We start from the raw sequence: 65212 nt of genomic DNA, 5'->3' as shown, positions 1-65212 counted from the left end.
CTCATTACAGCCAAGTACCCACACATCAAGGGCACCAACTTCGACAAACCACATGTCATTGAAGAAGCTCCAAAATTTCCTGGTAGGTAGCCATCAGGCGTCCGATTTTCCCTTTCGGACAAGATGGAAAGAAATTTAAATCAAATTAACAGCTGAATTATGCATCATTCTTTTTACAAAAAAAGATATAATTAATAAGCTGATGTATATATATCCTGCAATATTCAACAAAACTGAGCCAGCTTATACGTTAGGCCCGAAGACATGTCTGGGCCACCACGGTTTTTGGGGTTAGATTACCAAACCAAACATGGGAAGCCAGATTTAGGCCCATGAAAATCTGGAATTGTATCTGAAACTGGTTATGTCTATATCTCTTGCACAAAAAATTGTGCATATGAGTGTGTGATGACACAAAACATAAAAAAAAAAGAGTTTTTTAGAAGGATAAAAGGAAGATTATGAAAATGTTAAAAAGTCTAAAATGTATATTTTTTATAAAAAAATTCTAAAATACCCTAACCCCACTTCTTTTTTCTTGAGTATACTGTGCACCCAACTCGATCTCAATTGTGTCGGCTTAGTTAGGCCAAGTTAATGGACATCATCAAGCCACTGAACAAGCTGTGTGCTCATGAATCTAACATAGCCAACCTTGTCAATATTGTAACTGTACACGAGCTGCCTGATTCATGGATATGCGTTTTCTGCTATCATGTAATGCAGGGGTTCAACATGTTGAAGGTGACATGTTTGCTAGCGTGCCAACAGGCGCTGCCATCTTCATGAAGGTTTTGTGTTCTGGTCCCTTCTGTTATCACTTTCTCATTCATGTATCTCTCTTGCACAGTGAACCTGATTTTTGGGTATTCGATGTTTAATGCTTGGTCGAACTATCATTGATTAAATATTCCATCTTCTATATATACATTTAAAAAGATAGATGGACACACATATGTACACATATATGACTGAAAATTTAAGCGCTAAACAATTTATTAATCTATTATATTTAAGATGTCACGATCATTAAATATGTTGCAGTGGATTCTTCATGACTGGGATGATGATCATTGCCTGAAATTGCTAGAGAATTGTTGGAAGGCACTGCCCGAGAATGGCAAGGTGATTGTTGTGGAGATGGTTTTGCCGGAGACTGTAGATAACAGTTTAAGCACATCTGCGGTGTTTCAGCTCGATGTCTTGATGTTGGCAGTGAATCATGGAGGGAAGGAGAGGACGGAGAAGGAGTTTGTGGGTTTGGCGAAGGCCGCTGGGTTTACAGGGATCAAGGCCATATGTTGCGCTTACAATTTCTGGGTCATTGAATTCTACAAGAACAAGAGCACCGATTGTCTCTAGTATGACAGTATGACTGTTTCAAGAGCCATGAACATTTCCGTTTTGAACCTGTGTAGTAATGTAGATGGCTTTCAAATAAATTAATATTGTGGACCAGTGTGAAGCTCGCCCCTTATTTTTGAGGGAGGCCTCTCTATTGCTTGTATTTCACTAGAGGTTCAATTTCAATAAAGTGGGTCCTAAGCTAGGGCTTTTGGATGGAAGACTCTAAAACCTCTTGCGCCATTCTTTTTTTCCCTTGTCCTTGGAAAACGATTTCTGTCATCCTTTTTGTTTTTTGGGTTTCAGCTAGCCATATTAGATGTCACGACTTTGCTTTTCCAGAAGTGCTTTAAGTTTGAAGTTGGTCAAGTGTTCATTATCCGTTAGCATGCTCTATCAAATTTTTTTGTGAATATTAGGGAAAGCCAAAACAGAAATACGATTGATATTCAGCTGAATATTGAATTTATCTTAAATTACGACATGCTTAGATTAACGGATAATTATAGTTGCTGAATCGTTAAATTTGTAAATATTGGCAAAAATCACCACTAAGTTTCATTTGATATTACATGGCTACCAAAACTTATTCTCTAATTGTGGTATTATTCGAATGCATATTTATAATTGAGTCCACTCATGTTCCCTGACCATTCCCTTCCTGTGCCTGATATTGTATTTCTATCCAACCACACCAGAACATAGACCTAGCGAACTAGGACGAAATTAGGAAGCGAAACTTGAACCTATTGGTGTACTATGCCGGAGCCGAAGTGTCTGGCTAAGGGGCACTAACAGTTTATATTTTAAATTTCAAAGGATACCAGTATTTAAACATTTAAAACTCACACGAAGTTATCAATACTATATAAATAAGTCAATTTATGTGGGCCGGTATGGAAAATGGCTACGGCAGCATACACCTACCTCCGCTACTGTTTTCAGATCCCAAATTTCTTAGACCATCAGTTCCAGTTTGCATTTCTTTAGTGTGCCCAATTCAAGTTCCAGTGTATTTAGCCGATCATTTCTGTTGATGAGGATTTTTTTTTGTCCTTTTATTTGTATAAGATCCAATTTCTGATGTATTTAGCTGGTCTAATCTTATCTCCTTTATCTTGTAACATTAGCCACATCTTCTCTATGACAAAAACCCTTATATCCTTATGTCATTATTTGTGGACAGAGTTTAATGAAACCAGAGTATGAAAAGTTTAAGGCGAGTGAAAATAGAACCTCACGTTTCATTTTGTACGCTGCTGAAAAATAATGAATGGAAATAAAAAAAACTTTAATATTTTGATAAAGATATTACAATGAGATTCCAAAAGAAACCGAATAGTTCTGAAGCTTTCCGTAATCTGCCACATCGTCAATTCTGTGAGAGACATTTTGAGCCAGCCTTACAATACGACGGGTCTTCTAACAGATATTTCCAGCATGGATTAAAAAGAATTTATAAAATTCATTATGAATAATCTTCAACATTTATTTGACCACCAATCCAAAATCTGAGCTGATTTGACATCCACGCCTCAAATCTTCCTAGATCCATTGTTTTGAATGTAAAAGGAAGTTGCAAACCATGCATCTTCTCTATACTTGTGATGGGAACTTGAAAATGGTGGAAAACAGGGTATGTGAACAAGAATACGGAGCAAAGCAAATTTTGGATGAAAAGGCTTGTTTTCTCATTACTCGAATGGTGGTCTTATGTATACAATTCTGTTACAAATCAATGGTGGAGATAAGAAATCGGAGAAATACATATATGCTCACAAGATTGTACACTTTATATACCCCTTTTAGACATTTCTATTACAAATGGCAAGATGATTCTCGTGTGCAAGCCTCCACAACAAACTCTGAACCTTACTTGGAAATACGTTTCATACACATCATTTTTCAGAATTGCTTCAACACTTCTCCTTCAAACTGAGTATGCAGATCATAAATGCCCAGTTTGGACTTCAATGACTGAAACTGATCTTTTAGCAGTGCCTTTGTAAACAAGTCAGCTAGCTGACATCGTGAGGGAACAAAACTGGTTGAAATGGTTTTATTTTTTATCAAGTCACGAACAAGGTGGCGATCTAGTTCAATATTCTTTGTTCTTTCCGGCAGTACCAGATTAGCAGCAATTTGTAAGGCTGATTGTTGTCACAAAGTAATTCCCCTGGTATTCTGCTTCAGCGGACGACCTTGGCACAGTACGCTGCATCTTTGATTAACATGAAATTAAGCAGCCTCCAAAGAAAATGCGGTAGCCTGTTATCAACCTCCTTGTCTCTTTACATGATCCCCAATCAGCATCACAATATGCGGTGAGCTGGAAGCCTTCATTTGATGGAAACAGTAGTCCTTGGCCAGGACTTTATTTTAAATATTTTAACACCCTCATAGCTGCTTTCTAGTGTGCAACAAAATGTTGTTTCATATACCTACTAAAAGTATGTACCGCAAAAGCAATATCAGGTCTGGTTATGGTTAAGTAAATTAACCTTCCTACCAGAGGTCGATAGGCTGTTGGATCCTTCAGCAACTAACCACCATCCACCAATAAATCTTGTCTGCAAAATTTGGACTTCAACTGGTTTTGCATTAATCAATCCTACCTGATCCAACACTTCACAGGTGTATTTTCATTGGGACAAGAATATCCCTTTATTCGATCTTGCCAATTCTAGCCCATGGAAATATTTCAAGATGCCCAAATCCTTCATTTTAAACTGCTCACTTAAGTATTTATTGAATTTTTCAATCTTCTCCAAGTGGTTCCCAGCGGTTATGAGATCATCTACATAGACAAGCACTGCCATGATTGTATTCTCTTTTTTAAAGATGAAAAGGGAGTGATCACACTTTCATTGAGCAATGCCTAAAGCTAGCAATACCTCTTAAAACTCTACAAACCAATTTCTAGGGCTTGTTTTAGCCCATAAAGTGATCTTTTTAGCTTGCATACTCGTGTGTCTCTACCATCTCCATATCCAGGAGGAAGCGACATATAAATTTCTTCGTCTAAAAAGCCATTCAAGAAAGCATTGTTGAAGTCCATTTGGTGAAGAATCCAATTACGCTTGGCTGCAATTGCTAGAAGACATCGGACCGTAACTAACTTTGTATACTGGTGCATATGTTTCATTGTAATCCATACCCTCAACTTGTGCATACCCTTTGGCAACTAACCTTGCCTTTAATCTTTCAACCTTACCATTTGCTTTGTAGATGTGGTAAGCCTCCTTACATCCCATGGGTTTAATGCCATTTGGAGGTTCAACTAGATTCCAGGTTTTATTGGCTTCTAATGCTTCAATTTCAGTTTGCATCGCCAATCTTCAATTTGGATCAAGCATAGCCTGGCTATAGGATGTGGGTTCTAGAAGATGTGAAATGTTTAACAAGTATGCTTTATAAGCTGAAGAGAAAGCTGAAAAAAGAGGACATCTGGACGAGGACTTCTTTCCAGTGGATGAAAGTCCGGGTCTATCTTCAGTGGCCAATCCACAGTAATGTTCATTTAATAAAACAGAAGCTCTAGGCTTGCGGGTTGATCTTCTGACCATAGGTGGCTGAAATGTAACTATTGATTCAAGTAATTTAGCAAGAGGCTTAGAGGGTTCAATGGAATTGGGTTCTATTTTAGTGTTTGTTGTTGATGTCAAATTTTCAATTGGTCCATGGCTCAATGAATGATTTTTTGTAGTCAAGGGGTCCACCTAAACTTCATCACTTGCATAAGAGTCTCTTGTATCAGCAGCATGAGTTTCATTAATTGGCAACAAAATAACTGAAGTTGGTGGACTAGTTCTTATTAATTTAAATGTGAACTCTGTTTCTTTGAAAAATACATTTTGTTATCACCCCAATTTTTTTCAAAAATACTATATTCAAATTTAATTCTAGACTCAAAATAAATTTGCAACTATTCAATGTAAATGAATTTTTAAACCCAAGTTTAGATCCAAATCAAACATTTCAAACTCAAAATCCAAAATCGAGTTCAAAACAACAAAGTCTAGCGCTATGAGCATTGCTCACATGCACAAACCATCCTTTTGTTTTACGCTTCATCAGTGGCTAATTGAACCAAATCTGGATTCAAAACGAGCCCATAGTAGCCCAAAATGGAGTCGGCCACCCATTTTTAACAAAAACTTTTCTTTTTATACATTTTAATTTAAAAAAATGTATTTCAAGTGGGCTAGCCCTACCTACATTTCTAAAATGAATTTTCAGGCCTAGTGGCCAATCATACTCACTCAAAACCTATTTCTTTTCAAAAAAATTTAAAATATTTCAAAATTATTTAAAATTCGTACAAAAATATTATAAAATAAAAAAAAATTAAATTTTGAGTTTTGGCTCCAAAACTTTCTATAAATACCCCCATTTTTTCCCTCTTGGGCAAAGAGCTAGCCCTCGGAGAAGCCTTAGTGCATTCTCACCGGAGGACTTAAAATGTTTAGCTCTCTTCCTCCATTTCCCTCTTCTTCTTTCTTTTCATTTCTCTCTTTTTCTCCAACTTGGAGCAAGCTTTATCAAGTTACAACTCTTCAAGGGAGTATGAAGATCTCTTGAAAGCCTCATCTTCATCATCTTAGACTCCATTAAGGTGAATCTAACATTATTCCAAGCAATGGTGATCATTTTCTTCCCAAAAACATTCTCATTAGAGGTATGTAACCAACATCCCACTCCATTCTTTCCTTTGTTTTTTCCATTCTTCATCTCTCCATGGCCATACAAGGTAGCTGTAAAATCTCTGTTTTAGAGTCAAGAGGCTATTCTTAAGTGCACCGGAAGCATGAGAAAGTAAAGTGATATTTCATTTTATGATTGAACTACGCTATCTCTTTTCTTGAATATAGTCTTGTTTTGCTTTTTCCATTTTCCTCTCATCTTCATCTCCCCATGGCCATATGAGATAGCTCTCCATCACTATTTTAAAGTCAAGAAGCTATGCTAAAGTGCATTGAGAGCATGAGAAGAGGAGATGATATTTCATTTTATGATTGGATCATGTTCTATATTTTCTTGAATGTAACCTTATTTTGGTTCCTTTATTTTCTCTCGTCTTCATCTCCCCATGGCCATATGAGATAGCTCTCAATATTTATTTTAGAGTCAAGAGGCTATGCTCGATTGCACCGGGAGCATGAGAAAATGAGATGATCTTTCATTTTATGGTTGAATCATACTCTCTCCCTTTCCTTGAATATTACTTTGTTTCAAGATATTATCCATGCATAGTTATTTAATTTTCCATTTATATGTGGATGCAAAATTTTTGAGGTTGGGAATTGTCTAACCCGAGGAGAACCTGCACGAATGTATACATGTTAAAAATGCATCTTCTTGTTATTACATTTAGTTTGCTTCTTAATCACCCAATTAAGAACCCTAAGGAGTGCCTTGTGATGTTGCTTGATTTTCTTTCATACCCAATGGTGGAAGAAACATATCCCTTGTATCAAACCAAATAATAACATTCTATGTTTATATATAAATCATATTTTACAAAAGATTTTCAAAAACAAATACTCTTTCTAATGTGGTCTTGGAGACTTAGTTTAGGCTCTTACATGAGTCAAAGCTCCCTTCCAGCCTACATCAAACTTGAAGTCGGTTATTTCAAGTCATGTCTTGATTTTTAATCTCATCAAGATATGCATGTATATACATGTTATATACATATATGTGCACATGATGATTTTCTTCATTATCTGTCTACGTTTTCATATTTTACAATTTTTAATATATACATGAATACATGTATACATGTGTTCTATTTTCTCTCTCTTGAATCTTTTATTTCTCTTTGAAAGACAAATATCTTTCATTACAAATTTTCTTATACAATAGTATTTACACATATATGTACATCTTTTTCTATATTTTTTTCTTCCTCTCTTTCTTTTATGAGTTCTCCATTTTTCCTTCTCAAAATCTCTTTATTTACCGACTTCACTAAGACAAAAGTTTAAGTAATGACCCAATATTGGATTCATGCTTGATGGTTTACAACCCCAATCCATTTTCAAAAACTTTTTCTTCTTATATATGATAATTATGAAAACAAAAATCTTAAGTATATGTAATGGTAGGAATGCTTTAAAGTTAATGTTATAGTAGGAATGAATAATTTTCCTTTCCAATCATATAGGATCAATACATTCATGCATTCACACTCACTTGATATCACTTATGACCAAAAGTAAGATGAAATAGAGCTCTAATTAGGTAATAACCGAATTAGTGCAAAATCTCAAACCTACTTAAAGTCTTAAGGAAACACTAAAATGATTTCAAAATGATTTCCTAAGCTTTTCAAATGATATTTATAAAGATGTTTTGATTTTATTTTTCTCTAAAATATTTTACATTCTCAAGTAATTCTTCAAGAACCTTTTCAAAGTTTGAAACATCAAACTTTCAATATTTTTCTATACCGCATATAGAATGAAAAAGATGTTCAAGCCAAAACGAAATGCATCAAGGATAAGTATAGCACTTGGATTGATTACCCCCGAAAAAGGCACCAAGAACGATCGATCCTCGTACTGACGGGCGAGTCCCTTTCTCTTTCATTTTCAAAACATGTCATTTTTCTGAAGCACTCCAAAAACCAAATCCAAAAGAAATTTTTGGGAATGCGAACACTTTTCTACTAGCGAAAATTTTTCCAGTCTCAAGATCGTACACCTTATATGCTTTTTGACCAAATGTATAGCCTAAAAAACACATTTGTGTTATCTTTGGTCAAATTTAGATTTGGGATTTGGTTCTTTTGCAAAACACAAACAACCAAAGATGCGTAGATGACAATATATGGGTTTTTTTAAAATAATTTTTCATAAGGAGTTTTGTTTTGTAAAACACTTGTTGGGGTTTGATTGACTAAATATAGCTGTCAATACACACTCGTCCCAAAAATGTAGAGGCAAACCAAAACAGTGTTTTCTCTCAACTACACCATTTTGTTGTAGTGTGTAAACACATGCGTGTTGATGAATAATGTCTTTTTCATGAACAAAATCATTCATCTCCCTTGAAAAAAATTCGGCTCTATTATCAGTTCTAACAATTTGAACCTCAGCTTTATATTGCCTTTCAATCATATTGATAAAATCTTTTAATAGATGAGTAGTTTCATGCTTAAATCACATCAAATAAACTCGCACTATTCTAGTATAGTCATCAACTCAGGTAATAAAATAGTGTTCTCCAAAAAATGAGTCTTGGGAATATGGCCAACAAAAAACACAATGCAACAACTCAAATGCATGATTTGAACAAGAAACACATTCATTAAAAGGTAATCTAGACTGTTTTGCTAGTTTGCATACATCACAATAAAATGTTGACATTTTAATGCTAAATTCATGTTGAGAAAATAGATAATTCTTGGCTTGTGATACATCCCAAGTCTAAGATGCCATATATCTGATTGCTTGAAACTAGAATTCATTGCCAATGATTCATGTGGAAGACTAGAGATCTTACATACGAACAGGCCTTATCTCAAACTACCCAGTCTAGTCATCGTCCTAGAATTTAGGTCCTGAAAGGAGCAACCATTGGAACCAAAGATGACTTGACAATTAGTAAGTGAAATAAGTTCACTTACTGATACAAGATTGAACTAAAAATTTGGATTGTAGTAACCATTTTTTAGTAACAAAGAAGGCAATAGAGAGGCTTCACCAGTGTGTGTAGCGTGTATTACAGTTCCATTTGGTAGTTTTATGGGATAAAATCATTGTAAGAGCATAACATTAGAAAAAAAATTAAGGGACGATGACATGTGGTTAGAGGCACCACTGTCAATGATTCAAATGCCTGATCGTGAATATATCATACATGCAAAATAAGATTGACCATTGGACTGTTGTGGCATAAGAGTAGTTCGATATTTAAGAAGTTGTTTTAGCTTATTGTATTCATCCATAGTTAGAATAGGAGCTTGATCCTTGCTTGGATTAGGCAAAACAACGGACATTGAAGCATTAGAATGTATTTTATCTCCATCTATAGCATTAGCACTAGCTCTTTGTTTTCCTTCTTTGAAGTTGGGAGCGTATCCATTTAGCTTGAAACATCTCTCCCTCTAGCGACCTGCTATTTGGTAGTGAGCACAATAATATAGTTGTGACTTCTTCATATTATGGTTTTTGATGTTTTTTGCTTCTCCACTAGATACAGTCAACTCAACATGCTCAATCAAGTTAGATTGGACTATTTCTTCTCATTGCTTTTCCTCTTGAAGAACCAACGAGAAAATCTTGGCTACTGATGGTAGGGGGTCGAACTTTAGGATTTGCCCCCTAATGGCATTGTATGAGTCGTTAATATTCGTTAGAAAACTGGATCCCTCGATCCTATTGCTGCAATCAATTTAGAGCACTACAAAAGCACTCTAGTAACACATCATAGGAAGATAACTCATCCCATAATGCTTTTAACTTGGTATAATAAGCAGCTATAGACATATTTTCTTGAGAAAAATGAATAATAGACACTTTCATCTAATATTTACAAGGCACTACACTGTGTAAATCGATCTTTGAGATCATTCCATTCGTCATGAGCAGTGGAGGTGTAGATTACACTAAGCGTCTTTGAGATGGAGTTGAGCTACCAGGATAAAATCATGTGGTTGCATCTTCTCCACGAAACGAAGTTTGGTGAGCTCCAGTTCAGTTGAGGCAGACTGCCATCAACAAGTGGAAGATTGTTTTTCACAGATAAGGCCATAACCATAGTGTGACTCCACGTCATGTAGTTGTTGCCTATGAGAACATGAGAGACCAGCACTGCTCTTGGGTTGTTAGAGTGGTGAAGAAAAAAGGGGTTTAAGCTGTCCACTATGCTATGATCAGCCGCAGTGCAAGTTTAGACGATGAAGAATTTAGGGTATTCTCGAGAAGAATTTTTACAGGTCCATGTGAAGACATGGCTCTAATACTATGTGACAGGAACTTGAAAAATGGTGGAAAATAGGGTATGTACTCTGCAATATGGAGTAGAGCAAAAGTTGGAAGAAAATGTTTGTTTTCTCATTACTCGAATGGTAGCCTTATGTATACAATTTTGTTACAAAACAATGGTAGAGATAATAAATTGGAGAAATGCAAATATACCCACAAGATTCTATGCTTTTGTACACTTTATACCCTTTTTAGACATTTCTATTACTACAAATGTGGCAAGATGATTCTCACGTGCAAGCCTCCATAACAAACTGTTATCATTCGAAAATTTTCATTGGTTTTTGAGTGCTCCAGAAAAATGAAGTATTGTTTTGAAATGAAAAAGAAAGGGGCTCGCCCGTTGGTACACGGATCAACCGTACCTAGAGCCTTTACCAAGGATAATCAACCCAAGGGCTATGTTTATCATTGATGCATTTGTTTTTAACTTAAATATCTTTTTGATTTTATATGCAATGTAGAAAAATATTGAAAGTTTGATGTCTCAAACCTTCGAAAAGACTCTTGAAGAGTTGCTTGAGAATGTGAAATACTTTAGGAAAATATAAAATTGAAAAATATCATTTGGAAAGCTTTGAGAAATCATTTTGAAGTCATTTTAGTGTTCTCTTAAGACTTTAAGTAGGTTTGAGATTTTGCTTTAATTCGGTTACCACCTACTTAGTGCTTCATCTCATCCTGCTTAAGTTCTTTAGAATGGTGCTTACGATCATAAGTGATGTTGAGTGAAGGTGAATGTATGGATCCATTCATCCTACAAAATTGGAAAAATGTAAAACATTCCTACCACAACATTCATCTAAAGTCATTTCTACCACAACATACATCTAAGATTTTTGTTTTTATAATTGTTGTATATAATAAGAAAAAGTTTTTGAAAGAATATTGGGAATGTAGACAATCAAGCATGATTTCAATATTGGGTCATTATTTGGTTTGTGGTCTTAATGAATTCGATAAATAAAACAGATCATGAGAGGAGAATTTTAAAAAGAATACAAGAAATAAAACACTTATGAAAAGAAAGAGAGAGAGATAGAAGAAGACATGCATATACGTGTACATACCATCACATATACACATATATGAAAGCTTAAGAATAAAAGATGGGAGGTTTTAGAGAAAAAAAAATATATACATACGCATACATGGGTATGTATATGAAATTTTATAAGGGAAGATATTTATCTTGGAAAGAGAAATAAGATATTCGAAAGAGGGAATATACCACACATGGGCATACGCATTCACACACACATGAAAATTTGTAAAATGGAAAGTGAAAGCATAGAGAGAGAAAGAAGGGAGCATCATCATGTGTGCATAAATGTATATAACATGTATATACATACATGCCTTCACAAAATTAAAAATCAAGGAATAACTTAAAATTACCAACTTCAAGTTTAATTTGAAAATGTTTTGAGAAATATGATTTATATAAACATAGAATGTTATTGTTTGGTTTATTACAAGGGATATATTTCTTCCACCGTTGGATATGAAAGAAAAACAAGCAATATAACGAGGCACTCATTAGGGTTCCCAACGGGGTGATTAGGAAGGAAACTAGCGTAAAATGACATGCAAATGCATATTAACATGTATATTTTCATGAAAGTCTTCCCTAGGTTGGATAAGTCCCAACCTCAAAAATTAACATGAAAATAAAAATAAAGAACGTCAAATCACACTCTCATTCCCACCGTACATTCACGTATAAATGGAAAACCAAGCATCTATGCATGGATAATATATAGACAATATTCAAGGAAGGAAAAAAAGAGAGAGAGAAAGAAAGTGAGAGAGAGGACGATGGGAAGAGAAAAATTCAACTAGGAGGGAGGGCATGATGTAACTATGAAATGAAAGATCATCTAACCTTTTCCTAGTCCTGGTGCACTTGAGCATAGCCTCTTGTCTGTAGAAAGAGATTGAGTGTTATCTCCTTTGGCCATGGGGAGATGAAGATGAGAAGAAAATGAAGAAAAAAAAACAATGCTATATTCAATAAAAGAGAAAAACATGATTCAATCATGAAATGAAATATCATTTCATCTTTCCATGCTCCCGGTGCACTTAAGCATAACCTCTTGTCTCTAAAAAAAGGTTGAGTGCTATCTCCTTTGGCCATGAAAAAATGAAGATGAGAAGACAGTGAACAAAGAAAAACAATGCTATATTTAATAAAAGAGAAAACATGATTCAATCATGAAAAGAAAGATCATCTCATCTTTCCATGGTCCCGGTGCACTTGAGAATAGCCTCTTGTCTCTAAAAATAGATTGAGTGCTATCTCCTTTGGCCAAGGGGAGATGAAGATGATAAGAAAAGAAAATAAGAGAGAAATGAGAGGGATGATGATGACATACCTCTAAATGAGAAATGACTTAGGAAAAATACAAAAAAAAACTTTACTTGAAATGATCTTGGACTTACCTTGAACAAATCTCCAAGATGATGAAGAGGATGCCTCCAACAGAGTTGTGGTTTGCTCCAAGTTGGAGAGGAAGAAAGAGAAATGGAAAGAGAAACAAGGAGAGAAAGAGCTAAGAGAAAAACTCTAAGTCTTCAAGTGAGAATACTCTGGAGTTTTTTCAAGGGCTAACTCTTGCCCAAGAAGGGGGCTTGTGGGAGTATTTATGGGGAGTTTTGGAACCAAAACTCAAAATTTGAATTTTTTTTTAATTTCACAACATTTTCATGACATTTTTGAATTTCATGACATTTTTTTGTAAAAGAAATAGGCTTCAGTTTTGTTGACATGCACGGTTGTGCGCGTTGCAGCCCGACCGCAGCACGTGCAATCACTCGATCCCACATGGTTTTTTTTTTTGTTCATAAAGTAAAATTATTGAAATGGTTTTTTTTTTTTGTTACAAATGCATGGTCGACTCTATTTTGTGTGATTCCAAACTCGCTCCAAATCCACTTTTGGTTTTGTCGATTGTCGACTCGTTCGAGCGTGCGACTTAGGTTTAAAAACACTTTGTGGCATGAGAAATGAGTTTTTAAAACAAAGGGAAGGTCCATGCACGCACGACATTCAAATTTTGTCGTCTCGAACACGATTCTCGATTTGGATCTGAACTTGGGTTACCCAAAAAAAAGGGTGCCCTTTAGGGTAATAATAGTATTTAGTGGAACTATTAGTAGACCCGGATAAAAAAAACAAACCATGAAAAACATAACTTATATGAAAGGCCTGGCCTTTTGGAAAATTTTGGGGTGATTACAAATGCCCCTCTTTGTTGCTAAGCCAATGTTAGCCATGCTTAGTGACAAAGATAAGCACCCCAAATTGTTCAAACAAAATATGTGCAGAGTGACATTTCAGGCTTATCCTCTCACCTCAATGGGTTGTTTAAGCTTAAATCGTCGGTTTAACCCCTTACCTGCACGGGTTTTTCGATTTCAAATTTAGGGTTAACCCTCCTGAATGGGTTGTGTTGACTTGCATCACAAGTTAGAACTATTTAACTGTGTGGGTTGGTTTGGCTTGTACTACAGGTTTGACCCCTTTACCTGCATGGGTTGCTTCGGCTAGCATTACAAGTTTAACCTCTTGCCTGCATGGGTTGTCCTCATATTTCAGGTTTAACCCTTTCCTGCATGGGTTGCTCCGGAAAGCCCTTGGCCAAACACCAAGTTGCGCTTGCTCCATAAGATTCCCTTGTCTAATGACATAGTTGAACTAGTTTTAAAAAGCTCTGAACCTAGCGGTCGGATTGCGCTTGATCAAATTTTTTAGCTTAATTGCTAAGTTAATTTCATTGGGATATGACCCTCTTCTTGATGGATAATGATGATGGTAAAAGAAAAAAAAAAAAAAAAATGCCTCAATGTAATTGTCATGTTTTACGACTGGAAGGAATCCTGATTGAATAGTAGATGTGAAAACACAAATATTTGACATTGATTGGAAAATGAATACAAGAGAACTAGACATAAAATTTCTTGACGTGAAGGCCATTAACATGATCGGCAAGTTCCACCCCATCAACATTAATCAGTCAGTATGAATTGTGGGGCAAGGCTTCCTTAACAACATATGGGCCTTCTGGGCCTTCCCAGTTCGGTGACCACTTGCCTCGTGGTCGTCCTTTGAGGTATACCACTGATTGTAGAACTAAGTCATTCACTTTGAACTGTCTCTCGATAACTGACTTGGTAAATTTTCTGGCCACCCTTTGGTGATAAGCTTCAGCGTGCTCAGTCGCTTTTAGCATCTTTTAATCTAGCAAATCGAGCTGCATTAGCATTTTCTGCTGATATTGAGTTAGAGGAAGCTATATGAGAGACGCGAACTTCAAAATGGGTTTCAACACATGTAATATTAGAACCACTTCTATTCCATATACTAGCTCTGCTACAGTAGCATTTGTTGGAGTTCTCATAGTGGTGCGATATGCCCATAGGGCGTTATGCATCTTTTCATGTCAGTCTCTTTCAGTTTCCATTGTCTGTTCCAGGATGCAGATCAGGATTTTGTTGTTAGCCTCCGCTTATCTATTGCCTTGGGGGTAATAAGGAGCTGAAAAATGGTGCATGATACGGTATTTGCTGCACAACTGCCTCATCTTTTCATTTTTGAAATGAGTCCCATTGTCGGACACTATATCATGAGGGACTCCAAATCTTTAAAGAAGATTTTTGTGAATGAATGACACTACATGACGTCCTTCCACTTTTCTGAGTGTGACGACTTTTACCCATTTGGCAAAATAATCCATTGCAGCCAGAAAATACTTATGGCCATTGGAAGCTGTAGGGGATATAGGTCCAACTACGTCAAAGGCCCACATAAAAAACGACCAAGGAGATGTCACATAATGCAATTGAGAGGCTGGTGCATGAATCACTGGAGCGTGCAGTTGGCATTCTTTGCACCTTTTGACAAATGGGTAACAATCCTTTTGCATAGCAAATAGGCCAATAATATCCTGTTCGAATGATCTGTTTGGTGAGGGTTTGGTAACGAACATGGCCTGCACAGTCTCCTCTATGTGACTCTTCGATGACTTCCTTTGACTCATTTTCATCAAGGCACCAAGAATATTTGGTATTAAACCCACGTCTGTGTAGTACCCCTGCAAGAATAAAGTAGCTCGTTGACATACGTTGAATTGCTCTTTGTTCATTTTTTGGCATTCCAGTTGGGAATTCTCTGCTTTCAGTGTACCTTTTGATGTCATGGTACCAAGGCGTATTCCCCCCTTGGATATGATGAACATGTGTCATTGTTTCAAAAGTAGGGTGTTCCAATCTTCAAATCTCAAAAGAACAGATAGCTTCATTGGTTCAAAAGGTGATGGTGGACCCTAGACTCGCAAGGCCATCCACGATAGGGTTACCTTCTCTTTTTATATGTGCCAGTTGTACTTCTTCAAACCGTTGGATTAAGGAGGAAGTGTTCTCTTGATATGACACTAACTTTTTATCTTTGACTTGCCATTCTCCATTCACTTGATTTATGATAAGCTGAGAGTCGTCGAAGGCATGCACCTTTTTTACTTGAAAACTTAGTAGAGAACGAAGTCCCTGTATTAGGACTTCATACTTAGCCATATTATGGGTACATGGAAAATCAAGTTTCAACGAGTGCGGGGTCATTTCGTCTTCCGAAGTGACGAGTAAGATGCCTATGTCCGCTCCCATCACATTTTTGGACCCATCAAAGTACATCTTTTATATCGGAACCATCTCTAATCTTATAACATGTTCATCTGAAAACTCATCGTTTGTTTTGATTTCCTCGTACTAGGGAAAGTCTGCTAACTGATCCGCAATTGCTTGTCTTTTGATTGACTTCTAAGACACATATTCAAGATCATACTGCATTAGCAGAATTTGCCATTTGGCGATGCGTCCATTAAGGAAGGGTTGTTCCAAGATGTACTTGAGAGGATTAAGCTTGGAGAGGATCTTGACTTCACATGCTAGTAAATAATGTCTTAGATACTAACACATCCAAACCAATGTTAGACAAGTTTTTTGGATTAGAGAGTACTTCTTTTCGTACTGGACAAAAGTCTTGCTAATGTAATAGATTGCATGCTCAATGTGACGTCCTTCCTCATATTGTGCCAAAAAGCCACCACATGGTGACTAATTCACTGTGATGTAAAGCAGTAATAGCCTACCCAACACCGGGGGTTATAGAATTGGTGGATTCAGAAGGTATTTCATGATCATTTCAAATGACTATTGACATTCAAAATCTCATTCAAACTTGACGCCTTTTCTCAACAACTGGTTGAATGGTTCACATCTCATGGCTAAATTAGAAATAAATTGCCTGGTGGGCTGTATTCGCCCTTGAAAACTTCACAACTTCTTGATATTGGTAGGTGGTGGCATATCAATGATCACTATGGTTTGGTAAGATCCATTTCAATCACCTTCTTACTGACCATGAAACCCAAGAGCTTGCCTGACTCAACCCCAAACACACTTTTTTGATGATTCAAGCGAAACTTTTACTGTAAAAGCCTCTCGAATACTTGGGTAAGAGTTTCAATGTAATCATCTCTCATCTTGGATTTGATCAATACGTCATCGAGATACGCATCCATGATTTTGTTCATTTAGTCACAGAATATGGCAGTTATGGCTCTTTGATAAGTTCCCCCAGCATTCTTCAACTCAAACGGCATCACCGTGTAACAGAAAGTGCCCTAGGGTGTAGTAAAAGCATTCTTAGGTTGATCTTTGACTGCTAATTTGTTCTGATTATACCTCGAATATCCATCAATAAAAGAGAACATTTCATGGCTTGCAGTACTGTCTACCAATAGAAATATGTTTGGAAGAGGATAATCATCTTTCGTTGTAGCTTTGTTCAAGTCTTGAAAGTAGATCCATAATCTGACTTTGCCATTTTTCTTGGGACCACCACGATGTTTGCCAACCATTCGGGGTAATCGATGGCACGAATGAATTTTGCCTTTAGTAGGTCCTCTAATCCTTCTTTTACAGGGTCTTCTAGTCTAGTATCAAGCTTGTGCAACTTTTGTTTAACTAACTGGCTTGCAACTAGGATTTAAGGGCAAACGATGTTCAACCAACTAGGGGTCTAAGCTTGGCATATCTTCATAAGCTCAAGCAAAAGCTTCTTGGTTACTTATAAAGAAGTCCACCAATCTTTTCTTCTTGTCTATTGACAAACTGGTACCAATTTGAAGGATTTTAGAATTCTCACTAGTTCCAATACTAATTTTTTCAATTGGATCATTAACCAAAGACAAGAGATGTTCTTATTTCTAAATCTGAGTAAATTCTGGTAATTCTGACTCAGGTACTGTCATAGATTTCATTTCACCGACCACTGGTTTGATAAATGCTTTTTGAGGGGACTTTCGAGGAAAAAGAATAAACTGAGACATGTTGAGTTCTAACATCCTGTAAAGATGATCAAAGAAAGAATTGGACGAAATTAAAATTAACAACAAAAGATTACTTGCATTGCATAAAAAAAAGTTCTTAGTTCATAGAGGGGGTCATCTCAAGAGACTGAGCAAAACGAAGTTCAAGATTACAAAATTCGTGGGAAGATTGAAAACAAAGGTGAATACTATCAGCCCACAAGATCTTCTTCAAATTTCTTCATGATATCTCAATCCTCTAGTGTTCATCTGAAAAGACATAATGATTGGCTCCAGGATTCCATCTTCACTTTTTCCGAGGCCAGTGAATGGACGGTAGCCACCTTTCAAAAGCAACTGAAATCCCTTAGGGTTTCTCATGAAATGAATGCACATGGGGTGTTCTTGGAAACTTGTATGATTGCTTGAAACAGTATAAGCGCTAATGGATGGTTCGCCTATCTCCATGTTTTGCATCCTTTCTTCCAAATATCTGTCCTTCGTCGCTCTTATACTGGGTACATCCACTGACTCAATCGGCCTATGGAGCATTGGTTGTACCGAAGGGCCGGAATTCCATTTGAGGCACCGATGAAGAGTGGATGGGATTCCTCGTACTTGGTGGATCCAAGGTTGTCCCAAAAGTAAGTTATATGATGGTGGCACATCCACCACATCGAATATAATGTGATGGCTAGTATTTTTGATGGCCACGTTCATATCGAGATTACATTTGTTGTTCATGCCTGGGTCATCAAATCCATATATCTTGATATTATTAGAGTGATATTTGTCTTTACGAAACCCCAAAGTTTTGGCCGTGAGATCAGGACAAATATTTAAGTCACTTCCTCCATCAATCAACACATGCGGCACAGTCATCCCATTGATGTGAACGACGATGTAAAGAGCATCTTCATGGTAATATTCTCATTTTGAGAGGTCCTTTTTTGAAAAGGTAATTGATTGGTCCTTAGAAGGTCGAATCCATTCTCCCTCAATTATATGCTCTTCCAAGAGGAGAACATCCAAGTAGCATGGATCTCCATCCGAGGAGTCATCTGATGATTCATCGCTTTATAAGATAAAAGTCTTTGGAATAATGGGAAGTTTCTTGGGTGAACTTTATGTCATGTCGTTGATCATAGCAATGAAATCCAAAGGTTTCTTACCTTGGTCTGCCACCATGACTTTGTGTGTCCTGCTTTCATCACAAGGTCGGATGTGCTATTGCGGATGATATGTGAGTGGAGTGCCTATGGTATTTGTGGCTACTGCCGTCTTCTCGTGATTAGGAAATGGATTCCTTAATATTTGAGGGGTGCTATCATTACAAATCTTGAGATCCTTGTTGATGAAGTCTTGAATAATATTTTTGAGGAAAAAACAATCCTCAGTGTCATGACTAGGGGCACAATGAAACTTACACAATTTTTTTTTTATTTCCTCCCATCATTTTCGAAGGCTTGGATACTTTTGGTAAAATGATAGTTCCTTTGGTGAGGAGGTATTCTAGGATCTTCTCATGGGACTGATTGAGAGGAGTAAATTTCCGGTCATAGCCCCAGCCTGGGTGCTTATTATTCCTTTCGTCGTTGCTTTTGGAAAACTGCGTGTTCTTCTTGTGAGTGACTTCTTTGTCCTGCTTATAGCTATTGCCATGGTCCTTTATAATGCTAGCATTGGCTATGAAGTGTGCAAGCAACTGTGTCCTTCGTCCTTTCTTTCCATCTTTCTTGTACTTTGGAGCAATAATTCTATCAAAATCTCCTTCCTCAATTCATCATTCTATCGAGTTTGCTTGTTCAATCAACTCAGCAAAGGTCTTGATCGGGGTATTGTGGATGAGACTTTTCAAGGGCTGAACAAGATTTTTCCTGATGAGTGATAAGACTTGTGTATCAGAAATAGGCTCCTTCATCTTGTTGCACTGAATTCTTCATTTTTTGATGAATTCTCAAAGCATTTTCTCCTTGTTTCTGACAAAGACTGTAAATAGTACTGAGGGTTGGAGCCATGGGAGCATTCTATTCAAATCTTTTGACAAACATGTTAATAAATTTGTCAAATTTCTTCAGTTTGATTGGGTTGACATTTTCTTTGTACCATTGTGTGGCGATGCCTTCAAGACTTCTTGAAAAATATCGAAACAAAAGTCTGTTATTTGTCCGAATTTCGTAGCAATCATTGAAAAAGATTGAAAGATGAACGTGTTGGCAAGCGGTTTCATCATATCTGACAAACTCTCTAGGCAAGCCTTTCACGTCTTCATTCCCTTCAATGCCAAGGTAGTAGTCCTCACATGAGTATGAACATTTTTCTTTTCCCATAAGCTCAAGATCGTTCATTCTTTTCTCAATTTCATAGAATCTGCGCTTAGTCTGACTTTCATCATCACTTGATTCGACCAATTCTGGCTTGGTCTTTTTCTTCTTGCCCTTGATCTGCTTTACTTTCTCTACAGAACTCTCGCTGTCTAAGCTACTACTAGGGATGTACTTCTTGGTTTTTTTGCCTCTCTTAATAGGGTTTCACTTCCTTTTGGGTTTCGCTTCCGAACTTCCAGTGGTCATAGGGCTAGGGTGACCTGCTTTCCGCCAATAATTTCTTTTCTCTTTTTGCTTTTTTTTGTTGTTTTTTCCTTCTTGAGAAGAAGTAGTTCGGGTTTTTCTTCCTTACTAGTTGTTGAATCTGAACCCAAATAATCTTTATCTTGATCTGTAGGAGAAGGCTTGTTGTTTTTCTTCTTTCTTTTCTGCTTGGTAGCCTTTTTATTATCAGGTTCTGGAATAATCATTAAGGCCTTTTGCTCTTCTTGCTCCCTCATGAATCGCTCCTTGAACAAACGGAACATATGGTAACCTTCCGGTTCAATTGCTGGGAGGCCAGGTGTTTTTGGTCGGAGTTTAGAAAATGATGCCTCGTTCTGGGAAGCCTGTTTAGCTTGCGATATGGTTTCAACCATCCTGTTAGCTTTCAAGTATTCACCTTATGACACAAGAGAATGGTAGTTATTAGACGGAAATGATGACAAAATGAAAATTCATATTGCATTAAAAGTTTCAAAAGTTACATCCAAAGTAAACACTAACAAAGATGACGATGACTGAAGACGACATAGGGAGTACAAAGTTGATGATATATAAAAAAAAAATTAGGGAATGATGGATGGTGGTCAGTTGGCATCCCACCACTCGGCATATTCCTTCTTTGCAACTGGGTCTGTGAACCAGGTTTATGAGATTTTATCTTCCACTCTTGTCGGGCTACTGCAAACAATGCCGCCCATTGAGGAGAACTGAGGTCGAATTTGGGAATAGCTCTTATTGGTATATGCATGAAAACCATCTTCTGCCTCTGAGAGAACTGTTTCATGCATCTATCAGCACAATAATCAGTTATGAAATAGGGTCCCAAGAGTGTAGTACGCCCATGAGGATGGTGAGTGTATCGAGGTGGACTCTCATGATGATCACAATAGTCCCAAATGATCTCATCTCCATCTAATCGTTTGATCATACGGCAGTATAGTTCTAAGGCTATGAATGCTCCGTCAGTGTTCTTGAATTGACTGGCTTGGGATCCCGCGTGCTTGAAAAACAACAATTGCAAAGCATATGTGCATCCTTCTACGAAGTCAATATCTCCAATAATGAAACAGGTGAGTCATCAGTAAAGGAATGCTAAGGCTGTCATTGCTACTAATAAGTGTTGGGTCCCACTATGCCCCCATACCCGAAAAAGTTGGGCAATATAGACGTTTAGGAGGTCACTTCCATTGGTGAAAAAGGTCACTCACACTGTGCAAAGCATCATACAATGTTTGATTCTTCTTATGGCTTTTCGAGGTAAAGTGAAAGGTTCAATATATGCTCAAAATTCTTCATACAAATTTTTCAAGTTGATGCTTTGATTTTCATGATTTTCTACTAAAGGCCAAGTTTTTCGCCCAGTAAAGTGAGCAATGAGGTCATTTGCATTGACCTTGGTTGGGTTCATAAGGAATTATTTTTCCAATGAATCATTTGGGTCACAAGTTGGGGTAGGGAGGTCTAGTATTTTGGCAAATTCATCTAGTAAATATTGTCATTTCTTCCCATGGAAACTAAAAAGAAGAGGTCCTTGGGCTTCAACGCTCGGTGATTGCATGTACCAAATTTTCATCAATTGACTGCATTCCTCCAGCTGCCACTATCTCTTGCCCACATTCTTCAAAGTAAGAAGGAAACATTCAAGAGAAGGTGGGATGCCAAGACCGATACCATTCGAGAGCCAAAGGTTTAGACTCAAGAAAGATGTATGTAGACTGTTCGGATCCTTCCCCGAAGAGGATATGAACATAAGGGAATGCGACGCCACATTGAAAAGAATATATCTTGAAGGATGACTCTAAAGGTTACAGATTTAGATTAGAAAAAGATTGATTAGGTTGACAAAGACAATATAAAGTAGAAGTACATAATGAGGTTGTAAAACATCACACAAGGTTTTATGCACATCCATGTCATTTGAAATAATTTTTGTAGAAAAATGGGTATAGAGACCTAATTGAAATAATTTTGTGTTACGATGGTCCAATGTGAAGTTATGCATATATACCTTAACCGAATGGCTTAGTACTAGCATAGGTTTTTCTTTAGGCAACTAAGGGTAGAGTTCATCAACTTCTTCTTGATCGCTCGTCGATATACCATAAATTAACACTTATGGTACTAACGAGGAGGCTTTTCCGCCCAAGGTGTGGTCTAGTTGAAAGGCTTAACCTTGTGCTACCACTAAAGACCAAGCCCGACAACATGATGACCGGGACAAATAGATAAGAGAAATTTTGAAATATGAAAAATCATGTAAAATGAATTGTCTCTAATGCAATGTTGCCTAAGGTGATGATTAAAATAAATAGGAGAGCAAGCATTGTCTTCAAACAAATTTTAAATTGAAGAGGGTTGTATCTGATCCTTGATCTATGTGAACATGATTGATCTTCCTCAATTAGTCTTATATGCAAGAAAGTAAATACAATCACCTAGAAATGTAATGAAATGTCGATGGGGACAAGGCCAAAGTAGGAGGTATGCTTTATCATCGGCAATGTAAAAGATGTTTAAGTTAGTGAAAAATACATCAATTATAATCATAGCCAAATGATGATGGCTCCTATTACGGTCACCATCTGTTAGCATCTCAAAATTTTCATTGGTTTTGGAGTGTTCCAGAAAAATGAAGTTTTGTTTTGAAATGAAAAAGAAAGGGACTCGCCCGTCGGTACGAGGATCAACCGTTTTCAGTACCTTTACCGCGGATAATCAATCCAATGGCTATGTTTATCATTGAAGCATTTCCTTTTGACTTGAATATCTTTTTTATTCTATATGCGGTGTAGAAAAATATTGAAAATTTGATGTTTCAAACTTTTGGATAGACTCTTAAAGAGTTGCTTGAGAATGTGAAATATTTTGGAGAAATGTAAAATTGAAAAATATCATTTGGAAACCTTTGAGAAAATCATTTTGAAGTCATTTTAGTGTTTTCTTAAGACTTTAAATAGGTTTGAGTTTTTGTTCTAATTCGATTACCACCTACTTAGAGCTTCATCTCATCTTCCTTAAGTTCTTTAGAATGGTGATGTTGAGTGAATGTGAAGGTATTGATACATTCATCCTATATGATTGAAAAAATGTAAAACATTCATACCACAACATTCATCTAAAGTCATTCCCACCACAATATACATCTAACATTTTTGTTTTTATAATTATTGTATATAATAAGAAAAAGTTTTTGAAAGAGGATTGGGATTGTAGACCATCAAGCATGATTCCAATATTGGGTCATTACTTGGTTTGTGGTCATAATGAAATCGGTAAATAAAAAGATCATGAGAGGAGAATTTTAAAAAGAATACAAGAAATAAAACACTCTTATGAAAAGAAAGAGAAAGAGATAGAGGAAAACATGCATATATGTGTACATACCATCACATATACATAAATATGAAAGCTTAAGAGGAAAATATGTATTGATTTGAATAGAAAGAGGTTTTAGAGAAAAAGAAAAATATACATATGCATATATGGTATGTATAAAAAAATTTATAAAGAAAGATATTTATCTTGAAAAGAGGAATAAGATATTCGAAGGAAAGGAAATAGAGCACATGTGCATACGCATTCACGCACATATGAAAATTTGTAAACTGGAAAGTGAAAGCATAGAGAGAGAAAGATGGGGGGATCATGTGTGCATAGATGTATATAACAGGTATATATATACATGCCTTCACAATATTAGAAATCAAGGAATAACTTAAAATTACCAACTTCAAGTTTAATGTGGGCCGGAGGCTAGCTTGGACTCATGCAAGAGATTAAGCTAAGTACCTAAGACCGTATTAGAATGTTTTCTTTTAAAAATGTTTTGCAAAATATGATTTATTGAAACATAGAATGGTATTGCTTAGTTTGTTACAAGGGATATATTTCTTCCACCGATGGATACGGAAGAAAAACAAGCAATATAACGAGGCACTCTTTAGGGTTTTCAATGGGGTGATTAGGAAGGAAACTAGCACAAAATGACATGAAAATGCATATTGACTTGTATATTCGTGAGAGTTTTCCCCATGTTCAACAAGTCTTAACCTCAAAAATTAATGTGAAAATAAAAACAAAGAACCCCGAACCACACTCTCATTTTCCTCATACATTCACATATAAATGAAAAACCAAACAACCATGCATGGAATATATATAAACAATATTCAAATAAGAAAAGAGAGAGTGATGATGATGGAAAGATAAAGATTCAACTTGAAGGGAGGGCATGATGTAGCAAAGAAATGAAAGATCATTTCATCTTTTCATGCTTTCGATGCACTTGATCATAACCTTTTGTCTTTAAAAAGAGATTGAGTGTTATCTTTTTTGGCCATGAGAAAATGAAGAAAGAAAAATAATACCTCATCCAATAAAAGAGAAAAACATTATTCAATCATGAAATGAAAGATCATCTCATCTTTTCATGCTACCGGTGCACTTGAGTATAGCCTCTTGTCTCTAAAAAGAGGTTGAGTATATCTCCTTTGGCCATGGAGAGATGAAAATGAGAAGAAAATGAACAAAGAAAAACAATGCTACATTCTATAAAAGAGAAAACATGATTCAATCATTAAATGAAAGATCATCTTATTTTTCCATGCCCCGGTCCACTTGAGCATAGCCTCTCGTCTCTAAACAGAGGTTGAGTGCTCTCCTTTTGCCATGGGGGTATGAAGATGAGAAGAAAATGAATAAAGAAAAATAATGCTATATTCAATAAAAGAGAAAACATGATTCAATCATGAAATGAAAGATCATCTCATCTTTCCATGCTCTCACTGCACTTGAGCATAGCCTCTTGTTTCTAAAAAGAGGTTGAGTGTTGTCTCCTTTGGCCACGGGGAGATGAAGATGAGAAGAAAAAAAAAATAAGAGAGAAATGAGAGAGTTGATGATGATGACACACCTTTAAATGAGAAATGACTTAGGAAAAATGAAAAAAAAAAAACTTTGCTTGAAATGATCTTGGACTTACTTTGAAAGAATCTCCAAGATGATGAAGATGATGTCTGAGAGTTGTAACTTGCTCCAAGTTGGAGAGAAAAAAGAAAAATGAAAAGAGGAAGAGGGAGAGAGAGAGATAAGGGAAAAACTCTAAGCTTTCAAGTGAAAATACACTATGGTTTGTCCGAGGGCTAACTCTTGCCCAAAAGGAGGGATTGTGGAGGTATTTATAAGGAGTTTTAGAACCAAAACTCAAAATTTGAATTTTTTTTAATTTTACAACATTTTCATCCGAATTTCAAATAATTTTAACTTATTTTCATTTTAAAAAAAAGAGATAGGCTTGAAATAGATGGGATTGGTCATTAGGCCTTAGGCCTACAAGAAAACATTTTTTATGTAGGCAGGGCTAATGCCCACTAAAAAGACCAAAAACACCCCCTAAAGAGTGTTTTTTTTGTCAAAAAGAGAGGGGAAATGTCAACAGCATCGCGCGATGGTGCTCCCGACCCGCACGACCGAGGTTTCAAAATTTTTTTAAATTTAAATTTAATAAAATTATAAAATAAAATTATTGAAATGGTTTTTTTTGTTACGAATGTGTGGTCGACTCTATTTTGAGCGATTCCAAACTTGCTCCAAATCCAATTTTGGTTTAGTCGATTGTCAATTCGTTTGAGTATGCGACTTGGGTTTAAAAACACATTTTGGCGTGAGAAATGAGTTTTTAAAACAAAGGGAAGATCCATGCACACGTGACGCTCAAATTTTGTCGTTTGGAAAGCGATTCGAATTTTGGATTTGAAATGCTCGATTTGGATCTGAACTTGGGTTTTGCATCTATTTTTGATCTTCAAAAATTTTGAAAAAATTTGGGGTGATTACACAAACTATGAACCTCACTTGGAAATAAGCATTTTTCAGAATTGCTTCAGCAATACTCTATGCCGATGATATTCTCGTATATAGAGGGGAAGAAGTGTTTCACCGTCGTTAAGACGTGAATGCTGTCAGTAAGTGCCTCTAAAAGCTCTATTTTCTTTTCGTCACAATCAAGAGGAAGATCGAATTTGTGCAGCTATAGGGTGGAGGAGATGAGATTATTAAAAAAGAACATTTGAATTCTTCCACACTTGCTGACGCTTCAAAGCTGGCCAACGACAGTTATGGCAAGCTACATTCAAATGTCTCCAATCAATCCAAGATGGCTAACGACAATCCTGGAAAATCAAACAACAATGGAATGTTTCTCTTGAATTCAAACGACTACAGCAAATCCAACGTATTCGGCAATGATAACAATGGAAAGATCTTGAATTCAAACGAGACGCCCAAATCCAACGTATTCAGCAATGACAGCAAGAAAGATCTTGACCAGCAAATAGAACGTTCTCAGCAATGACGACAATGGAAAGATTGATTCAAATTCAAATGAACAGAGGACCGCGCCATTCATGAAGGTCAAAATCTAGCACATGATCTTCAACCTGAAACGGTAGAAGGAGAAAACAAAAGGAAAGATACAAAGAGTATCTTAATTGAACAAAATCCTCCAACGTTTATTTGATATCTCCAGCAGTTACAAAATTGCTGTTTATAATGTAATGATACTCATGAAACCGAATAAGAAAAGAAAAATAGCAAGAGGAGCAGCTTTTTGACTGTGGACGTAGGTTCTTTCTAACCAAACCATGTAATTCTGTCTTCTCGTTTCCCTCTCTCCCTTCTTCTTGCTTTCTATTATCTTCTTTAGAGATCTCCCCAATCCCAACGAAATATTTGGGCCTCTAACACAGGGAAGAACTAAAGGGACCTGGAAGATCCAGACTCGCTTGTTGTGTGCAGAGATTCGGTCGAAAGCTCCAACAAGAATCCATGTGCAGGTCGAAGCTCAGGAAGAGCAAGTGCAAGTGAGAAGGTCTATGCATGAGACAAAGGGGCAAAGACGACACAGGTTCTGCCCATCCCAGGCTTTGTTTAGTCATTTTGGATCCACTCATAATGTTTTGTACCTTTTATTATACTGTGGATCCATTTTTCTTTTTATTGATCAATATTTTATCATTTTAATTGGGTGGAGGTACAAATACCTCACTTTGTGTGATTATTATTATTATTATTATTATTTCGAGAATTGAAAGAAAAGGCCAGCGTGCGTTTGATTCTTTGTCGAGGCTAACTTGGAACCTGTAACGATACGTGCAAATTTCTGGTCATCCAAACGCATACGATCGAATTCCTCGCGGATCCGTATCGTGGGATAAATGCTCGTAGGCCGACGAATCGAATCCACGAGGAAACTGTGCAATGGTAGAACCGCTTACGGCTTATTTTACGCTTTTGATATTGTTTAATATTATTAATTTTTTTTTCAACCAAATCAAGCCCCTTTAATTTTTGGACATATTTACAATTTCAATTTAAAAAAAATCAACAATTTTTCAATAATTAAAAAACTCTTACTTTTAAAGGCATAACAAAAACATGTGCTAAATTTCAATTGCTTATAGTCTAAACAGTATACTCCTCTTTACTACTCAATGTTGAAACATGGAATGCACTTTTTGGGTTTAACATGGGAAGGTTTCAACGTGACAATCTTCTTTCCGTCAGCCTCCAACTTCAAAGCAGAGAGATTACTGAAGCCAGTATGAACCGATCTTGTTAAAGGTGAATTACTTTACTGAATGGAAAAAGAGCATGTCGTCATACGCCGAATTCTCCCGACTTTTTGGAGTCATGTCATGTGGTTTTAGCACCTCATTTCTGCCAGAATTTAGATCAGCTGTCAAGTAATTTTCTTTGGTATGACACAGGTGAGACCACATTAAAGTTGACACCTTATTAGCGGGCACACATTGTCTTACCGTTAGCTGGAAAGAGATATCAGCCATGAGACTATTAATAGATCTATATGAACTATTTGCAATGTGAATGGTATTTCCTGCACACTATAAAGTAAATCTGCGCTAAAAAGTGTGTTATAAGTGTGCTACGGGTTAAAATCTGTTGGGAATGGCAGATGATGCTGGATGACTAAAAATAAAAAATCTGTTACTACTAAGGACAATTACAACGCAAGCATTAGCGACTGTTTATAGTAGTGCAAGAACAGTTAATGATACTTTTAATAATCGTTTACTGTGATTCTGACTATGAATTTCTAATTTGTAGCTATCTGATGACAACATGCGGTATTTGGCATATTTGAATGTTTCCGGTGAAAGGTTTTAGCCGATTCAATTAGATGTGGAATTTAATTTCTCTTGTACCCAAACGAAAGAGCTTTCACATCTTAAAGCATGTGCAATGGCATTCACTAGAAAGCAATCTGAAAACCTTATCTCCACATCTACATATTCCAAGAGTACTGGAGTGGTCTCCACTATTCTTATGGCTGGTTTTAGAATTTGAGGGAAAAAGCATGTAGGCCACCATTTGAAATTTGTTTTACCCGTGTGACGTTGTACACAGATTTGTCAATATGCGCCATGTCAATAAATGCGACATTCTTAGGTTTTTCTCGACCGACGATTTTTTCATTTGTTTGCTTTAGTGACAAAGATAAAGGTGCTGTCATAAATTTTTATTTTTTATTTATTTGTAAGGTTTTTCCAATTTATGCTACATATGTTTTTTAATACTTAAAAATTATATTTGTCAATTCAAATGAATATCAGCCAAGCCAATTCAACGGAAGACACGTTTTACTTTCAAAGCTTTGGACCAAGCATGCACTAGCTAAGTAAGTTTATCATGAAGACTTTGCTCGCAAGGTGATTGCATATATCACTTGCTTTGCTTTTCTGTGTTCAGGATGTACAATTGACGACGTGAGCATTGAAAACGGAGTACTCTGATCACTGCTTCTAACTTTTTAGAGACGGAGGACAACCCCTCTGAAACAAACCCTATTACCTCATATTCATTTTCCGACCAAGATAAAGGTGCCTTGATTATTTATTATTTTTAATGTTTTTCCAATCTACGCTACATACGTTTTCAATACTTAACAATTATATATTATATGTAGTATATATTTTTTGCCAATCCAAATGAATATCAGCTGAGTACTTTCAAAGCTTTGGGCAAAGCATGCACTAGCAAAGTAAGTTTTTCCTGAAGACTTTTCTCACGAGGTGAATATAAATCACTTGTTTTGCTCTTTTGTGTTCATGAAGTACAATCGACATAGTGAGCATTGAAAACCGAGTACTGTGATCACTGCTAACGAGAAATTCATGTCCAAATTTTTAGAGAGGGAGGACTACTCCCCTGGAACAAACCCCATTACCTCATATATTCATTTTCCCGTCCGACGATTTTTTTACTTGCTTGCATAAGTGGCAAAGAGAAAGGTGCCGTCATGATTTTTTATTTTATTATTTTTAAGGTTTTTTCCAGTTTATGTTACATATGTTTTTAATACTTAAAAATATATATTATATATCAATATATATTTTTGCCAATTCAAATGAATATCAGCCAAGTACAAATGGTCATATGGTTATTACTGCCCATTCAACCAATGATTTTGCGATATTTGAAAAAACATGACCAAGTTGGTTATATCATGCGTTCCACAATGCACATCCTTGTGAGCAAGTTACTCTGAAGTTGACATCTGTATTTAGTGACCTTTTTTAGTTAAAATCCATGACCCAGGTGTTAAAGGGTGGAGGCAAGGAGCTATGACCTTTGATTAGATTTTTAAAAATTATGTAAATTTTAGTTTAACTTGTATAAAAATTATGAAAATTTATGTTTTGCTTCTTTTTTAAATTTTGAAACCATAATCATAGTTCAGTCTTAATTTAAAAAACATCATTCCAATTTTTGTTAAAATTTTAAAACTATAGTTCAGTCTCTACAACAAAAAAAATTCATACTTATGCTCAGCATCCTGAGCAAAAAATTTCTACCCCTACCCAAGCAGTTGCTACTGTGGTGCGGTTCACAGACTTGTGTATTGTCTCCAAACCCAATTGTGGTCTCTCCTCAAAGCGAGCCTAGTTATATGTGGTATACTTCTGCACAGACATAGTTAATGGCTAAAATACCATTAGTTTATTAATTTTTTTAAAAAGACAAAAATAAAAATAAAATATAAAAAACATTTTCTTTTTTACAAATTACCAAAATACCTTTTTTGCATACGTGGCACGCAATTTTGTTTTGAAAGTCACTACCTTGCTCTTGTCACCGTTATAAGAAGACATAGTTCATCTTTAATTGTAACAAGCATCCGACCATGAGCTCCAGCTGTGGGTTGGAAGAGGAAGCATGCCTTTCAGCATGGCAACTGGCGAGTGCTGCTGTTCTGCCCATGGGCCTCAGGGCTGTTATAGAGCTGGGCATCTTAGAGGTGATGGCGGAAGCTAGTAAGGGGGCGGGATCAACAATGCTTACATCTGGAGAGATAGCAGCACGACTGTGTGCAAAGAATCCGGATGCACCGGCCCTGATAGAGCGCCTGCTCCGACTGCTTGCTAGCTACTCAATCCTCACCTGCTCGGCCACCACCAACACCAACCGAAATCACGATGGCAGGATCCACTGGTGATAATCTTCTCTTTTCCTCTCCCTTAATTTATCTCCTTTTAGAAAGAGAAAGTATCGTGTGCCATAGGAAGGAAAGATATTTTGATAATTTATTAAAAATAAATGTTTTTTATAGTTTTTTTATTTTTCATTTTTTATTTCTAATTTTATCTTTACAAACAAAATTTTTCAATATAAGCTAAATGTATTTTAGTCAATAGCTATCTAAGTCCATGCCTTTTCAAAAACCGACGACCTCTCGTGAGAGTAAGGCACTCACTCGCCTCCCTTTGCAATTTCTGTTTTCTGCAAACCCTCCGTTTCTGCTGCGCCATCCTCTGGTGTCGCCTCCCCAGCAAGGAGCTTTATCCATCCAGCCATCAAGCTAGCCGTGTGAGAGGCTAGTGGCTTCTGGATGACTGGAGAAATATGTAGGGAAATTTTTTATGTTGTGACGATTTATAATATAGCAATGGCTGACCATGCTTTTAACAACAGTTCATAGTATTTTACCGATGGCTAAAAAATAGAACAACAATCCTTGGTATTTTACTGATGGCTAAAAAGTAACAGTATGTCATTATAAATCAATTATAACAGTCGCGTTAGTGATAATTTATAGCATAGTGATGCTTCATGGCATTTTTAGTGGCAGCTTAAGAAACCTTTTTAGCAATGGTTTTCCAGTTATTTGGTCATTTTGCAACATCAGACATCCGATAGATTTGGATCCCTCTAGTATGAGTACTGTTTCAAGAACAATGAACATTTCCATTTGAAACAGTGTAGTAATATCGATGGCTTTGAAGTAAATTAGTGTGGAACAGTCTCATTGTTGAGGGAGAACATTGTGCATTCATTGGGCTCTTATGCGTTGCAACCATAAAGTTTTTATTGTATTGTGATTGCAAGTACATACTCTCTTTTGCTTGGCTGTGTTTCAATACTATATAAATATGACAATTTATGTGGTCTGGTAGGGACAATGGCCGCATCGGCCTACTCCTACCTCTGCTACTCTTTTGAGTGCCCCAAGTAATTTTACGAGGCGCGGTTCTGACCTTTATCAGTTCCATTAGTAAGGATCTTTCTTTTCTTTAATGTGACAAATTTTAGTTCCTTTGTGTTTCGCCGATCATTCTAATTTCTTATTTTTTGGCTGGTCTGATCTTATATCCATTATCTTGTAGCAGTTGCCGCATCTGCTCCATGACAAAAAATCTTATCTAGCGCTTCCAGTCAGCATTCGACCACCAATCTAAAATCAGAGGTGAATTGAGATCCACAATTCAAATCGCCCTAGATCCATTGCTTTTTAATTAAAAGGAATTTGAAAACCATGCATCTTCTCTATACTCCATGCCCATATATTCTTATATTCAAATATAGGAGGGTAGAAGAGCTTCACCATCCATAAGAAGTGTATAAATTAATTCAGGAATGCCCAGGCTTGTCGGTAAGTGCCTTAGGGTGGAGGAAGCAGATGTTAGGAGAAAACATTTGGGTCTCCCACTTCAAAGGGAAGAAATTACTAAGTTCGAATATGAACTAATCTTGTTAAAGGTGAATTACTGAATGGAAGAAGACAATGTTGTCATACGTCGGCGGATCTCCCTATTTACCAGTCTTGTCACGTGGTTTTACCGCCCCATTTCTGTCAGAAGTTAGATAGCTGTTTGGTAACTTTCTTTGGTGTGATACAGGTGAGATCAAATTAAAGTTTGTCACCTTATCAGCTGGAACAAATTGTCATATGCTTGCTTGGCTGGAAAGAGATGGCAACCATGTGTAGGCCTGGGCGTCCGGCCGGGCCCGGCTCGGTCCAATTAAAATAATTTTTTTATTAAATATAACATAATTTTTTTAATATAAAATATATTTTTAATAATAATATATATTATTATTAAATAAAAATAATGAAAGAATAAATCAGGCTGAATCCGACCCTATCAGACCAACCCGAGCCGATTTTTTTGGGCCCAAGCCCCAACCCGATTGGACCAGATACTGGGTAACCGTCGGGTACTCGGGCCCAATGTCCAAACTTAAACATATGCAGAAATTTTTGAAAGGATATATGGTTGCCCAAATCAACTAACGATCAATCAGACTTGCTAATACGGTCTGATAACAACAAATAGAAGTATGTTAAGTATTTGGAATGTGTTCAGTATTGCCTGCATATTATAAATTTGTTCTGCACTAAAAAGTATGTTAAGTAAGTGTGCTAAGGGGGTTAAAATCTGTGGGAGATGATGGATGCTGCGGGGTGACTAAAACTAAAAACTTATCACTACCAAAAACAATCACAACACGAGCATTAGTGACGATTATATGAGATCTGGATTTGGTTTGATTATGAAACTATATACCAAAATTTGAATTTGACCACTAACCAGATCCAAATCTCTTTACCAGATCCAGTTAAGCAGATTCAAAAGGAAGCTGGTAATGAACCCGTTAGCATCGCTATTCGCAGCCAAAAAAGCCACGTCAAATTCATCCTTGCTTATATTGGCGCGTCAAATGAATCCACCACATATTATCCGTTTTCTATTGACAAATTTCTACCTTCAGACTATTTAGTTTAAGAAAATAACACCATAGAATAATTAAAGAGTATCCCCATACTTTTCCGGGGATCTTTTATTTGCCTACAAATGAAAGGCTTCAAAATTTGTGCAAAGGCAAAGGACCACTTCAGAGCATCTATCGTTGTGGGTGTGACAAATGTTTTAATAGCAAAAAATAAGGACCTATTAAGTGCTTTTTCTTACAATTGATTGTCATATTTTTACTAAAATGATATATAAGATCTAATTAATTAATTTTTGCTCTTATATGATATCAACTTGAGTCACAGTTTTACTATGCTGGTATTGAAACAATCGGACGTGGTCATTTTTTTTGTTTTAATTGTCTCTCTCTTGCACATTGAAACTGATTTTTGGGTATTCGATGTGTTCTGCTTTGGTCCAACTACCACTGATTCCATCTTTTATTACACATACATAGATAGAGACACACACACTCACACACATGCAGACTTAAAATTTAAGCACGAAACAATTTATTAATCCATTATTCTAAGACGCCATGATCATTAACTATGCTGCAGTGGATCCTTGGATGATGATCATTGCCAGAAACTGCTAGACAGTTGGCATGCTACGCAAGATATTAATTAAAATATTGATAAGGATGGGCTTGTCAAGCACATCATCGTGGACCTCACAGAATCAATAATGCACCGTTGGAATGACCTCTACACAGGTGCAGTATTAGCAAAAAGAAGGCGCACGAAAGAGTGTGCCAACCAACGAAAGGGAAGCATTATAAGCAGTTACACCGAAGTTTCTCGCATAAAACCAATGAAAGGGAAACAAATGGGGAAAGGATAAGGTCAGGCGCGAAGAGAAAAATGAGGGAAAAGAATAGGAATCCACTCACATTTTCGTCTTCTCCTGCTTTACTTTAAGCTTACTGTGTTATTCACGTGAACTTCATTGATCATGCTTATGTAGGAACCTTCAAACCAAGTATAAAGGGATCTAGCACTTGGATAATTAACGGAAGAGAGATTTCTGCTCCAAAGCCTGCCGGGCTAAACCCCCATCATTTCTTAACAAAAGAATGGATTTATGAACAATAAAAAACAGGAAGAGAATCACTCTAGCTACAGATATCAGATAGATTTTTTTTGAGCAATATGTAAATATTATGTTAACTTATATAAAAATTATGAAAAATTATATATTGCATTTTTTTTAAAATTTTAAAACCATAATCATAGTTCAGTATTAATTTAAAAAAATATACATTTTAATTTTTGTTAAAATTTTAAAACTATAATTGAGTTCCTACAATAAAAAAAAAATTCCTACTTAACAGCATCCAGGACAGCTGTAGTTATGTGTATTGTCTCGAAACGTAACTACGGTCTCTCCTCAAAGAGAAACTAGTTATGTGCGCTATAGTGCAATTATGTTAATGACTAAAAATACTTTTAATTTATTAAAAAAATTATGAAAATAAAAATAAAAATAAAAATAAAAAATAAAAAACATTAACTAAAGTATCCATCCCTTAATGCCTACCGCCCACTCGACTTTCTCTCGACTGAAAGCCACTACCTTGCACTTGTCACCGTTATAAGAAGACATGGTTCATCTTTAATTGCACCAAGCGTCGCGGCTCCAATAACCAGATCGACATGGCTCTCCTTCCACCCTTCCCGGATTTTCCTCTCCTTTGTGCCACACTATTCTCCCTCCTCCTCTGCTTCAAGCTCGTGAAGCTGTTTACGGTCAAGAGAAGGAGAGCTGGCTCTGCACCTGATCTTCCGACTCCTCCAGGCCGCCTCCCCATCATCGGCCACTTGCATCTGCTCTTCGACAAATCTCGTTCGCTGCATGAGATCTACGGTGAACTCGCCGACAAATACGGCCCTGCCATGATGCTCCAATTGGGCTTCCGCCGGGTGCTGGTGGTCAGCAGCTGGGAGATGGCGAAGGAGTGCTTCACCACCAGCGATCTCGCCTTCTCCAACAGGCCTAGGAACAGTGCCGCGAAGCATCTGGCCTATGATTCCACCATGTTCGGCTTCGCCCCTTACGGAGACTACTGGCGCCAGATGAGGAATATCACCACGGTCGAGATGCTCTCCAACCGGCGGGTGGAATCCTTCAAACAAGTCCGCGAGTCGGAAATCGGCGCTCGAGTAAACCACATCGACAGTCTCTGGCAGAACAACCAGCAGCGGCCCGTGAAATTGGAGGCGAGAAAGTTGCTGAGCGAGCTCACCTTCAACACGGTGACCCGAACTGTGGCAGGGGCTGGCTACGTTGTGGGAGGCTCGGAGGAAGACTCGAAGGCGAGAGAGACAGCGGACTGCACGAGGGAGATGCTGGACCTTCTCGCGGCGTTTGTGGTGTCTGATTTTCTTCCTCTTCTCGAGTTTCTCGACATCAATGGCTGCATCGCTGTCATGAAAAGGGTCGCCGGGAATTTGAACGCTCTCATCGGCCGCTGCGTGGCAGAGCATCGCCGGCAAAAGGCATCCGGTTTCCGGGACGGGGACCATGACTTCATCGATGTCCTGCTGTCACTTGTAGGGAAGGACACGGAGGCGGACACGGTGGTGAAGACGACGGCACTGGTAAAAACTCATTCCTTATTTGTTATTTGATGAATAGGATTTGGATTTCTAATTGGGTATAAATATTCATACGGGGTGGTGGTGGGGTACGTATAAAAATTTGATAAATACCAAACCTTTAGGTGCTAGATTTGGTAAGGAATCATCTTATACAAGTGGCAGCCTTCTAATGGAAATGAATTTTTGAATTAATTTTTTTTTTCTGAAAGATTCAGAAAGTCTGCAGAAACTGAACCAAATCGGTTTTGCTTTTTTTCAATATTAGAATATTCAAAAGCATTTGACAAGAAGAAAGAAAAAGAGTTTGAGAAAAATTATAGGTTGCAGAAGAAAGGTATAAAAATAAAAAAAAAATGATTTGTCTGGATCAACTGCTTGGGAAAATAACAACAATGATTAAAATAATGAAAACTGTCAAATAGTAAAAACGATTACTAAATCAATGGACCCAAGGAATTACCTTTTCATAATTTCAACGGATTAGAAAGTGATCGATGGAGATGTGTCTACTGTCGTCGAATTTACTTTCAACATATTTGCTTAAGTTTGAAAAATTCACTCGAATTACAGAGTCGTGAGTCATGAGTGGGTTTCGCCTTTCCATATGAGAAAAGTGAATAATGAGCATGTATGCATTATTTTGATGAGTACTATAAAGTTTAAATATATATTCACATCTTTAATTTTTTTCACTGATGGAGCTATAATTCATTTCATTAACTATGCATAGACGTCTGGTAGTATAGATTTTTGTCTAGCTTCCAAGCTACTGGTTAGATCCAATCGTGCCATGTGAGATCAGCTGGGTTACAACATTATGTCATGAATTGGTTCAACATTATTTCATGAATATGTTCAAAAGATTGGGCAGATTGGAGCAAATTCATACATTTTAACGTCATATGAATTTTTTCTAATCTTTTGAAACAGAGTTAGTATTCCTGTTGCTTAATGCCCTTGAATGGAATTCTTGAATAATTGACATAAAAGTTTTTTTTTTTAACCCTCTTTTCAGGCAATGATAATTGGGGGCAACGACACCGCATCAGCAACCTTGGCCCAGACATTACACTTGCTGTTACTCAATCCCCAAGCACCGAAGAAGGCCCAAGATGAGTTAGACAAAGCAGTCGGCAAAGACAGGATTGTGGATGAATCCGATATCAAAAAAATTTGGTGTATCTTCAAGCAGTGGTCAAGGAGAGTTTTAGACTTCGCCCACCGGCACCATTGCTGCCTTTAAGAGAAGCCAGGGAGGACTGCCAAACTGGTGGCTTTGGCGTTCCGGCCGGCACCATGCTAGTGGTCAATGCATGGAGGATACAGCTTGATCCGCGGGTATGGGCGGACCACGCCGAGTTTCAGCCGGAGAGGTTTTTGGAAAGTGATGTGGATGTTGGGGGCCAGCATTTCCAGTTGATTCCGTTTGGATCAGGCCGCAGGGTGTGCCCGGGAATTTCGTTTTCATTGCGGTCGGTATACATTGTGCTCGCCCGTCTTCTCCACAGCTTTGACATGGAGCTGCATCCGGAAACCGTGTTTGAAGAGTCCAAGGCTTTTGGGCGAACAACTATGCTTCATGTTCTCCTCTCCCCACGCCTCCCTGACTCCCTTTACAGCTAGCTAGGTCGAGATATCGTGAGAGAAAGGGCATGAAGCCCACTGCACGAAAAAGTTTTTCAGCCGAAAGCACTAGTTAGAGGTCATATTATCACAACATCGAAACTTTTATGTACATTAAGTATATATGACCTGTGGCTGTTTGATACAATGACCTACTTGTGTGTGCCCAATTCGTTGCCCTGGATGAACTTATTAAATTGTTAGATGGTCAATGCACCTGGATGAACTTATTAAATTGTTAGATGGTCAATGCAATTTGATATCTATGGCTTGCATAGTTTAATTAACAGAAAGCAGGTCGATCGTCAATCATGTCAGTTAGTTTGGACATTACAAAAGAGAAATATCAAATGCATCTGAAATCGATATATATGGATAACGATGCATTGAAATTTATTGGTTTTTAATTTTTTTTATTTTTATCCGATGATCAAGATTATATGAGACCTGGATTTGGGTTCGACTGTGAAACTGTACGCCAAAATTCGAATCTGACCAGTAATCGTATCCAAATCTTTTGACCAGATCCAGTTAAGCAGATTGAAAACAAAGTTGGCGAAGAACCGATCTACATTCCGGTTCCCAGCCAAAAAAGCCACGTCAAAGAGAAAAAGAGAAGAGGAAGTTCTTAATTTTCTTCTTCACCATTCTCGTTTTCATATGGGTTGCAAAGTTCACATTGTATCAAAACCAAGTTGTGAAGTTATAGACTTTACAATATAGACATTGTAAAGTTAAACGGAACATTAGAACATATAAGGAAAGTGAAAATTTCTAATTCTTTTACAAGAAACGTACACAATAAGAATTGAGAGGTTCCAATTAAGGTGGATCATGCTCCTGGATAGTCGCCTGACAATCCCCTTCAAGTTGATGCGTGTGGAGGTCTGTAATGCCCAACTTCAATACAAAAACATGAACTGGTTCATTTCTAATGCTTTTGTAAATATGCCGGCAATTTACATCCTTGTAGCAATGTATGCAGTCTTGATAATCCTAGCTTGTATTTTTTCTAGACTTAGATGACAATCGAGCTTGATATGCTTGATCCGTTTATGAAATAGTAGATTTGATGTGAAGTGCAGCTTGATTGTCACAATGTACTTGCATGGGCTTTTCATGTTTAAAGCCAAGCTCTTCTAGTAATGCCTTCAACCAAATGAGTTTGCATGTAGTAGACGTCATGGATCCATACTCAATTTCTGCAGAAAAGCATGCAACTGTATTTTGCTTTTTAGTTTTCCATGAAATTTTGTTCAATCATGACAAGATAACCAACGGTGGACCTGCGTGTCATTGGTTTACCCTCCTAATCTGAATCACAATAAGCTTCAAGTTGAATTTCACTTTTCAATGATAGCAAGATTCCATACCCTGTAGTGGCCTTTAGATATCTTAAGACACAAATTGTTGCATCAAGATGAAGTTTACGTGGTGTTTGCACGAACCGGCTCAAAGTGTTTACAGAATATACTATGTCAAGACAAGTAACAGATAAGAATATGAGACATCCTACAAATCTCTGGTGTTTTGAGGGATCTTTAAGAGGTTTGCCTTTGTCTGCAGTCGACCAATGTTTTTGGTCAATTGAAAATTCACATGGGCTAGGTCCAAAAAGACCTACATTTGTAAGAATGCCTAATGTATACTTTCTTTGGATTACAAATACCCCTTGGGGTGACCTTGTGACTTCAATTTTAAGAAAATATTTTAAGTAGCTCAAATCATTGACGCGGAGCTGAGTTCTTAAAAATTGTTTTAGAGATGCTACATGTGTACCAAGATTACCTGCAACAATAATGTCATCAACTACTAACACAATTGTAATAATTGACTTAGTGCCATAAGTAAATAAAGTACAGTCGGCCTTGGATTGGGTAAGTCATGTGGCTTATGAAGCTTGTACCAACTTATTGAATTAGTTTCTTGAAGATTTTTTGAGCCCACCATATAACGATTTTTTAACAAACAAACTTGACGCCCCCTTTTGAAAGGGACTCCAAGGGGGAGTTCCATGTAGATTTCTTCGTCAAGTTCACCATGAAAGAAGGCATTGCAAATGATATGCTAAGATAATTCCCAACACAAGATGGTAGCAAGAGAAAGGAGACAATGCATAGTGACGAGTTTGGCAACAAGGGGAAATGCATCATGATAATCCAAACCCTCGATCTGGGTATATCTTTTAGCAATGAGCCGAGTTTTGCAGCGATTGATGGAACTGTCAGGATGTCGCTTGATTTTATAGAACCATTTGCAACCAATGGTACGTTTGTTGGCAAGCAAGTCAATCATCTCCCAAGTGCCACTGTCTACTAGGGCACGAATTTCTTCAGTTGTAGTTGTTTGCTGGTGTAGATTTATGAAGGCATCATTGAAACTAAGAAAAGCACGGTGAGAGTGAGAAAACTTAGAAAAGGGAATATATTCATGAATAGGATATAAGGCCGTATCATGAAATGTGGGATGAGTTCTAGAAGCATTGCACACGAAATCCAAGAGGTAATTAAAGTGATGGTGAGGTCACGTGGAGCAACGAAGAGGTGGGTGGCTGGGCACAGTTGTGTTGTCTTGGGTACAGTGGATGGTGTTGTCATGACTATTAGATAGTGTTTCTTCTATAGGCACATGTTTGTTGGGTACATTGGAACTAGTAATTGGAGAGCTATGTAGTATAGTAGCCTCATCAATGATGTGATGTTGTAATACTGGTTGAGCTCTTGTGGTAGGCATAGTATTACTTTGAAATGGAAAAATATTTTCATGAAACCTAACATCTCGGCTGGTGAAAGTTTTCTTAATGTCAAGATCATAGACTTTATATCCTTGTTGACTATAAGTATAGCCAACAAACATGCAGTGCCTAGTTCTAGACATAAATTTAACATTAGGTGGACCAACATAACGAGCATAACAAAGACAACTGAAGCTTCTAAGATGTTCATATCTTGGTATGTGGTTGAAAAGCATCTCGTAAGGACTCTTGTTATCAAGGAGTGGGGTCGGCACTCTATTGATGAGGTGAAGAGCAGTAAGAATACATTTGCCCCAAAAAGCGAAGCGTAGGTTGGCTTGGAAACCCAATGCTCAAGCAACTTCTAGAAGGTGTCTGTGTTTATGTTCAGCCCTCTCGTTTTGTTGGGGGATCCCAACACAAGTGCATTGCTGCCCTATCCCATAATCATGACAATATTGATGCATGGCGTTAGAGTGGATTTCACTACCAATGTCTATGCAAACTTTCTTATCAGAGGTTTGACACCGACTTTTGATAAGGTTACAAAACTTGACAAGTAAATAATAGGTTTCAGATTTGAATTTCATCAAATAAATCAATGTACATCATGAATAGTCATCAACAATGGTAAGGAAATAGTGTGTTCCCGCGAGTGATGGTGTGACATAACCATCCAAAATGTCCACATGATAACATGCATCACAAACATTATTGTTATTATGAAAAATGAAATTATGGTTTTTAGATAATTGAGAAAGTCTGTCATTAAAAAGGTGTCCAAGACGAATACGCCATGGTGAATGGTCATGTAAAAAAGTAAGCATAGCATGAGAGGTTGAATGATGAAAGTAGTACAAGCCATCATACATCTTGCTTGCGCCAATCAGCTTCTTTGAGGAAAGATCTTGATGAACACAAAAGATTGAAAAAAATATCGCAGCATTGTTCACATCCCCAAAACTAGTTTTGCTTTTTAGAGTGCTCCTGAAAAATAAAGTTTTATTTTAAATGAGAGAGAAAGGGACCCACCCATCGGTACGAGGATTGACTATTCCCGATACCTTTACCGGTAGTACTCAATCCAAGTTTTATGCTTATTCTTGATGCATTTCGTTTTGGCTTGAACATTTTGTATATTCTAAATGTGGTGTTGTGTTTGAGCAAATTTCAAAGATTTAATATTTCAAACTTTTGAAAAAGTTCTTGAAGAATCACTTGAGAGTGTAAAACAATTTGATTTGAGAAAATCTTGAATTGAGAAATCTTTACAAATACCATTTAAAAAGCTCGGGAAATCATTTTTGAAGTGGATTTAGTGTTCTCTTAAGACTTTAAGTAGGTTTGAGGTTTTGTTCTAATTCGGTTACTACTAAATTCTTGTTACATCTCATCTTACTTAAGTTCTTTTGAAGAGTTGTTTGTGATCATAAGTGATGTTAAGTGAATGTAGGTATATGAATACATTGGCCCTACATGATTATAGGAAAATTAATTCCTACTATAACATTCATCTATCTCAAATCTTGGGAAAAGAATATCAAAAAGAATGGAAAAGATGAAATACTGCCAAAAAAATAAAGAGAGAGAAAAATTTAAAGAGATTTTAAAGATCGCTAAATAAAAGATTGAAAAGGAGAAAGTGATGCATGTCTTTATACGTATTTTATATGTGTATACATACATGTATATATGTACATATATACGTATGTGTACACGCATGCATATAAAAACTTGTGAAAAGGAAGTATTAACTTAAATGAAGAGGAAAAAGAAGATCTTTAAAGAGAGAGAGAGAGAGAGAAAGAGAAAAATGCACAAGCTATCATACGTACATGCATATGAAAGTTTATAAAAAGAGGGTATTGACTCGAAAAGACAGAGATTTTAGGGTAAAGGAGATACATAAATATATATATAATAGATTTGTAGAAGAAGACATTTAACTTAAAGAGAGAAATAAAATATTTTAGAGAGAGAAAATAGAATATATACGCATTATTGTGTATATGAAAATTCATAAAATAATATGTGGAACCATGGAGAGAGAAAGATAAAGAAACATCAACATGTGCATATATCCATATTTAACATGTACATACGTATATGTCTTTACGAGATTGAAAATAAAAAAATAACTTAAAAATATCTAACTTCGATTTTTATATAGGCCGAAGAGGAACTTGGGCTCATGCAAGAGCCTAAACTAAATCTCTAAGGCCTCATTAGATAGAGTTCTTGCTTTCGAAAATCTTTTGAAGAGTATTGATTTCAAATATAATAAGACACTCATTAGGGTTCATAATCGGGTGATTAAAAAGAAAACTAGACGTAAGAATGATATAAAGATGCATTTTTAACATGTACATATTTGTAAATGGCTTTTCCGGATTAGACAAACCCCAACCTCAAAATCAACATAATAATATAGAAGAATCCCAACCCAAACACTCACTCTCATCGTTCGTTCTTATACAATTGAGAAAAATCAATCAACCATGAGTGAACAACATCATAAAAAAAAACAAAATTACATTCAAGAGAAGAGAGAAACATGTTTTCATCTTAAAATGAAATATCATTTTACATTCTCATATTCCTAGTACACTCAAGAATAGTTCTTAACTCCGAAGAAGAGATTTGAGAGCTATCTTATATGGCTATGGGGAGATGAATAAAAGAATAAGTAACGAAAAGAATGGAGTGGGATATTGATTATATATCTTTAATGAGAATGATTTAAAAGTTGAATCGCTTACTTCCGAATCCTAGGGTTGCTTTGGGTGAAATATCATCCCAAAGGGTCCAAAACCACCCCCCACAAGGGACTGCGCAGGCCCCAGCCCGGGTGCTGTTGCTAGCCAACGCCGTGGAGAATGGTGCGCAGCAACACGCATCGCGTGATGCACGGTTGTATTATTATTTTTTTACATAAGAAATAAATATGAAATATTATGAAATAAAATAAAGTAAAATAAGATAAAATGGATAAATAAATAAATAAAACAGGCTGCTTTAGCATAAGACCATTTTTTCTTATTTAAACTATGTATAAAATTGGTTTTTGTTACAAATGGGTGGTTGACTCTGTTTTGAGTGACTCTGGACTCTTTTAAATCTGGATTGAGTTTAATTGGTCGTCGATGTGTTCTAGCGCGTGATTTAGGCTTAAGAACACATTTAGGCGTAAGAACGAAACATTAAAAAAAATGAGGTCCGTGGACGCGCGCGCGGCACTGATAAACTTAAATTTTGTCGTTTTGATATCGGCTTTGGATTTTGAGTTTCAAATTCTTGATTTGGATCTAAACTTGGATTTTGGACCTAATTCGGACCCAAGAATTAGATTTTGGATTTGAATTTTGTGTTCGGGTTAAAAATGCAGTCTTTTTGAAAAAAATAGGGATGATACAAGCACATTTGAGAGCATTAGAAAACTTGGTGACTGACAAAAGATTATAGGGAACATGAGCAACATATAAGCTGTCAGAGATGGTTAGATTGTTAGAAAAACAGTAGGTGCCAGCATGTGTAACAGTAACATTTTGTCCATTGGCAAGCGCATAGATTTAGGATGCAAAATAGATAAACCTGCCAAAGTAATGAGAGTTGTGATGTCATGTGATCGGGTGTCAATGACCCAGGGTGTAAACGAGTTACCTGCCATGTTAAGAGAAACTGGTTTAGGATCAAAAGAGTTCAATGATATGAACTGCTTCATTTGCTCCTCAGTGAGAGATGATAAGGCTGAGCTGACAAACATTGAGTTCTTGCCATCCTTTGGAGTTTGAGAATGTTGGACAACAGCAGTCTTAGAGTTGTCCAACAGACGTTGAGCAATACCTTTGGCTTGGTTCTATGGTGGGTAGCCTTGTAGAGCATAACAACAGCCCTTAACGTTTCCAAGTTTACCACAGTGCTCACATTGAAGATGCCCACACCCACGACCACACCCACGGCCATTGGCACTAGTAGAACGGGTTGCCAAAGCAGCTGATTCACCTTGAGGTGGCCCGGTAACTTGTAGTGTCCACTGATTTTCTTCTTGCAGAATCAGGCATAAACTTTGCTGATGGTGGGCAGCGGTTCATTGGCAACGATCTGACTTCTTACGACAGAATATAATCATCCAAGCCAATGAGAAATTGAAAGACCTTTTCACGTTGGTGATAAGCATTCAGTTCAAAATTTTAATGTATGAATTCAACTCATCCCATAATGTTTTTAAACCAGTATAATATGTAGAAAGGGAACTTTGTTCCTGCTGACAATTAGATATACGAGCAGAATTTCCTTATGAGAAAAAATCTTCTAAATCTAACCATTCTTCACGAGCAGTTTCAGCATAGATAACACTAACACTATTAGCAATAGGTTTTGTGACTGAATTAAAAATCCATGATAAAATCAGTCATTGCAATGGTACCAAGCTATGTAATCCAGGGAAGATAGTGGTGGTTTGGGAATTGTTCAATCAATAAAGCCGAATTTATTTTTTGCATCCAAAGCCAACCTCATAGCACTACACCAAGTAGAGTAATTGTCACCATTAAGAAGGACTAAGATAGCACCTGGATTATCCAAGTAGTGTAAATAAAATAGTGAAGTCAGAGACGAGTCGACTCTATTTGCACCAGAATTGTCACCAGCATCTATGGCATTATTTCTATTGGTAGCCATGACTAGAATGGTGAAGAAAGCGAAGTATATTGTATCTCAATTCTTATTGTGTACATTCCTTGTAAAAGAATTAGAAATTCTCACTTTTCTTATATAATGTTCCCTTTAACTTTACAATATCAATGTTGTAAAGTCTATAAATTTGTATTTCTTTCCCACTTGTTTAATAGAAAAAAAGAAAAAGAAGTTGTTTGTAGCTTTCTTCTTCACCATTCTCATTTTCATATGGGTTGCAAGTTCACATCCCCTGAGCCACCCCAAACAAATCTGGCCATGACCTGCTCAAGACGCTTTATAGTGCCTGCTGGTAACTTGAAGGCTTTCGCCCAATAACTTACAATTTTCAACAGGACACTTCACCAAGCAAATCCTCCCCACGTATGAACCACCTGGTTATAGCCACTTAGCTTTCCTTCAACTTTCTCAATTAGCAGGCTGCATACCACTTCTGTGCATCCTCCGACCCGATTGATATGGTTGATATTGCACTATATGTGCCTTCAACTTTTCTTTGTTATGCTTTGTCGGCGTATATGATTTGACAATAAAAATTCTACAAATATTTACATTTTTTAATTTCCACACTTCACCAAGCAAATCCTCCCCATTTTTTATTTACTTTTTTTTTATGTAATATCCTTATTTCTCATATGTGCAACAATTGCTATGCATGTTCTAAGTGTCGTACTGGTCTTTCTTACTTGTGCCTTGTTTAAAAGTATGTAGAGACTACAATATTTAACTTGACAGTTTAGTGCAACTGGGTTACCTACTAATTGTAACCATAATTCTTGCTATCATTTGGAATGCAATGATCCTTGTTGGTTTTAGAATAAATATAATTGCCAAAGCTACTATCTGTGTGATTCTTCCAACTATACCTAAAAGCAATTGTAACTCTTAGAACCATTACTTTGATTCAAATAACTAGAACATAAACATTCTAGCTCACCGAAAGTAATTAATAGTGCCAATATCAAAAACTTATTTTAAATATCGAAATATAAAGATTAGGGAGAGGAATGAGAAAGCAAAGAATATATGTGGTTCGGCATGTATGCCTACGTCCACGAGAAGCAAGGGAGAGATCGTATTGTATATTTTCTGTATATTGTTGTTTCACTCTATAACCGCTATTTAACGTGAGTGAATACAATAGTTACAAAGCAAGGAATCATGGAAGGAAAAATTAATGGCAATTCATGGTGGGAAACTTTTAATATAGGTAACTCTATCCAACTAATCATGGAAATACCATGAATAGTATTGCCATAACGAGCCTCTTGTAGAACCGTTTCAACACTCCCCCTCAAGTTGGAAGTGTATGTTAACAACTCCCAACTTGATCATAGTGCTTCTAAGTTTTTCTCTTGTAACTGCTTTGGTGGAGATATCAGCATATTGCTCCTCACTTCTGACAAAAGGAGTGATGATTTCTTTGTTTTGAACCTTGTCGTGTATAAAGTGACAATCAATTTCAATATGCTTTGTCCTTTCTTAAAAGACTGAGTTTGCGGCTATATGTATTGCAGCTTGATTATCACAATACAACTTCATAGGACGAGGTTGTTCAAAGCCAATTTCCTTTAGCATCACTTTGAGCCAAATGAGTTCATGTAGTGTTTGCCATTGCTCTATATTCAGCCTCGGCACTGGATCTAGAAATCACTTTCTGTTTCTTACTCTTCCATGAGACCAAATTGCCCCCAACCATAGTACAAAACCCTGTAGTTGACTTTCTGTCTGATACACTTCCAGCTCTACATCTGAGAAACCTTCTATTTCAATATTTCCATTTCGCTTCATCCAAACACCATGTCTTGGAGCTTCCTTTAAGTACCTTAAAATTCTATCAATAGCAGATAAGTGAGCTCGTTGGGGGGCATGCATATATTTGCTTACTTCACTAACTGCATAGGTAATGTCAGGCCTTGTAACGGTCAAATATATCAATTTTTCAACAATACGTTCATACGGTTTTGCATCTTCTACTGGTTCTTCACGATCTATCTTGTCAAGTCTGTGATTTACCTCTATTGGTGTGACTGCTGGCTTCCCTCTAAGCTTCCCTGTTTCCTTCAATAGATCAAGAGCATATTTCCGTTGGGATAAATATAAACCTTTCTTGTAGTGACTTACCTCTATTCTTAGGAAGTATTTCAATCTTCCTAGATCTTTTATCTCGAACTTTTGATGGAGATATCGTTTGGTCTTCTCAACTATATTCTTGGAACCGCCTATGATAACGATATCATCCACATAAACAAGAACCAAAATAGTTTTATTTTGGTAATGATGAATGAACAAAGAGTTGTCTGAAACACTGCATTTGTATCGAAAATCGATCAAGGCGGAACTGAGCTTTGAATACCAAGCTCGCAGGGATTGTTTGAGTCCATAGATAGACTTCTTCAGTTTACAAACAAGATTTTTCTGGTTTTCATAATTGAGGCCTAGAGGAATTTTCATGTAGACTTCTTCCTGTAAATCACCCTGAAGAAAAACATTCTTTATGTCAAGCTGAAATAAATCCCACTCATAATTGCAGGCAATAGATATTAGGGTACGAAGAGTTGTCATCTTTGCCACTGGAGCAAACATTTCTGTATAGTCAATCCATTCTGTTTGAGAGAAGCCGCGAGCAACAAGACGAGCTTTATGTCTGTCAAGAGTTCCATCACTATGAAATTTCAGTTTAACTCATTTGCAACTAACAGGTTTTTTACCTGGAGGAAGAGAAACGAGTTCCCACGTGTCATTTTTTGTTAGAGCATCTAGTTCGTCCCTTGTGGCGTTTTTCCAACAAGGATCTTGAACAACCTCTTCAAATGTCCCTAGTTCAGAGGATTTATTTAACTGCATAAAAAAAGCTGTCTAAGTTTGAGAGAAAACACTATAATCAACGCAAGCTTCTATTAAATATTTAGCCATACTGCTCATAGCAAAATCTTTGTATCATTCTGGCTATTGGGGAAGTCTTTTTGAGTGCCGAAGAATGTTCTCTTGTTGTGTCTCAGTTGCAGTAGCTTGCCGAGACTGATGTTGTTGAATCCTTTCCGATCGCCGCAAGATGTTTTCTGACTGTGTTTCAGTTTCAGCGATTTGTCGTGAGTCACTATCAACTCTTTCAATGATAGGAGTGTGTAATTACCCCAAATTTTTTAAAAAAGAATGCCCTCTTTTATTAAAAACACAAAACCCAATTTTTGGATCAAAATTGATACAAAGCCACAATCCAAATCCAAATTAGATCCAAAAACCCAAGTTCAAATCCAAATCAACCATTTGAGACTCATTTGCCATTCATTTTCACAAAAGGACCTCCTTTTAGAGGGTAAATTTTGGTCTTTTTGGTAAACAAGACCCATTTGCCCCTCCTTTTTTACACAGAACATCATTTTAGAGGGTATTTTTGGTAAACAAGACTCATTTGCCCCTTCTTTTTGACAAAGAACCTCTTTTTAGAGGAAAACTTTAGACTTTTTGGTAAACAAGACCCATTTGCCCCTCCTTTTTGACAAAAAACCTCCTTTCAGAGGGTAATTTTGGTTTTTTTGGTAAACAAGACAAATTTGCCCCTCCTTTTTTACAAAGAACTTCTTTTTAGAATGTAATTTTGGTCTTTTAACAAGACCCATTTACCCCTCATTTTTTACAAAGAACCTCCTTTTAGAGGGTAATTTTGGTCTTTTTGGTAAACAAGACCCATTTGCCCCTCATTTTTCACAAAGAACCTCCTTTTAGAGGGTAATTTTGGTCTTTTTGGTAAACAAGACTCATTTACCCCTCTTTTTTGACAAAGAACCTCCTTTGAGAGGGTAATTTTGGTTTTTTAGTTAAACAAGACTCATTTGCCCCTTCTTTTTTATAAAGAACCTCCTTTTAGAGGGCGATTTTGGTCTTTTACAAATAAAAAAATCAAATTTTGAGTTTTGGCTCTAAAATCCTCTATAAATACCCCCCACTTTCCCCCTCTTGGGCAATAGTGCTTCTTGGGAGAAACCCTAGAATATTTTCACATGAACACTTAGGGTTTCTCTTGAGCTCTCTCTCTCTCTTCCTCTTTCTCTTTCCATTTCTCTCCAACTTGGAGCAAGCTACAACCCTTTTGGAGGCATTATCTTAGAGCTTCACTAAAGAGGATCTTCAAGTGAAGGTGTTCATCTTCCTTAAGTCATTTTCTCATTTAGAGGTATGTAATCATCATCCCTCTCATTTGTCTCATATTTTCTTTCTTCTCTTTTTCTTCTTCTCATGGCTAAAAGAGATAGTTCTCAACTCTATTTTACAGCCAAGAGGCTATGCTCAAATGCATCGAGAGCATGAGAAGATGAGATGATCTTTCATTTTCATGCTTGAGTTATGTTATCTAATTTCTTGAATATATTCTTGTTGTTCTTTTGCTTCTTTTATTTTTCTCTCTTTTTCATTTTCTCATAGCCATAAGAGATAGCTCTCAACTCTATTTTAGAGCCAAGAGGCTATGCTCAAGTGCACCGGGAACTTGAAAAGATGAGATTCCATTCCATAGTTGAATCATGCTCTCTTTCTTTTCTTAAATGTTGTTTTGATTTTATCCATGCATGATATTATAATCTTTCTATTTACATACCAATGAATGGTGAGAAAGAGGGTATGGCTTGCGGCTCTTTATTTTCATATTAATTTTTGAAGTTGGGGTTTGTCCAACCCGAAGAAACCATCACGAAAATGTACATGTTAAAATGTATTTGCATGTCATTTTACGCTAGTTTCTTTCCTAATCACCCCATTAGGAACCCTAAAGAGTGCCTCGATGTGTTGCTAGATTTTCTTCCATACCCAACGGTGAAAGAAACATATTCCCTTGTAACCAAACCATGAATATTCTATGTTTTCATATAAATTATATTTTCCAAAACTTTTTCAAAAGAAATCTCTCTAATGCGGCCTTGGACACTTAGCTTAGGCTCTTGCATGAGTCCAAGCTCCCTTCCGGCCTATATCAAAATTTGAAGTCGGCTATTTTCAAATCATTCATTGATTTTCATATTCATGAAAACGTATGTGTATATACAAGTTATATACATATGCATGCACATGAATATCTTTCTTTGTTGTTTCTCTTTATATGATTTAATATACTTTTATAAACTCTCGTATACATATATATAAATATATATATATATGTACGTGTATTCCATTTTAAAATTTCTCTTTCTCTTTCTAAAATGATCTTCTCTTCTCTACTTGATATAAACATCATTTTCATAAGCTTTCATATATATATACAAATACATATCTTTCTTTTTCAAAACATGTGCTGATTTTCAAGATTTTTTTCTTTCCCTACATCTCTCTTGGGATGTAGTCCTTCATCTTTTCTATTCTTTCAATATCTTACCATTTAAGATTTTAATTTTTCATTTGCCGACTTCATCAAGACCACAAACCAAGTAATGACCCAATATTAGATTCATGCTTGATGGTCTACAATCTCAATCCATTTTAAAAAAAATTTCCTTCATATATATGATATTTACAAAAACAAAAATCTTATATGTATGTTATGGTAGGAATGTATCTAGATGAATGCTATGGTAGAAATGAATGATTTTCTCTTTCAATCATATATGATCAATGCATCCATTCATTTTCACTCACTTAATGTCACGTATGATCACAACCACATCTCCAAAAGAATTTAAGCAAGATGAGATGAAGCTCTAACTAGGTGGTAGCCGAATTAGAGCAAAATCTCAAACCTACTTAATGTCTTAAGAGAACACTAAAATGATTTCAAAATAACTTTTCAAGCTTCCCAATGATATTCACAAGGATTTTCTTTTAGTTTTCCTCAAAACATTTCACATTTTCAAGCAGCTCTTCAAGAACCTTTTCAAAAGTTTGAAAAATCAAACTTTCAATATTTTTCTACACCGCATATAAAATCAAAGAGATGTTCAAGTTAAAACAAAATGCATCAATAATAAACATAGCCACTGGGTTGATTACCCCCGGTAAAGGCGCTGGAAACGATCGACCCTCATACCGACGGGCGAGTCCATTTCTTTCATATTTCAAAACAAAAACCTCATTTTTCTGGAGCACTCCAAAACCAACCAAAAATTTTTGGGATGCAAACAAAGTGGTATCTTCATTATTTTGGACTTGAATAGAAACTTTACCATTCTCAACATCAGCCATATGAAAAACATTAGGAAGAGGGAGAGACTGAAATTTTGAGTTTATTTTCTCCTTTTGAGGATGAACTTGTGTCTCTCCCTGAGGACGATTTTCAAAATATGCTTGCAACTCATCAAATATAATATCGCAAGATATATACATTTTCCTTGAAGCCACATCAAAGCATCTATACCCTTTCTTGGTAGGGGAATATCCGAGAAACAAACATTTTATGGCACGAGACTGTAATTTGTTTCGATGTTTGGGGGATTTCCAAACATAAACAATGCATCCAAACTTTCTAAGATGTTCAATAGTGTGTTTCGTTCTTTTAAGAACTTCAATGGGGGATCTATTTTCAAGATAGCGTCTTGGTTGCCTGTTTATAATATAGTTGGCTGCTGAAATTGCTTCACTCCAAAAACATTCTGGAACATTGTTTTGGAAAAGCAACGCATGTGTCACTTCAGGTAAATGCCTATTTCTTCCTTCCGAAACTCCATTCTGTTGAGATGTTTCTTTACATGTAGTCTGGTGGTGTATACCAACCTTGTTGACAAAGGACTCAAAATTCTTGTTTATATATTCAGTCTCATTGTCCATCCGTAAGCTTCTAATTTTTGTCCCAAACTGAGTGACTATCATGTTGTAAAATATTTGAAATTTAGAAAACACCTCGTCCTTGGTTTTTAAGAAATATATCCAACCCACACGAGAATAATCATCAATGAAAGATAAGTAGTACTTAAAACCATTATATGAATCAAGAGGGGTTGGTCCCCAAACGTGTGAGTGAACAATCTCAGAAACTGACTTTGTAGTACTTTCAGAGGAAGAAAATGGTGGTTGGGTTAACTTGGCATACCGGCACACCTCACAAGTATTGCAATAAAAAAATATTCCAGGCTTTAAGGAATTTAAAACATAATTTGATGGATGCCCCATCCTCAAATGCCATTTTTCTCCTTCAGCTGTGTTTGTAGTGGCAACAAGTGCCTTATTTCTGCAATTCAAGTAATAGAGACCGCGAAATTCGTCCCATTCACCAATCGTCTTCCTGCTGATCCGATCCTGAAACACAACCTTTGAGGGGGGAGAAAATCACATTACAGTTGTAAGTCATGGTTATCTTACTGACGGACATAAGGTTGGAAGTCAAATCAAGCATATATAAAACATCAAGTCATGGTTATCTTACTGACGAACATAAGGTTGGAAGCCAAATCAGGCATATATAAAACATCAATAGAACCCATCTTCTCAAAAAATTGTGTAACTCCCTTTCCTGTGATGCTAACCTTGCCCCCATTAGCTATAGTAACAGGTTTTATATAAGAGACACCTTCAATGTCGGCTAAATTTTTTTTGGAACCAGCCATATTGTCTGTGGCACCAGAATTGATTATCCAAGTATTCTCATCTAAACAAGACAAAAAACTGCACGTACCTGCATCGTCGCCTCTTTCGTTAGTGGCCAGGGTAGCTGAATTTTGTTTGACAAAATTCTATAAAAGTTGGGTCAGTTTTTCCATGGTCACCGGAGTATCTTTCTGATCATCGTGAAAAGCATGAGTAGCCTTGTGTCGTCCTTCATCATTCATTTTTTGTTTAGCTTCCAACATCTCTCTCTGGTGATATTTTCTTTCTTGCAATAGGTACAAAACAATTTCTTTTTTTCTTTGGAATTAAAAAAACCAGAACCAGAAGGCATACTCACGTCCTTTTGTTTGGAGACCATCGCTGCTTGGGAGTGGTCCTCAGGGTTAAAAGGATTCATGATTTGATGTCGGGTTTCCTCACGCATAATGATGCAGCAGATGGTGCTGAGTTTGGAAACTTCCGGTGACATGAGAACTTGACTGTACAGTGATTCATATTGAGGTTTCAGTCCAGCCAACATCTGAAAAAAATTTTCTTCTTCTCGAATTTTCTGGAGAGTAACAACGTCAGCCGCTACAGGGGTATAGGATTCCCATTCATCCCATAAGGCGCCAAATTGTCCAAGATATTCTGTGAAGGTCATATCCCCTTGTTTGAGCTTGCTGATTTCTTGCGCTAATTGAAAATGTCGACCGACATTGTACTGCTGGCTATGGAGATTACGAGTTGCCTCCCACACATCTTTGGCAGTTTCAAGAAAAAAAAATCCACTTGGAATTTTTTTCTCCATGGAATTCAAGAGCCATGACATGAAAGTGTGGTCGTTTGATTCCCATTCAGCTAATTTCGGACCATTCTTACCAGGTTTTGCTTTGCTGCCAGTCACGTGACCGAGTCTAGACTTTTCGCTTAGGAAAAGTTTAGCAGATTTTGCCCATGTAATATAATTAAACCCATTTAAGGATTCAGTGGTGATTTTGAGTGCAAGATCGACGTTGTCCTGCAACTGTTGCTGAGGCCAATCCCCTGCTCCTTGTGACTGAGAGCTATCTTCCATGATAACCTGATGAGAAGAACTTCCAATATAGCACCAACCTAGAATTAGATGAAAAAGAACAGAACTCTGCTTCCTCCTGAATTTGCAGTTGCACGTCTCGTAGAAGCCTTCTGGCGATACTCAGGATATAGCAACACTAAAAAATTCGTAGAAAATCACCCAGACCTCCGTTTACCCTGAAAATCGGATTGAAGGTCGACAAGATGGAGGGGAAGGAACGCCCCAATGGAGCCTCCACAAAGAATGTGTTCCTGTTTGAATATTTCTGGAAATCACAGTCTCTGTTTATAGTAGAACATAGTATGTTCTCACTAAAAAATTCATAAAAAATCACTCAGACCTCCGTTTGCCATGAAATTTGGACTGAAGGTCGATGACATGAAGGGGAAGAGACGCCCCAAAAATCGTCCCAAACGGAGCCTCCACGAAGAATGTGCCCCTGTTTGAATATTGCTGGAAATCACAGTCTCTATATACAGTAGAACAGAGTACTCCAACAGCGTTCGCGATTCTCCTTTACCAGAAATTGGGGCTTTCCCCCAAATCGATCACAGAGATATACTCTGATTTCTGCTCAGCCTCCCGCAATGAAATAAATGCCGTTTTGACCTGGCTCTGGTACCGTAAAGATTAGGGAGAGGAATGAGAAAGCAAAGAATATACGTGGTTCGGCATGTATGCCTACGTCCATGAGAAGCAAGGGAGAGCCCGTATTGTATATTTTTTGTATATTGTTGTTTCACTCTACAACCACTATTTAACATGAGTGAATACAACAGTTACAAAGCAAGGAATCATGAAAGGAAAAATTAACCGCAATCCATGATGGGCAACTTTTAATATACGTAATACTATCCAACTCATCATGAAAATACCATGAATACTATTGCCATAACGAGCCCCTGTTGAACCGTTTCAACAAAATATATACAAAAACTGTGTCCTTGCAATCTATACCTCAAAAAGCCTCACTCCAAACGTCCATGACGTTGCCCAAGCTGAGTAAATTGCTGCAACTGTGACAGCCTAACAGTAAAAGACTCCTCGTAGCCTTCCCTATGAAGATTAGGATAAGGGATTTTATGAGAACCAGCAGTGAGTTGGAAGAGTAAGCATGCCTATCAGCGTGGCAACTGGCGAGTGCTGCTGTGCTGCCCATGGCCCGTAGGGCTGCTATGGAGCTGGGCATCTTAGAGGTGATGGCGGAAGCTAGTAAGGGAGACGGACGAACACCGCTTACATCTGGAGAGGTAGCAGCACGACTATGTGCAAAGAATCCGGATGCGCCGGCCCTGATAGAGCGCCTGCTCCGACTGCTTGCTAGCTACTCAATTCTCACCTTCTCCTTCACCACCAGTGCAGGATCCACTGGTGATAATCTTCTCTTTTCCTCTCTCTTAATTTATCTCCTTACTTGTAGGAGATGTGAGGAACGATGCCAACAGCTTATCGTCCATTACACGCCTCCTTATAAAGAGAGAAAGTCACGTGTGTCGGGTGCACTGTACCCAGTAAAAGAGGGACCCTTCTAAAGAGAGAAAGTCACGTGTGTTGGTCTCACAGTACCCAGTAAAAGAGGAAGAATATTTTGATAGTTTAATAAAAGAATGTTCTACACAATCGTTTTATTTTTTCCATTTTAAATTTTGTATTTACAGATTCTTGTTCGCAGATTTGTCTAAATGAGACATTCTTCGCCCGACCGTTTTTTACTTGTTCGCTTCACCTGACAAAGATAAAGGTGCCGTCATTGTTTTTTTATTTTTATTGTTTTTGAGGTTTTCAAAATTTATGCTACATATATTTTTAATACTTAAAAAATTATATATTATATGTAATATATATTTTTTGCCAATTCAAATGAACATCAAACAAGCCAATTCAAGAAGACACGTTTTACTTTCAAAGCTTGCACAAAAAATGCATAGGAAAGTAACTTTATCGTGAAGACCTTGCTCGCTACGTGATCGCATAAATCAACTTGTTTTGCTTTTCTCTGTTGATGATGTACAATTGGCATCCTGAGCATTGAAAACCGAGAACCCCGATCACCGTTCCCAAGAAATTCATGTCTAAATTTTTGACGTAGGACAGATGTTTGATCCAAGCTATCTGCCTCCATCGAGCAACCAACCAAGCTATCTGATTTTCGTAGCACTGCTTCACACCGAACTCAGGTTAATTAGGTAGGAGCTGAGAACTAGTTATTTAGATAGTGGTTGTGGCTGCAAGTTCAAACTAGCCTCAGGGTCATGACTATCCGTCGGTGCCCGTTGAAGAGAACGGAGGCAGAAGGGCTTGGCTCTCTTTAGATATGAAAAAATTCAAAAATTTATATGTATTTAAAAATTAATTACTTTAGTTTAATGTGTATATAAATGTTGAAAAACTATGGTTTCGCCCTTAACAACTGTAGTTCGGCCTTTGAAACCAAGAATTTATGGCTCCGTCGCTGCCACTCTCTCTTATTTACGCCTCTTGCAGAGAGAGCGGTAGGAAAGACGCATTAGTGAGCAGCGTGAGGGCGCAGACGGCATTGACCAACCCATTGCCCCTGCGGACGCAAAGAAGAAACCGAGGAAAGGGAATTCATTTTACTATCTTTGCAGATGGAAGCAGGTTGAAGATTTACTTCTTGATGTTGTAAACAAAAAATTTTCTTGGTGGGAGGGCCTCTGTGAGACTTCAGCTGAGGTGTAGCTTGCAGTTTCTGCAATGTTGCAATGGCATCGTGCTAGTGATCATGGCGATCATAGGTCTGTATTTAGAGAAGGAGAAAGAAAAACTACAAAAGCACAGCTACCAGACACAAAGCGCAACACACCCAAAATAAAAAAATGATAAAGCAGTACTGCCAAATTAAGTTTCTATATGTACTAATAGAACAAATTATGTAACATAGAGTAAATGCACGTACGAACCACTTCACTTTCAATTTCACCTGTTACACTTCACTGCCGACTCTGAGGAAAGTTACAAAACGAAGCAGGCTTAAGCAGAAAAGATCAAGGACACAGAAACAAAGTGAGAGGTGATGAACGGAACTAGTTAGGGCATCTAAGGGTCACATAAGGTGACTCTTCTAGTTGTATGCGAAAAAGAAAAACAATTAGGGAATATGGAATGGCTGCAACGGCAGAGTAGCAATGAACATTCTGACAGGTGGCAGCCTTTTCAAACCTTTTCTTCTGTTCTTTGATACTTATATATATATATATATATATATATATATATATATATATATATATATATATATATATATATATATATATATATAATTTCATTTGATGAAGAAACCATAGCTTGCTCATAAAAAAGCATTCTGCTTCTTTATAGCTTGTACTTGAACCATGAGGACTTATTAACTGCAAACAAGAGAATAAAAATGACTGACCTCTACAAATAAAATAACTGAACCTAATTAATTAACTCAGGAAATTAACAACTCATTATGATTTCTCAATGTATCAATCTGATTATGCAAGCTGCATTTCATTCGAGATTACATATAGAACGGTTTTAGTTTCAACCAATAACTTATATTTTAGAAAATGAAAAATGGCCATTTAAAAGCATTATCTAAACAAAGCCCAATAGTTTGGCGATTGGAAATTTTTGTACCCAAGAGCCATACTAGAATATAGTTTTTCCCAAGAAATTTGTGGTTATAAGGCTGATCAGACTTCCTTAAAAATCTTTTGGCAATAGTAACACAATGTCTGTGCATGTAAATCTGCCCTAAAAAATGGTGTAAATTCATGAAACACTTGTTACAATATTTTATAAACCTTGCTCTTTTTCTGGGGCAGATTCATGAGATAATAACAATATATTACTATCACCAAAAGACCCCTCAAGGGTATGGCACAAAAACAACATTCAGTAATACATCATCATGAATTTCCACAAAATTATATAGCAACCAATACCTTTATATACATGAACCAATAATGTATAAACTCAATTCCAAAGCAGTCATTTAATTCAGGCAAATAAATTCAATACTTCTGCCTTCTTAAGCGAGCAGTATGTATGGACCATTAGATTCAATCTAGGTAACAGGCATGTTGAGGAAGATTTTTCTTTTGGAACAAATCTTATGCTATATTTAGGAAACAATAGGTAATGAGGGAAGAACATGGTAGAAACAGAAAAAGTGCCAACATTTATGGGTTTGAAACTTGAACAAGTGCCAATATTTTATTTCCAACAAATCTAAAATTTTACCTAAAGAAATGGCAAGTTATCATAATCTTAACAAAAAATAGTTTAACATCTCAAATGGAAAGAGAAGTCATTGTACTTGAAACTTGTGTAAATTTGGCCATTGGAATGAGAATCACAGGTTCATTGTGGATATAGGCAAGACATCATATTTGTGAAGCGCTTGGGAAAACTTTTGCTTTCTTTTCCTCAATTGCTAATTGCTAAAACAACTAAACTGTCCTTTTATTGCATCAGAACAAAACTATTTTTTTAATTAGTGAAAAATCTATATGTCCATCATGGAGAGTGCAAATTTGATGGGTATGTACATCCAAAATAACTGGAAGAAAAAAAAACAAAAAACTGAGAGAAATTTTTCAAGTTGGATCCCTTCCAAGTGGAGGATCAATGCTCAAGCCAAAAAGTAAAAGAAAAGGAGATTCTCCTTTGCTTGAAGAAAATCTGAAAAGGGGCAATTCAAGTAATTTTGTGGACTAAATCTAAAAGTTTCCAACAAGGGCTTAAAGCCTTAAAGAACAGAGCCAGCCCCATTTTTTTTTAAGTGTGGAGTGCGCTTTGAAACTTCTTCTTCTTTGTGAGTGCTTCTTGAGGAGAAATGGTGAAAAGGAGAGGAAGAGTTCTTGTTTGCCACTCGTTTTTGAAGCCATTAGAGAGATGAAAAAGTGAGACAAAAAAGAGAATGAGAAAGAGAATGCTTGCATTATTGTTTGGGTTTTTTTTTTCAATTTGTTTCTTTGTCATTAGTGAAGATTAAGGCAAGAGAAAGAGGGCTCATTGTTAGGATGTGAAGCTGGTTATATCTATGGCTCTGTGAACAATTAATTTTAAATACACTTTTATGCGCAAGAAACTGTGCATCGTGATGATATGCAATGACTAAAATAGTCTGTTTACAATTGAAAACCATTTTAAAAAGGTAAAAAATTATGAAAAAGTTACTAAAATAAACATTACTTTTTTAAAACATTTCGAAAGTACTCCATCCGGCATGGCCCGACCAATCACCAAAGCGGCGAAAATGAACCAGAGAACCTTCTTCGCATAGACAAGGTGGGGGCCCGTGAACGACGCTGCTTCCTACGTAACGGCATCCAGCACAAAAAGATTCCTACCTCTAGCCATGTAGCTGTAGCATATATATATATATATATATACCGCTGCGAACCTAGTTATGTGTGCTATAATGCAATTATGTTAATTAATGACTAAAATATCTTTAATTCATTAAAAAATATATATAAAACAAAAATAAAAAATAAAAAACAATAACCAAAATATCCATCCCTTAATGCATACCGACCACTCAACTTTCTCTCGTCTGAAAGCCACTACCTTGCACTTGTCATCGTTATAAGAAGACAGTTCATCTTTAATTACAACAAGCGTCGCTGCACCAACGCTTGCTCCAATAACCAGATCGACATGGCTCTCCTTCCACGCTTCCCAGATTTTCCTCTCCTTTCTGCCACACTATTCTGCCTCCTCCTCTTCTTCAAGCTCTTGACGCTGTTTACGGTCAAGAGAAGGAGAGCTGGCTCTGCACCTGATCTTCCGACTCCTCCAGGCCGCCTCCCCATCATCGGCCACTTGCATCTGCTCTTCGACAAATCTCGTTCGCTGCATGAGATCTACGGTGAACTCGCCGACAAATACGGCCCTGCCATGATGCTCCAATTGGGCTTCCGCCGGGTGCTCGTGGTCAGCAGCTGGGAGATGGCGAAGGAGTGCTTCACCACCAGCGATCTCGCCTTCTCCAACAGGCCTAGGAACAGTGCCACGAAGCATCTGGCCTACGATTCCACCATGTTCGGCTTCGCCCCTTACGGAGACTACTGGCGCCAGATGAGGAAGATCACCACGCTCGAGATGCTTTCCAACCGGCGGATCGAATCCTTCAAACAAGTCCGCGAGTCGGAAATCGGCGCTCGAGTAAACCACATCCACACTCTCTGGCAGAACAACCAGCAGCGGCCCGTGAAATTGGAGGTGAGAAAGTTGCTGAGCGAGCTCACCTTCAACATGGTGACCCGAACTGTCGCAGGGGTTGGCTACGTCGTGGGAGGCTCGGAGGACGACTCGAAGGCACGAGAGACAGCGCACTGCACGAGGGAGATGCTGGACCTTCTCGCGGCCTTCGTGGTGTCGGATTTTCTTCCTTTTCTCGAGTTTCTCGACATCAATGGCTGTATCGCTGCCATGAAAAGGGTGGCCGGGAATTTGGACGTTCTCATCGGCCGCTGCGTGGCAGAGCATCGCCGGCAAAACTTATCCGGTTTCCGGGAGGGGGACCATGACTTCATCGATGTCCTGCTGTCACTTGTAGGGGATGACACGGATGCGGACATGGTGGTGAAAACGACGGCACTGGTAAAAACTCATTCCTTATTTGTTATTTGTTGAGTTGCCTTCGTATTTCCAATTTTGGTATGAATATTCATACGGGGTTGGTGGGTTGGAATACGCAATTAGGTACGTATAAAAATTTAATAAATACCAAACCTTTAGGTGCTAGATTTGTTAAGGAATCATCTTATACAAGTTCAAAATATATGAAGCTGGTTTTGAATAAGTACGATGAAAAAGGCTAGTTTGAAGCTGACAAATTCTAAAATGGAAAAGTATGTTAATTCTCCTCAAAATCTTGTGGCAGCCTTCTAATTGAAATGAATTTTTGAATTAATTTTTTTTTCTTAAAGATATAGAAAGTCTTCAGAAACTGAACCAAATCGGTTTTGCTTTTTTTCAATACTAGAATATTAAAAAGCATTTGACAAGAAAAAAGAACAACAATTTGAGAAAAATTATAGCTTGCAAGGTATAAAAATAAAATAAACTATTTGAATGGATCAACTGATTGGGAAAATAAACAATAATTATTAAAATAATGAAAATTGTCAAATAGTAAAAACGATTACTTAATCAAATGGACCCATTGAGTTACCTTTTCATAATTTCAACGGATTAGAAAGTGATCGATTGAGATTTCTCTACTCTCGTCAAATTTACTTTCAACATATTTGCTTGAGTTTGAAAAATTCACTCGAATTTCAGAGTCGTTGAGCCATGAGGAGGTTTCACCTTTCCATATGATAAAAGTGAATACAAAAACAAGAACTTTAGGGGGCGTTTGGTACAAAAACGTTTAACACATTATTTCATGAATATGTACAAAAGATTGGGCACATTGGAGCAAATTCATACATTTTAACGTCATATGAATTTGTTCTAATCTTTGGAACGGAGTTACTATTCCTGTTGTTAAATGCCCTTGAATGGAATGCTTGAATAATTGACATAAAAGTTTTTTTTTTTTTACCTCTTTTCAGGCAATGATAATTGGGGGTAACGATACCACATCCGCCACCTTGATCCAGACATTACACTTGCTGTTACTCAATCCCCAAGCACTGAAGAAGGCCCAAGATGAGTTGGACAAAGCAGTCGGCAAAGGCAGGATTGTGGATGAATCCGATATCAGCAAATTGGTGTATCTTCAAGCAGTTGTCAAGGAGAGTTTCAGACTTCGCCCACCGACACCATTGCTGCCTCCAAGAGAAGCCAGGGAGGACTGCCAAATTGGTGGCTTTGGCGTTCCGGCCGGCACCATGCTAGTGGTCAATGCATGGAAGATACAGCGTGACCCGAGGGTGTGGCCGGACCACGCCGAGTTTCAGCCGGAGAGATTTTTGGAAAGTGATGTGGATGTTGGGGGCCAGCATTTCCAGTTGATTCCGTTTGGATCGGGGCGCAGGGTGTGCCCGGGAATTTCATTTTCATTGCGGTCAGTATACATTGTGCTCGCCCGTCTTCTCCACAGCTTTGACATGGAGCTGCATCCGGAAACCGTGTTTGAAGAGTCCAAGGCTTTTGGGCGAACAACTATGCTTCATGTTCTCCTCTCCCCACGCCTCCCTGACTCCCTTTACAGCTAGCTAGGTCGAGATATTATGTGAGAGAGAAAGTTAGCCGCCGAGTATACCGAAATGTAAGATATTTGGTATTTTATTAAAAAGAAATATCTCTTATTGTCTTTTTATTTTTTTTATCTGTATTTGAATCATTAACAATACCGTGAGCGGAAAAATCCCGGTGAGCAGGGAGGACTTGAAGCCCACCGCCTGAAAAAGTTATTCAGACGAAAGCACAAGTTAGAGGTCATATTATTACAACATATATGACTTGTATGTTACAATGACCTACGTATGTATGTCTAATTCGTTGCCCTGGATGAACTTATTAAATTGGTAGATGGTCAAGGCAATGTGATATCTTTGGCTTACATAGTTTAATTAACAAACAGCTGGTCGATCGCCAATCATGTCATTTAGTTTGGACATTACAAAAGAGAAAGATCAAATGCATCTGAAATCGATATATATGGCTAACGATGCGACGAAATTTATTGGTTTTTAATTTTTTCCATTTTTGTCCAATGATCAAGATTATATGAAACCTGTGTTTGGGTTCGACTGTGAAGCTGTACGCCAAAATTCGAATCTGACCAGTAATCGGATCCAAATCTTTTGACCAGATCCAGTTAAGCAGATTGAAGACAAAGTTGGTGAAGAACCAATCTACATTCCTGTTCGCAGCCAAAAAAGCCACGTCAAAGAGAAAGAGAAAAGGAAGTTATTCTTAGCTTTCTTCTTTACCATTCTCGTTTTCATGTGGGTTGCAAAATTCACATTGTATCAAAACCAAGTTGTAAAGTTACAGACCTTACAATATAGACATTGTAAACTTAAACGGAACCTTAGAACATATAAGGAAAGTGAGAATTTCTAATTCCCATACAAGAAATGTACACAATAAGAATTGAGAGGTTCCAATTAAGGTGGATCATGCTCCTGGATAGTCACCTGACACTCCCCTTCAAGTTGATGTGTGTGGAGGTCTGTAACGCCCAACTTGGACACTAAAACTTGAACTGGTTCTTTTCTAATGCTTTTGTAAATATGTCGGCAATTTGCATCTTTGTAGGAATGTATGCAGTCCTGATGAACCTAGCTTGCATTTTTTCTCGAATTAGATGACAATCGAACTCGGTATGCTTGGTCCATTTATGAAATACTAGATTTGAGGCGATGCGAAGTGCAGCTTGATTGCCACAATGTAATTGCATGGGCTTTCATGTTTAAAGCCAAGCTCTTCAAGTAATGCCTTCAACCAAATGAGTTTGCATGTAGTAGATGTCATAGATCCATACTCAACTTCTACAGATAAACGTGCCACTGTAAACCGGATTTTGTCCAATCATGACAAGATAACCAAAGGTGGACTTTTGTGTCATTGGTTTACCTGCACAATCTGAATCACAATAACCTTCAAGTTGAATTTCACTTTTTAATGATAGCAAGATTTCATACCCTGTAGTGGCCTTTAGATATCTTAAGACACAAACTGCTGCATCAAGATGAAGTTTACGCGATGTTTGCATGAACTGACTCAAAGTTTTTACAGAATATACCATGTGAGGACAAGTAACAGTTAAGCATATGAGACATCCTACAAATCTCTGGTGTTTTGAGGGATCTTTAAGAGGTTCGCCTTTGTTCACAGTCAACCAAAGTTTTTGGTCAATTGAAAATTCACATAGGCTAGCTCCAAGAAGGCCTACATCTGTAAGAATGTCTAATGTATATTTTCTCTGGCTTACAAATACCCCTTGGGGTGACCTTGTGACTTCAATTCCAAGAAAATATTTTAAATAGCTCAAATCTTTGATGTGGAGCTGAGTTCTTAAAAATTGTTTTAGAGATGCTATATGTGTACCATGATTACCTGCAACAATAATGTCATCAACACATATTAACACAATTATAATAATTGACTTAGTGCGATAAGTAAATAAAGTATAGTCGGCCTTGGATTGGGTAAGTCATGTGGCTTATAAAGCATGTGCCAATTAATGAATTAGTTTCTTGATGATTGTTTGAGCCCATCATATTACGATTTTTGAACAAACAAACTTGACGCCCCCCTTTGCGAAGGACTCCAGGTGGGAGTTCCATGTAGATTTCGTCATCACGTTCACCATGAATGAAGACATTGCAAATGTCAAACTGAGATAATTCTCAACCCAAGATGGTAGCAAGAGAAAGGAGACAATGCATAGTGACGAGTTTGGCAACATCGGTAAATGTATCATGATAATCCAAACCCTTGATCTGGGTATATCTTTGAGCAATGAGTCGAGCTTCGTAGCGATTGATGGACTATCAGGACGTCACTTGATTTTATAGACTCATTTGCAACCAATGGTACGTTTGTTGACAAGCAAGTCAATCATCTCCTAAGTGCCATTGTCTTCTAGGGCAGGAATTTCTTCAGCCATAGTTGTTTGCTAGTGCAGATTTAAGGAGGCATCATTGAAACTTGTAGGTTCCTTTTCACATAATAGGAAACTCAGAAAAGCACGATGAGAGTGACAAAACTTAGAAAAGGGATGATATTCATGAATAGGATATAAAGCCATATCACGAGATGTGGGATGAGTTCTAGAAGCATTGCACACGAAATCCAAGAGGTAATTAAAGTGATGGTGAGGTCAGGTGGAGCAACGAAGAGGTAGGTGGCCGGGCACAGTTGTGTTGTCTTGGGTATAGTGGATGGTGTTGTCATGACTATTTGATGGTGTTTCTTCCATTGATGCATGGTTGGTGGGTACATTGGAACTAGTAGTTGGAGAGCTATGTAGTATAGTAGCCTCATCAATGATGTGATCTTGTAACACTGGTTGAGGTGTTGTGGTAGGCATAGTGTTACTTTGAAATGGGAAAATATTTTCATGAAACCTAACATGTCGGCTAGTGAAAGTTTTCTTAATGTCGAGATCATAAACTTTATATCCATGTTGACTATAAGGATAGCCAACAAACATGCAGTGCCTAGTTCTAGACATAAATTTATCATTAGGTAGACCAACATAACGAGCATAACAAAGACAACTGAAGCTTCTAAGATGTTCACATTTTGGTATGTGGTTGAAAAGCATCTCGTAAGGACTCTTGTTATCAAGGAGTGAGGTCGGCATTCTATTGATGAGATGATAGCAGTAAGAATACATTTACCCCAAAAAGTAATGGGTAGATTGCCTTGGAAACCCAATCCTCAAGCAACTTCTAGGAGGTGTTTGTGTCTATGCTCAGTCCTCTCGTTTTGTTGAGGGATCCCAGCGCAAGTGCGTTGGTGCTCTATCCCACAATCATGGCAATATTGATGCATGACGTTACAGTGGAATTCACTACCATTGTCTATGCAAACTTTCTCATCAGGAATTTGACACTGACTTTTGACAATGTTACAAAACTTGACAAGAATAATAAGTTTCAGATTTGAATTTCATCAAATAAATCAATGTGCATCATGAATAGTCATTAACAATGGTAAGGAAATAGTGTGCACC

At 37.2% G+C, this 65212-nt stretch overlaps 2 protein-coding genes and 1 pseudogene across 2 annotated transcripts in view; all 3 read left to right on the top strand.

Moving 5' to 3' along the window:
- LOC116253193 (caffeic acid 3-O-methyltransferase-like) overlaps positions 1-1362 on the top strand; it is a 2828-nt gene extending 1466 nt beyond the window's left edge. Inside the window, exons 2-4 of the mRNA XM_031627964.1 lie at positions 1-82; positions 727-791; positions 1045-1362. The exon at positions 1-82 is cut by the window's left edge and continues 337 nt beyond it. Of these exons, the coding sequence (XP_031483824.1) occupies positions 1-82; positions 727-791; positions 1045-1362 (465 nt within the window). The remainder of the gene's footprint in view (positions 83-726; positions 792-1044) is intronic.
- A 33560-nt stretch (positions 1363-34922) lies between these two features.
- On the top strand, positions 34923-37814 carry LOC116252482 (xanthotoxin 5-hydroxylase CYP82C4-like; annotated as a pseudogene).
- Positions 37815-59229: 21415 nt separating this feature from the next.
- LOC116253192 (xanthotoxin 5-hydroxylase CYP82C4-like) lies at positions 59230-61781 on the top strand. Its single transcript, XM_031627963.1, has 2 exons — positions 59230-60174; positions 61134-61781. Exons 1-2 carry the CDS (start codon positions 59230-59232, stop codon positions 61737-61739), a joined length of 1551 nt encoding a protein of 516 aa, XP_031483823.1. The 3' UTR covers positions 61740-61781.
- Positions 61782-65212: the final 3431 nt, after the last annotated feature.

Source organism: Nymphaea colorata, chromosome 4 (assembly GCF_008831285.2).
Source record: "Nymphaea colorata isolate Beijing-Zhang1983 chromosome 4, ASM883128v2, whole genome shotgun sequence".
Lineage (NCBI taxonomy): Eukaryota > Viridiplantae > Streptophyta > Magnoliopsida > Nymphaeales > Nymphaeaceae > Nymphaea > Nymphaea colorata.
This window is presented reverse-complemented; position numbering and strand designations above follow the sequence as displayed.

What these genes read in the sequence shown, in the direction of transcription:
- LOC116253192 (XM_031627963.1), top strand. Translation starts at nt 59,230, where the DNA reads ATGGCTCTCCTTCCACGCTTCCCAGATTTTCCTCTCCTTTCTGCCACA. An exon ending in TGGTGAAAACGACGGCACTG is followed by an intron (nt 60,175 to 61,133) that starts GTAAAAACTCAT and finishes ACCTCTTTTCAG; the next exon opens with GCAATGATAATTGGGGGTAA.